The sequence below is a fragment of the Periplaneta americana genome, chromosome 6 (assembly GCF_040183065.1).
Source record: "Periplaneta americana isolate PAMFEO1 chromosome 6, P.americana_PAMFEO1_priV1, whole genome shotgun sequence".
Taxonomy (NCBI): domain Eukaryota; kingdom Metazoa; phylum Arthropoda; class Insecta; order Blattodea; family Blattidae; genus Periplaneta; species Periplaneta americana.
The window spans coordinates 172,512,049-172,584,137 of NC_091122.1; the positions used below are offsets into that span (position 1 = coordinate 172,512,049).

Below are 72,089 nucleotides of genomic sequence, written 5' to 3' on the forward strand. Positions count from 1 at the left end.
GAGAGTACTTACCGATACGTACGGTATTGCCAGTAGTGAACTGTTTGGAAACACGTACTGTGGTGAGTTTTTTTCTTTATGGGGAGAGGGTTAAGACAATTACTTACGCATTTGTTGACATTAACTTCGACGGTCAACATGGACACGGAGCATTTGATTTGTGTTGTGGAATGTTGCCGTTACCGATGATAACAAATACCCTGCGTACAATTTGCCTGCACAAAATACAGTTCGAAAGAGGTTATGGTAGCACACAGACCGTACAGACCGCCATCTGTTGCTACGACGTTCAAGTTATACCATACACATCCTCAAGTTCAGATTGAACGCCTTAAATAATAGGAAACTTCTCTTCAAATCCTTGACCCACAACAATGACGTCATGACACACTTTGAAATGAACACCCAGTAGCATTTTTAAATTCTGAAATGCATCTGTGTGCATAATTCCTAGGATTAGGAAGGTCGTACTCTAAAAACTTCTTTAGTATGGATGCAACTATACTCTTTTTTTAAGTGTTGAAAATATGTCCCAAAACATTCACAAACAATTGGTAAAATACAGAATTAGGTCTATGCAAGGCCAAAGTGGCAAATTCTAGAAATTTGTACGAAAGTTTGGTTGAAATTGAATGTATCTCTGGTATAAACAGTTGTATGCCATAACAGAGCAAGGAGAAAGGCTCTTGTGATTTAAATTAGTGTTCTACGCTCTGTAGAAACCCATTTGAGAGTGCATGGAAAATTTAAGGGTGTTAGAATGGCAGTGAAGTAAGTAACACTTTCAGAATAAATTGTGTTTTAACAGGGCAACTATACCACAATAAAACCAGGGTTGTAATTGATGTAGAGAAAAGAAAAGTTGAGTACAGTAGCAACAGTAAAATCTATATAAAATAACAGCCTGTATATTGAAGTACATTCAACTCATTTTTGTAGAAAGTGATTCACTCTACTGTTAAATTCGACTTCATTTTGTATAATCACTTATGTTTATAATTTCAGTTTGCAAAAAATTTCATTATTTTTATGAAAGTGCAAGAAATCAAAATTAATAAGATGTTAACTAATGCTGAGTTGGCAATAAAGCCGTTAACTCTCTTGCTCTCCAATATAGGAAAATGATGTAGCAAAAAGTATAACTGTTTTAATGTAGGCACCATATTTTTGTGTTATGGCAATTATATCACCTACATGCATCCCTCAAACTGTTTGGAGGACCACACCTGTCATTGGTTAGCAGGTCCATGTGACAGCTGGGAGGATTGTCAGACAATTCCACTGACCATATCCCCTCTTCACCACTTAGGGCAGGGGTTCTCAAACTGTGCCTCATTGGTTTTATCTGGGGTGTTACGGCTATATGGAGAAATTAGAATCTACATGTATAATTTATAATGAAGTGCAACATGCAAATTTTCAGTACGTGTACAAATTTGTTTTATTCTAATGTATCTTTAAATTTAAAAGAATACAAGGCAGTAATGTAAAATACTAGTATTTTCTTTAAAGAAAATATCACCAAATCTTTTTTTTTTTTTTACAAGTACGGGGCATTGTAAGGAAAATGAGACCTGTGAAGGGAGACTGTGGTCTCAAAAAGTTTGAGAACTCCTGACTTAAGGAATGCTTATGTCATTTTGCTCCAGTTCTTGGGAACAAATTTGCTTAACAGCAATAGCTTGAATGCCAGTCACCCACTTAAACCCCCTTTCCAGCAAATACTTCAGTCCTACTTCTATTCATTCCAAGCTCGAACCTTTTCTGACTAGCTTTGCTACAGTTTAATAATGCTGTCCTTAGATTTGACCTATACCTAGAAAATCCTGTCATTCATCCCTGAATAATGTTCACTCTACTTATCAGATTGGGAAATCTTTAGTAGAACATTTTCTTCATGAGGTAATCACGAAATGTGTTCCTTTCATCAGTCTAATGGCTATCGAAGAAAAAATCTTTTCTACACTGGCATTATGCATTGTCCTTTAAATATGCAGAAATTTGACCCGAACAAATGTAACTTTTCATTTTGCAAAGGAATTTTACAATGCTACATTTATTTGGATAAAATTTCTGCCATTTGAAGGACAAAACTAAAATTCTTTCAATTATTTATTATCATAATACATCATTCTCTTAAATTGACTGAGCATATTGGGGATTATAAGTTAAATTGTTCACTTATGAGAAAAATGTTTTTGTGAACATCTAGCCTCTGTACTTTCATAATAAATAAATAAGTAAACAAATGAATGAGTTAATAGAGGACCAGTGAGTGAGTGAGTGAAGGTAAACAAAAATAAAACTCGGCAGGTTTCAATAAGTATGACTGGTACAGACCCAGAAACAAAATTTGGGCCACATGAGCATGTGCAGTATGTTATAAGTGGAACTTGGAAAACTCAGGTGGCCCAAATTTTGTTTCTGGGTCTACACGAAACAATGTAAATGTAAACAATATGTAACTACAAAATAAAATCCAGTTTAATTATATTTTGTTGTGCTATCAATACGATATCAGCCACCGGCATAGCTCTGTCGGCTAAGGTGCTTGCCTGCTGATCCAGAGTTGCATTCGGGTGAGGGTTCGATCCCCGCTTGGGCTGATTACCTAGTTGGGTTTTTTCCGAGATTTGCCCCAACCGTAAGGCAAATGTCAGGTAATCTATGACGAATCCTCAGTCTCATCTCGCCAAATACCATCTCATGGTCGCCAATCCAATTGACACTAAATAACCTCGTAGTTGATACAGTATCAAATAACCAAATAAAAAAAAATAATACGATATCCCCAAATGTCATTAGTATATGCAATGCGAGGTGGAGGTATGGAAAGACAATTAGGCTTGTCACATCAGAAGCCCTGAATTTCTGTGTTAATGATATGGAAACCCTATGCAGACAGGAAAAATACAATGATTTCATAGAGGGAAATTTGAACTATTGCATGGGGTTCGAGCTGCCAACTGGCCAAGCAATGTTCCGGTACTTTAAAATTGCACACACTGTATATCAGGGATAATAAATTCCATCTTACAGTCGGCGCACATCGCATCACTATGCAAGCAGCGACCAGGAAAGTATACTACAACAGAGAAGTATTTGACACCATGTAAGATATTCGTGGTCTAAGGCATCCTGCCTAAGGACTGGCGTTATAGAATACACGCTGGTTCGAGTCCTCATGGGGGAAGAAATTTTCTCATGAAATTTCGGCCAGTGTATGGGACCGGTGCCCACCCACATTGTGATGCACTTGGGGAGCTATGATAGGTAGCAAAATCCGGTTGCGAATGCCAGCTATAATGGCTGGGGGGACCATCGTGCTAACCACATGATACCTCCATTCTGATTGGATGATCGTCCACCTCTGCTTCGGCATGTGGGCGTGAGGCCAGCAGCCTGCTGGTCGGTCTGGGCCCTTCACGGGCTGTAGCACCATGGATTATTTTAAGATATTCGTGATTCCATATTTAAACTTTTAATGTTAGAAAGTTCCCAATCTAGTTTAGTTTCCTAATTCCCTGTCCACATGGGCACGTTCATAGCTCTGCAGACATGAAGCTAATACTAAATTTGTCTCCAAGTATGCTGAATCAAGTGAAGTATGACCACTGTGTGTCACTGACTTTCAGGGGATAGAAGTTATGGATTTCTTTCGAGTAAACTATCTTTACTTATCCCCAAAAGAAGAAATCTTTTACAGCCAAATCCTGCAATTAAAAAAAAACTTAACTACTTTTCTTTTATGTAATATTGGCTGACTTCGTAAATTTTAATGAATCTGAAAATCTATTCAATGGCCACCGGCGTAGCTCTGTCGGCTAAGGCGTTTGCCTGCCGATCCAGAGTTGTGTTCGGGCACGGGTTCGATTCCCGCTTGGGCTGATTACCTGGTTGGGTTTTTTCCTAGGTTTTCCCCAACCATAAAGCAAATGTCAGGTAATCTAGGGCGAATCCTCGGCCTCATCTCGCCAAATACCATCTCGCTATCACCAATCCCACTGACGCTAAATAACCTCATAGTTGATACAGCATCGTTAAATAACCAAGTAAAGTCTATTCAATGGAATTTGAATAAAATCTTAGATCTCCTGACTAGGAAGCCAGCATGCTGCTACAGTATTACAAAGTCATTAGTACCAAATAAACAGGACACAACCATCCTGAACATAAATAAATACCAGATTATGTACATTTTGTGACTGCCAGCTTTATACTGGGATGCCAGGAGATGAATAGCTTAAACAAACAAACAATATGGTATGGGAATAGGTACTTGAAGTAACATTGTTAACACCAATTTCATTTAGGTACAAAATATTTTTATTACTTACAAATTTCATCAAACTCAACCATACAGTCTTTAAAAAAAATTAAGATTTTGATTATCACTAGTCACACGCTAAACAAAATAGAGGGATTGGTTCAGAAAAATCTGAAAGTCTGGGTTATCCACAGATACTGCTGTTGTCCTTATAAAATTGTTCACCAAACCATTCTTGGTGTTCCTCCATGTAGCTGAAACAAACACAGAATTACGTTTTTAAAATATCTGTAAACCATACTAAATAGACAAATGAAAACTTAATGAATTATCAGTTTGTCATTTCGTTCCTGTGTGTATCCATAGAAAATAAAACAGCTTGTACACATTTAAGTTGAGTAATTTATAAATTTGCATGACACACTGTAGCAAAGTAGGAGGAGAGGGGGGTGGAAACAGGTTCTCTCAGAAATGTTTCTGAAAACTTCATTCATCACCATGTTAAGATAAGCGTTCACTACATCGTATTGCACTCATCGGACGAATCGGAAAAAAAATACTATCTTTGCTGTAATTGTTATGTAACTGCATTCACTATATCGTATTGCACGCATCGCCTCTCGGCAAATCCGTCCACGTTTCTCGGATAAGCAACTTTTCCGATGTGTGCGATCATGGCCTTCTTTAATAAATCAATTTTAATTGGTCAACTGTTACTATTATGTTGTGCCATGTTCAGTGTCGCGCCAAAATGGCAGACGGAAAACTTATTTCGCGTGTAGAAAATTGCGAAGAATTATATAATTTGAGGCGTTCCCATTACAGTAATCAATTCATTTCTTATATATATTATGTAACCAATATTTCTTTCGTTTCTTCCTCTTCAATTAAGACGCATGAAGCAATTGCAAATTCTTATTCGCCAACAGTCATAATTAATAGACCTAACCTCAACTCCTTTGCTTTCAGTAATGTCAATATCGTACGACGTCATGTTTCAAACAGCTGATAGGGGAATCCGATGAGGTGAAGCCGTTACAGTGAACGCACTGCACTTAAAATATCCGTTGCGTGCGATTCGTACGAGGAGTGCGATACAATGTAGTGAATGCTTACCTTTAGAAGAAGACTGCCCATTTGTAAACTATATCACTGCAACACTCACCTCAAAAACATATCCAGATGACGAAGCAGAACTTTCAACTTCCTTTCTGGCATGTTAGTAGCGTATAGAAGGTCAGGTAACTTGACTGGAAATTAACAATAAAGCATGGTTAGTTGATTTACCGCATCACTCTTCACAACTTAAGTAATCAAATAAAAGATAAAGACAGAAAAATGTACAAATCCATGTGCAAACTCAGGAGCATTCATGTTTTGATATTTTCAATGCCAGGTTCATGATTTTTACATCATTATCCTTGCTTCTCAGTACAAGCACATTTAACTTGGGTTTTGCTTTTCACTGCAGTCACCAGAACATGTGAACAAATATTCAGCAGTATCTTGATGTGATGTACAAGCAGTATGTTAAAAGCAATCAACTCCAGTGTTATTGCATCTTTTCGCAGTCAAGTACAAAAAGCATTTGCTATTCTATGACCCACTGTTTATCTTGATTTTTTGTTTAGTTTCTTCCAATATTCTTATAAACTAGTTTTGATTTTACAGTAGAACCCCTATTATCCGCGGTAATGAAGGGGGTTGACTGAACGGTTAATCGAAAAAATCAGATAATCTGTACCATAAAATATTTTCATAAATTAAGTGAATAACACTGAACTTTCATCATTTTCTCCGTGGTCTTGTGTTTAATACACTTGGTAGTGAATCAGAAGTCATTAATTTAAGTTCGGTTGTCAACGATGTGTTTTTTTAGGGATAAGAAAACTCCTTTTAATGGCTGTCAGTGGAAAGATAGGATTAGTAAAGGCCTCATGTTGTGTGGATTTACATACTGTATACACTTTATCCTTAATTTTTATTAAATCGTGCACAGTTGTAACATCATTGTTATGTGAGATGACCCACAATTTCTCTTTCCCCAAACCACTTAATTATTTGCATTTCATACAAATCTGGCTTTCAGGTAGTAGCTCCCTGTAAAGCAGGTTTGAATAATTTTAAGGAAAAATTGTTCCAGAGCTGGGTATCGATCTCGGGACCCTTCGCTTAGTGTGCGAACGCTCTACCGACTGAGCTAAGCGAAGGGTCCCACGCCTCCGGAATAATTTTTCCTTGAAATTATTTGCATTTTGTTCGATACTTAGCACAACACGTTTTCTTTTCACACTCATGGAATACACTTTATATAGAAGTTGTAGAGTACGGTAACTCGAACAGTAGGCCAAAACTGTGTAAGTGTAAATGCTTGTAATAACACTCTCTAGAAAAAAATACCTATACTAATATAACGTACAACAGCATCTACTTATGTTTCTGTAGCCCCCCCCACAAAAAAAAAAAAAAAAAGATCCAGAGAAAGACAGTCAAATAATCTGCCAATCGGTTAATAGGGTGACAGATAATCAGGGTTCTACTGTATTTTATCTATAATTATGTGTGCAGTTTTCATCTGTCAGAAGACTGTAGTGTCACATAATTGTAATATTTCTCTAAGGCCCAATTGTATGAACAATAACCTCTGATTAAGACATCAAATTAATCATCAGTTATACCCTAGATCATATATGTAACAGATACCTCCTCGCTACGTCAAAATCGGCAGCACTTTGAAGAGAACAACCGCCAGGATCGCCACCCCATCTGCCGTAAACAAACATGAGATGGCAGCACAGTCGCTAATGCAATTGAAATGGGAATTATGACAAGACTCCTTATATAACAACTAGATGGCAGCGTAGTAAACCTGACAAAAGTTGTTAACCTCAAAGCCTATAAGCCCGACATATCTGTTACATATATGATCTAGGGTTATACTTAACTGTGAATTTTTGGTTCTATATAAATACTGTACAATAGAGGCAAGACCTGTCCTGTGACCTTATGTGCCATGGCTCTATCACCAATGGGTATGGAGGGCGAAGATAAGTTTTAGTCTGATATGAACTTTTCCATGTCGGTAGATTTGTATAATATTAACCATCATGAAACAAACTCTCTTTCTGATGGCTCATTCTTTCCCTTCTCGCACAGCTCACATGCTAGGTCTCGCCTCCGCATCAATAATACTGTTGCTATCACGAATAGCAAACTGAGTGAAAAGTAATACACATACATTTTTTTTAGTAGGTTATTTTACGACGCTTTATCAACATCTCAGGTTATTTAGCATCTGAATGAGAATGAAGGTGATAATGCCGGTGAAATGAGTCCGGGTCCAGCACCGAAAGTTACCCAGCATTTGCTCACATTGGGTTGAGGGAAAACCCCGGAAAAAACCTCAACCAGGTAACTTGCCCCAACCGGGAATCGAACCCGGGCCACCTGGTTTCGCGGCTAGATGCGTTAACCGTTACTCCACAGGTGTGGACATTACACATATACTGATTCACATCAAGACTACTATGAGGTGACTCGAAAATGTACGTAAAGCTCAAAAAGATCAGACCTTGTGAAGAACAAAGCATTTATAAAATAGGATTCAGCTCATCAATGCTTCACATACCAAATAATCTCGCCAGATGGATGGCCCCATACATGAGTGATGGAGCCACAGGTACTTCTGAGTAGAGGCTTTGAGGTACTAGCTGCCAAGCCAGGATCTGTGATAACAGTGTTGTGTGCTTTGGTGATGAAGATGCTACTGGGGAGGAATTCATTGCCAGGCCGGCTGTAGGAGGCAGACTGGTAGTTGGTGTGGAGCATCGTGAACTCGTGCTGGCAATACTGTAATGACAAACATAATACGGTATACAGATAGTTTCGACTATCTATCTGGCTATGTCGATTTTAGAAATAAATGTGGTGCAATTGTATATACTTCCTCACACGGTATTCCTCATCGTTAGGGCGATCAACTTCTGACCACAAAAAATACAAGAAACTTGGTCACGACAAATTTTAGCGCAATTTTTAGGGATGTGGTGTCTGAACTCTCAGAAAAACTGGTACTACTAATTCCACAATTTGGGACATCTGGCCACATGTATGGCTGACCACTAGGATCCAGAATACAAAGCAGAGTTAAATTAAAAATAAAATACAATATGATTTGCAGAGAGAATACAGAACAATGATAAATTTAAAAATAGAATACCGGTATAATTAGATTTCGGAGAAATATGAGATGAAAGTACAATGAAGAGTAATGTTATAAAAGTGATAGTGTAAGATGGATAATGAATCTCTCAATACCATTAGACAGATTTTGTTAATGTCCTCATTAGAAAATTTAAGAGAAAGGAGAATGGTTTTGGTTAACTTAAATGAAGTTCCCTAGCACCAAAAAGAAGTTCTTTCACTTCCCATGTATTAATATTCATTTTGTATCTTTCAGATTTTTTGACAGCAGACTAACATGACACAAGCTTCTCAACCAAATAATAACAGGCATTTCCCATATTTATTCTGAGTTTAATTTTCTCCCAGTGTCATTTATATTTGTTACTGTTGCTTCAAGATATTTTAATTTTTCCACCTCTTCAAAGGAAAAATCACCAATTTTTACGTTCCCATTTCATACAATATTCTGGTCACGAGACAATCATATACATTGTCTCTTCGATGGATTCGGAACACTTCAAAGTCTGTGCTTCATTGGCAGACCATGATAATATCTTTGAAAAATATTGGAGTGCAAGAGGTCAAATGACTTCATTGTCAAATCCCGGCATTAGAAAACAACTACAACAACAACGTCTTTTTGGAATTTACTTCCAAACCTATTGCTTTACTTGTTTCAAGTAAAATTTCCGTGTTTTCTCTGATCGTTTGTGGATTTTCTCCTAACATATTCACGTCATCTGCATAGACAAGAAGCTGATGTAACTCATTCAATTCCAAACCCTGTCTGTTATCCTGGACTTTCCTAATGGCATATTCTAAAGCAAAGTTAAAAAGTAAAGGTGATAGTGCATCTCCTTGCTTTAGTCCGCAGTGAATTGGAAAAGCATAAAAAACTGGCCTATATTGTCTCTGCTGTATGTTTCACCAAGGCATTTTAATTAATCGAACTAGTTTCTTGGGAATACCAAATTCAATAAGAATATTACATAAAACTTCTCTCTTAACCGAGTCATATGCCTTGTTTAAATCTATGAATAACTGATGTAACATACATATTTTAAAATACTATTGTACTCAATATTGTGACCTAAATCATATTCGTATTATAATTAAATTGATAGTTTTATATTATAAATATAAACCATTCCAGCAATGAATCCTGACTTCACATCCTAAAAAAAAAAAAAAAAAAAAAAAAATTATCATGACAAAGTCTTTTGTTCTTTCCTGATCAGAAGTTGGTCACCCTAGGCCCAGAGGATACAGAAATTCGAGCACACCAGAAACAAGATGATTAGAGGATGAAACAGACCATTGGGCTAAACTCTGAGGAAGAGAAAAACTTACCTTGATAAATGAGTGTTGCCACTAGGTTCCTGTTTGATGCTGAGAGAGAACTGTCCTTCCTGCTTTATACTATTTGTAGGAAAATGATTATTTTCGTGATAACTAGGACCATGATTTAGAGCTCGAGTAGACATCTTGCCAATTCCATTGGTATCTGGAGAAAGGCTCTCACTTGCATCTGGTCGGTGAGAACGCAAACTCCTCTTCCTATCACCTTCACCTTGTGTGATAAGTAAAACAAAAAAATAACTGAACAACATAAACAAAATACTCTGGAACTAGTTTCGAAATAGCATAACATTCCTACAATATTTTGCATTTTTAAATTACATGTAAAGCTAAGAAATTATTCTATTTCTACCAAAACCTTAACAAAACATGAGCTAGCTACATATGAAGTAAAAATTTATGTTAAATTAAACTCATGGGAATTTGGTCAAGATATTCTTCGACTTTTATTGATTTTGATAAGGCCTATGATATGGAGAATAATGGAGTGTTTGAAATGGACAAACTGAATAAGAAATGAAGCTGTGTTGAAAGAGTGGATGGAAAAAGAATGATGCTGAAACTGATCAGGAAGAGAAAAAAGAATTGGTTGGGTCACTGGTTGAGAAGAAACTGCCTACTGAAGAATGCACTGGAAGGAATGGTAAATGGGAGAAGATAGAAGATATCAAGATATATGGATTATTGTTGTTGTTTAGTAAACTGTCCGAAGACAGATCTGAACCTCACAATTGATACCAAGAAGGCACCACTTATGAGGCAACTAGGCCAGGAGATAATGTGATAGGGTTGTCAGTTCCTTTCTCCCGCCATTGCATACATCGCTGACTAGCTACATATTGTACTAGTCAGATTTCAGCTGCATACAAACAATTACTGTTCTTCCTCTGACACATTGTCAAGTGAGATGTACTACCTGATAATAGAGGTATATATCAGCCAAAACCTCAATCAGAGGATAATATAGGCTCAAATAAATGAGGTTCTGTGTTATCTGAGCCCAATCCAAAAAAAAAAAAAAACTATCGTAAACTGGTGTAAATTTGACCACAAAAAAATTTAAATCATACCAGCCTTAATTGTCATTTAGAATTATATATTTAAAAAATACTTAAGAAGTAAGGAAATAATAATAAACTTTAAAAATATATTCAGTACATCTGATATGATTTTATATATTCCTTTTGTGGTCAAGTTTACCCCACTTTACATTAATGTAAATACTGTACAGTATTGCATGTTAGTTGCTTTTTTAATACTGTTTTTTTTTAAATGCCTGGAGTTCATATTAACCTGATGTCCCCTAATTGCCCATTGTGCAATTCAAATCAAAAAATGGATTTGGAACACCTCAAAATCTGTGCTTCAGTGGCTGACCATGACAAAATCTTTGAAAAACATTGGAGTGCAAGAGGTCAAATGACTTTATTGTCAAACACCTGGCATTAGAAAACAATAACATATTAAACCTGATTTGTTCATTCTATTTAGTCTATTCAGTAAAGAGTTTGTCTAATTTTTAATCAAAACCTACTTTTTTCAGTAAGCATACATTTTATCCGAGTTTTTGCTTATCTAGGTAGTCTTGGTCCATATTTGCTCGCATAATCAAAACTCTACTGTAATTACTGTCATCCTCTGAGGAGTTTAGTGCTGAGAGGAATGTGGTTCCGACTAGTCTAGCGCGGTACTGGAGTGGGAGGGAACAGTGACAGCGGCAGTCTGGAAGGAAGTACAATCATACTGAAAACATTCGCCCAGTTTACGAGAGCAGTATGCCTATTAGTTTTCTAACGTATTTTTGGCGAGATAGAGATACAACCATTCGTACTTACGTGTTCAGAGAAGGAAAGTATTGTAGAAAATTTTATTTATTTTGGTGAAGTTAAGGGCATCACACCACCAGAAATACAAATACAATAAAATAAATAAAAAGAAAAATCATAATACAACTACAATAATATAAATGAAAAGAAGAATCATACTATAAAATTTAGTGATTAGTAGAATTGAATTAAATTAAATTTGTAAAGTAATAGATTTAAATATACTGTACTGCTGAACTCACTTGAGAAGTATAACTACTTGATTTTGTATTTTAAGATATCACCAACAAATGATTTTCGCATGACATTACAGGAATCTGTTTTTCACAATACCAATCACAAATATTCTAAAATTCCAATAGAATAAAACCAAAAATTTTCCACAGCATGTTTCCTTAAAAATGACTTGTAACGGTGAAATATTTAATGAGTAATTCATATAATATTAACATAGCTAACATCAGGGAGAAGACTGAAGACTGCATATTTTTGGACGATTAATATTTCCCACTCCGCTCGGCTCGGCTTGGCTGTAGCAACAGAAGAATCTACCTGCAACCCCCCCCCGCACCGATGGCAAGAATACCTCAGGTCCCAGCGCTAAACTCGCCGGAAGAAGACAGTATCTAATGCATGGTGGATGCAGGACTACCGGTATATTGAAATGTAAGTCTTCTCTCCTAGTTTTACCCTATATAAATACAGTAAGACACAATGTGCATTTGATTTATGTATACCTGAAGCTTCTCCATTATCCATTGCATGTTCCTCTATATGCATCACTGCACCCAAATTGTTACCACAATAGCTGGCTTGTGCTTCAGTCTCTGTCTCGGTGTCCTGGCCATGCAGTGAGAGAGCGTCATCTTCTTCTTCTTTTACCACAATATCATTAATTTCGTTGTCATAAACTCTGGAACAACAACTGTTCTCTGTTAATCATGTTTCACATTTTTATGAAAAAACGTTACTAATCATTAATCATTTTTTTCTACGAGTGTGTAAAGTTGAATTTTACCCACCGTTATCAGTACGTAAAGTAAGCCTTTAAAATACATAGTGCATAAAAATATAAGTAATCACTTTACACACTGCTATTCATTTTATGTATTGTCAAACAAATGCAATATTTAATGCACAAACTTCATTCAATACGAAATTAATGCATTACCTCGATTTTTAAAGACAAATATTACACATAACACAAATAAGTGACAAGCAAATCACAAAACAGCGAACGGTAAGTTCCGCCCACGACCCCTGTCCACTTTTCCCCTACAAGCTCACCATACACTCTAGCGGGAAAGAGTGGAAATAGGGGTTTAGTGTGGGGTGACATCTAGTGGAGGAAAGTGGAACAAAAGGAGTGAATGCGGCATCTACGAAGCAAAAGAGGAACTTCGTCCTGTTTCCTTCTCCAGCCTCTCCTCCTCTCTTCCTTGCTTCACGTCTCCCTCTTTTTTTTTTTTTTTCTTATGACTTTGCGGAGGGTAGTATTCGATCTGTTGATCTTCCTAATGAAACGCACGCACGCTTTTCGTTCACGCTTTATACCTCTCGGCTACAGAGACGAGTTGGTGGTAGAAGGGAAAATGAATCTATTTATGTTCAAGGGAACTGCCATAACGTATTGCAGAAATGCAATGTGTGTCATTGGATATGTCTTAGTACGTATTTTTCTTGCCCTGAAAAGGGCGGTTTGGTGTTGGAGCATGATGTACTCCTAAACTTCATCTCTCAAACTTACGACTCTACGCAAAATGAGGTCGTAAGTGTAATAGTGAGACCTGAATTCTGCATTAGTTCACAGTCTCGGGTAGAGGGAAATGTAAATGTAGTGTCGAATGCACATTACATATGGTTGTTGTCTAATGCACATTAATTTGGTTGTATTGTGTTGTGTTGTAAAATATGAAATACATGCGAGGCGGTAGGCAGTGATCCAATGAAGAGGGCAGATAGTAGAGAGAGAGAGCAGGCGAGCGAGGTGCCGAGCGACGAGGGTGGGGATAACTTCCTCTACTGGCGTTCACTATTTTACGATTTATCCTAAGTAACAAATTTAACATTCATTCTACATTTGAGAGGCTCAATATTAAAATGGGTCACATTAGTGAAAGTTAAAATTAAAATAAATAATGAAAACTGCATCTTTCGTCACATGTTTAGATTTGTGGTTTCTTTTTCTATCACTTGCTAACCTTATATCACACTGAAAATGAAACTAGCTTATCTATTAACAATGACATTCGTATTTAGTACGGCATTATAGGTCTACATAAATATGACAGAAAAATTAACAATATTTGTAACATTTTATGTTGATATCGATTGCTGTGACATGTCTATTTCATAACAATATGAATAAAACTTTTGAGTTTAACTTACTCGATTTCTTGTTTAATAGTAGGTTCTGCCTGTTGATTTCTTAATTGCTCAAATTGTTCTCTTTCTTGGTTATACAGCAATAAGTCACTAAGGGTAAAATCAAAGTAGATGCGTACACCATCAACAACTTCCTTGCATATATTTAAGCTGAAACAAGTTTCATAAATGAAAACAATCGTCAGGATATTCAAATAGACAAATATATGCCACATATAAACAGAAAAAGAAGAAAAGATTTATCACAATTTTTACACAAATGTAATTCCACTTTCATAAAAAAAAAAAAATTACTGCAAATTCAAGCTTTCTCTTTTACAAAACCACAAAGCTACTCCATACATAATAGTTTTATATGACTATGCTGAATTTGTGGATTTGTTAGAGGTTTTTTTACACTTAATAGGTAGATCTAAAATATTAGTATTAGTACCTGCGACATGCCCTATCTATGTCTCTACTTTTGTTGCCCTGGTAGTGATGGTATCGATATCGACGTTGTGGTTTTTCCCCTATACCACATAACTGGTTCACAGCACAATTTTTTACATAGCCTTCAAGAATTGTTACAACATTTGGATCTGCTGGCAGCTTCAAGACCTGCAATTAAAATTCATGTCTAATTTATTTGTATTTACAAGTGTTACTTCTTTCTCGAAAGATAATGTTCTGTTTGCAGATATAAAAACACAATATTTTATAATATAAAATTTGCCCATTGTGCAACTCAAACCAAGAAATGGATTCGGAACACCTCAAAATCTGTGCTTCAGTGGCTGGCCATGATAATATCTTTGAAAAATATTGGAGTGCAAGAGGTCAAATGACTTTGTCAAACGCCTGGCATTAGAAAACAACAAAAACATAATATAAAATTACCAGACGTCCCTGAACTCAGCATAGCTAAGATGGTAAGAGCACTCAGCTTGCAAAGCTAAAAATCCTGGGTTCGATTCCCGCTGCTGGAACGAATCTCTCTCCATTAATAAAAATATCTACATACAGTAATGACTACATATAGTCATTGATTACACAATATTCAATAGATAGCGGTGAGATCCTCTAATTAGAATATACACATGTTAGTGTTAACAGTTCTAGAACAGTGAATGAAATAGTAATAAATGCGCCTGTGTGCAATTCAGTTTATGTTATCACTTTTTTTTTTTTACCGATTTATGGATTTCTTCCCTGAATACATATTTGAAATATGTGTACTGTAAGATGTGTCTCTGGTCAATGACAATCACTAGTTGAAGAGATGGTTTTCCCTCTCAAGCAATAAAGTTCACATTGTCTGTGTTGCACAAACTTTCAACTTTTCTAACACCCTAAAAAAACTTGACGGGAGCTGTGATAGCTTTCATTTTTTCAAATTGTGTGCTAACAGCTATAAAACCAAACATACTAATGGTATAGCATCAGTTTTTGGTTTGTGATGATCATATTGGTGCAGTGAAACTATGACAAGGGAGCAAAATAAACATAAAGACTTGAACATTAAATATAAATCTACATACTTAGACTTCAACAAACAAAATTTAATAACACAATCCCAAGGGAAAAAATGGAACTCTCTGCATCAAAATCCACAGTTAATTCCCGATTTACCACGAAAATCGTCTGTAGCTGCATTTAGATTGGCAACAGGCCATGATTGTTTGGCCAAACACCTGCATAGAATTGGAATATATCAGTCCCCTAACTGTCCATTGTGCAACTCAAACCAAGAAATGGATTCGAACACCTCAAAATCTGTGCTTCAGTGGCTGGTCATGATAATATCTTTGAAAACTATTGGAGTGCAAGAGGTCAAATGACTTCATTGTCAAATGCCTGGCATTAGAAAACAACAACAACATTAAATATAAACCTTCAGTTATTGAATGCTATGATAAAGGACCAAAAATGAGTCAACGCAATGCAGCAATGCAATTACAAATTTCACAGCCACTTTTGTGCAAACTGTTAAAAAACTGAGACAGTATCCTAAAAGTGGCAAAGGAAAACGAAAACTTAAAATGTGACCGGAATCATTGTGGGAAAGACAGTCAGTCGGGTGAAGTCAGGTTTAAAACTATGGTTTACCAATTTGGTGGACAAGATGCTCGTGTTGATGGTCCCCTCGTGTGACAAGAAGCTGAGAAACTTGCTTAGAAAATAGGAAAAGGCGATTCTGTAGCAACAAAATTACGGTTCCACTGATGGAAGAAATGGGAAAACATTGTGTACAAACATATGCATGGTAAGCAGAAGATTAATTTGTCTAATAATATAATTTTGTCTTGCTGTTTTATGTTGCATTACAGTGAAAGTCTACTTGATTTTAGTAAAAAGGAAACAACAATAAACTATTTATTTAATTATTGGTGATAGCAAGTATTGTCTTCCAGTTTTATATTACAGTCAACTCCAAATAAAATGTTATGTTTTATTTAACGACGCTCGCAACTGCAGAGGTTATATCAGCATCGCCGGATGTGCCGGAATTTTGTCCCACAGGAGTTCTTTTACATGCCAGTAAATCTACTGACATGAGCCTGTCACATTTAAGCACACTTAAATGCCATCGACCTGGCCCGGGATCGAACCCGCAACCTTGGGCATAGAAGGCCAGCGCCATACCAACTTGCCAACCAGGACTCCAAATATATTGAACTTCTGCGAACTTGCATATTTCGTCCATTATATCTGAGGTTCATTATATCCGAAGTGTTTCTCCCCTAACCTTAAATGAACAAGAAAATAAAATACTATACGGTACAGAAATTAAAATATTTCATTTTTGTGGAATGGATTACACTGCATACCGTTACTCACAGTTGATTTACTTAAACTATGCTATCGACCCACGTCTGCTTGCAAAAGACCACGTTCAATGTCACTTATAATATTCGCTTTATTTTCCAAAGAATAACACTTTATGCTTCAACATTTTTATACAGTATTTTCACTGTTCAAACACCACAAACAGACTGATCAGGTAGAAATGACAAACGCTGTTATGGTGTGGCTGCATTTTCTGCCTTGGAATTTCCCGGGTCACTTAATGGAAACTGGGAGGGTGTTGATGGAGTTTGAAAGCCATCAGAATCTTACCTTCATTTATGCTCTGGACATAATGTCTGTCCCCTTTTAATAAAAGAAGGCAATTTCATTTTCCGTTGTTTCGATGCCATCTGTCATAATTGAAATGTTTCTGAGAACAAAAGGCAACCCTTTGACGATGGAGGATTAGAAATAAAAGTAGAATAGTGTGCCTGAGAACAGAATGGCAACCCTTCCACGGTAGAGTGAGACAAGGTCATCACGCGTTGCCTGGATTTACAGTACAGCTCATTGTCTAGTAATCACTAATCCCACCTTTGTCCTTTGACTAAAGTATTAAGAAACTTACAATGTTGTTCTCAACACATTCTTTCAATTTTATACAAGCAGAATTTCAAATAAGAATTTGTCAGGATAAAAATTTCAATTTTTAAGGTTCACTATAACTGAAACGAGGGTTCACTATAAACAGAAATATTAATGTACTTTTCAATGTATGCAGGTCGGGACCAACGATTTAAGTTCACTACAGCCAAATGTTCACTATATCCAGAGTTCACTGTATATTGTATTACAGTACCATATTTAGTGAATAAACTTGTTCATACGAGTAAGCACAGTAACATCGAAAACTGAAAACAGCTTTTTCAGTCATTGTTATCAATCAGTTAACAATGTCAGATTACCAGCATTGCAAAATGATCATAATAAGCAGTGTGTACTGTATGTACTGTATAATATTTTATAGTGAAATGTTGAAGAGTGCTAAATACAGTGAAACCTGTTCAAATCGGAACCTGAATAATCCGGAATCCTCTCTATTTCGGAACAATTTACTGGTTCCCTATTGACGAGGTAGACGAGTCCCTTCAAAGAAATTCAATGCGTCACCCCTATATACTGTCGTAGCTGGGTAGAACGCAAGTCTATTAGTGATTTCGTGATGAAAAAAAGTTGCGTAAAAATGTTGCACTATCATAAACTGATGAAGTAGAAGTTGAGGAAAATTACAAACGAAGCGTATGGAAAATTATGTTGAAATTTAGGAATGGAAAACTCAGGTGTAACTTAACAGTTTAAAAAATAAAGGCCGTATCATGTGTGAGTGGCTTGCGGTCAATAATGTTGACATAAAAAGGAAACAGAAAACAACTGGTTACATAGAAATAAATGAACTGTTGTGAGAGTGGATTCTTCTTGCCCTTTCAAAGATCATGCCAATTTCTGGATCTATTCTGCAATGGAAACCCTTGAACTGGAAAAGAAATTAGATAATCCAGAATTCAAGGCTTCTAATGAATGGCTCCTAGTCCAATTAAATAATGTGTTGTGATATACAGTACAGTATTATAGTATAGGGTTAGATATTAAATTTAGTGTAATTAATAAACTTTATAGTGTTTAATGAGTGAGTTACGATACAATTTATACAGGAAATGAGATTTTCATCAAGATCAATCACCAATTAAATAAGTGGCAGGAAGCTGATTTAATGTCAGTAGTGTTAAACGGAATATTTTGTAATTCCTACAATTTGCAGCGTGCCATTTTGTTTTTCATTTATACAAATGATAAAATATGCCATTTTAACTTCACACCTGAATAACACGGAAACCTGTCCATAACGGAAAAAAAATTAGGACCATGTCACTTCCGTCTTGAACAGGTTTCACTGTATCTTCAAAATGTAGTTCCAGAAGAAAAGATGTCTAAAACTAATTGAAATATAAGTGCCAAATATAAAGAAAAAGACTTACTTTGTTTTTCTTTGTTATGAGATCATGATCTTCTTCGAGAACCCTTTTGAGAGTGTCACTGAGCTCAAGGGGCACTCGTTCCTCCTCAGCTTCTCCCGAAGATTCAACTTCAGACGAGGTCATCTCCTCTCCGTCGTCGCTGTCATCTCCGTCTCGTTGACTATGACTACCTGCAGAGCTTCCGTCTTCGGAGGACCTATCGCCTCCACCACGATCCACACCGCCACGGCGACGCAACTTCTTTTGCTCCAGGCTCTCACTGATTTTCTCCGACAGTTTCCGGTGGCGCTTCTTGCGCTCACGTCTATATAGGTATGCACCCCTGCCACACACGAACACAGTAATCATCAGAGCACCTACTTTAAGGATTAACCAATTGTGTTCACTTTTGTGAGGACTTTGAAAAACACTAGAAAATCACAAGTACCAGGTGAGAGAACAGGTTATGAAGAGGTGACATTAAAAAGATATTTACTACTGGTTAGTGGTCTATTTACGGTCATCATCATCATCATCCGTGGCGCTACACTCATGAAAGGCCTAGACCGACCAGCCAGCTGCGGCCTCACGTCCATATGCCGAAGCAGAGGTGGACGATCATCCAACCAGAATGGAGGTATTATGTGGTTAGCACAATGATCCCCTCAGCCATTATAGCTGGCATTCACAACCGGATTTCACTACCTTGCGTCGCTCCCCAAGTGCATCACGATACTGGGTGGGCATCAGTCCCATACACTGGCCGAAATATCTTGAGAATATTTCTATACTCAATCCAGGATGTGTATGGAGCAGAAGTAAACAGCCGATCATAGCCACACAGAACTGTCGCCTTAGCAACCAATATACGATGAAAGAGTAATGGAACGGAGAAATATTCTCTCCGGCGCCGGGATTTGAACCCGGGTTTTCAGCTCTACGTGCTGATGCTTTATCCACTAAGCCACACCGGATACCACCCCGGCGTCGGACAGAATCATCTCAGATTAAGCTCCAACTCCGTTCCATTACTCTTACATCATATGATGACGCAGAATATCTGCACGGAAATATCATATATACTTCGGTACATGCGTAAAAAACCCTTAGCAACCAATGTCTGCTGGTGCGATAAATCAATCAAAAGACAGGTTACACTGATGTATGGCTAGTCAGCTGTTTACTTCTGCTCTTTACATATCCTGGATTGGGTAAAGATCAACGTCTTTGAGATGGTGGCAAGTTACTTTTCACGTTTAAATTCTTCGAAATCCTTTCTTTTATATCTTTATTTCTCGATACGGAAGCATTTCCAGTCACTACTTTATTACGAAACAATGTTTCATCACACGTTCTCTATCACATCTGACAATTAGGAACAGTTATTCAGAAACACCCTGTATAAGAAAGTGTTATGGTCATCATTACTGACCTCTGTCCAGCTTGAGAGCAATAAATGGAAGTATTCAGACTGATTTTTGGCCTAGAGAAATAGAACAGGAACAGTCTTTCTTGATTGGTAGAACACTTTACACGGTTGTTCAATGGAGAGAACAGCACATTACTTTTACATATTAGCTATGACTCTATCTCATGAGCAGGTCATACGCCATAAGGTCGCCATCCGAGATAACATAGGACAAGGTGCACATACCAATGTGAGGGGGATAAATGAAACCCAGTCTATCACATTTCTAGCACTTGACTCGTAGTGATACACTTTCTTGACTTACTCCATGAATGTGCGAATACTACTTTTAATGAACAATATTTATACATTATGTTCTGTTCCAATATACGAAATAAAGAAGAATAATATTTAGCATAGTATTAATTTTTCTTTGATTAATTTTTTGTAACTAATGTTTGTTTCTGTGAAATAATCATTAATGAATTATTACTTATAACCAGAGTTGCCAGATGTCCTGAATTTCCCAGAAATATTCTGGATCTTAATGGTATGTCCTGTGTCCTGGATTGAGTTATATTTGTTCCAGAAAGTAAAAAAAATTGGAAAAATACAACTGTTCGCCCATTTCTATAAAATTATTTTTCAAATTCCTTATTCATTTTTTCAAGACCTCCCCAACCTATGTTTAACATTGTCGTCAATTTTGCCTGACGCCTCTTGTCGGGTTGTATTGAAATAAAAGTGATTTTATTGTAGTAAGTTGTTTAGTTAACTGTTCGAAGACAGATCCGGACCCCACAAGTGACACCAACAAGGCTCATAAGGCAACTAGGCCAGGAGATAATGAGCTAGGGTGGCCAGTTCCTTTCCTTCTCCATTGCCTACATCGCTAACTAGATATATATTACATTAATCAGACTTCAGATGTATAAAAACAACTGTTCTTTCTCTGACATATATTGTCAGGTAAGATGTACTGTCTGATAATAGATGTACCCATACATATCAGATAGAACCTCAATTAGAGGTAACAATAGTAATTACAGTAAAATCTCGTTCATATGCTCCTGCTTATAACACTAACCCATTCATTACTCTCTTTTTATAGGTTCCTGGATATTTCGTAATTAATCTTGCATAATTTTACCCTCTTGTAATGGTTTTTCGGATCGGAAATGACTAAAAAATTCTGTATAACTTGCGAAACTTGTGTTTTAAAAGCACTGTGAAGAAATATGTTGCTGTGACTGTACTGAGGATCACTGCAATACGAATGCAAGAAAGAACTTTCACCCTTTATCTGAAAAATGTTCCGATCAGCACTGTTGGAAGTTGTATTTATTGGTACTTTCCTTTGTATGAAATGATTTTAACACTCAAACGTCTCCCAGTCAATATATTCCTGTAATTTCTGTAAAATTTCGTCATTCTTTGAATTCTGTGCAGTGTGCAGTAAGTTTGATAGTGCGATGGTAAAGTGGAAATCTCGGACTTGAAGTGAAAAATTACATTAGTGTTGCACCTAGCGGAGTATCAAGTGAAGTTATCTGTAGTACTTGAATCGCACAGAAAATGTTATCATTCATAATAGTAGTACAAATACACGACAAACAACAATCAAAGAATTTTTTCATATGAAATGAACTCATATTTGCATTTCACATTGTAACTAATGCACAATAAAATATATGTTTCCTATGAAGTGGTGTCTAAATTGTTTTCCCCATTTCATAAATCATTTCCTGTCAATAGCGCTGTCCCATTTATAATGCTTTAAGGCCACATCCCTTGACGAGTGTATTAACGAGGTTATACTGTATTAGGCATTATACATTATCTTTATTCTTCACTTTCTTTGGAAGTTGATTTATTATTGATAGGATTTGAACACTGTATTATGCATTTTTTCTGTATATTCGTAAATCAAACTGTAATATGACATTATTGTTTTCAGACTTTATGTATAAATAATTCAAAGGAAATATAATGTAGCAAAAATGTAACAAAATTAAAAGTTTAGGCTCTACATAATTAGTTGAAATGCATAAAACGAATAAAAATGAGTTGTATTGCAAACTAAATTAATTCAAATGTATAGTAATGTTAAGGTACACAGTACCATCACTGTTCTGGATTCTAATGAATCTGGCAACACTGTTTGTAACATAAAACGAACCAAACTGTCAAAAGTTAATCAGAACATTCTCCTATGCTATCAAACTGCACAGCCACTATTACAATCAACCAAATAAGGGACATCACATAATCAACTAATCTATAAAATTCGTAAGTATTAAGTTTTGGTATTTATGGTATCTCTATTTCGTTTCATCACTTTTATGATATTTTCAAATGTTGGTAACAAGAATTGAATAATCACATAGAGATACAAGAATCGAATAATAACATCAATGTATGTTTACACATATCTAGTTATTTATAGATTACATAATGGTACCTATTTTCCCGCTTCAAATCGAAAACAGTTTGGCCTTGAGAGACTTTCTTGTATGAGCCAGTCAGAATGTTACAGTTCTATATGGCATGATGCCTTCTGAGGTCAGGATAATCATTGTGGCATGCTTGAACAAAATGACTTTTGATACCAAACATGTGATTAGATATTACGACAGTTTTACCAATACACAAGAAAAAAAAATAGTTCCAGGAGTTCTTTATTTTAGAAGATGTTAACATGTCTTTATATTTTATTCTTAATGCTCTTTCAATTAACTCTTTTTTCTTTCTGAAAATATAACAACAGTTACACACATTATGCAAGAGTGGGACTTTGGACTTATGTGACTCTGTTTAATGTGTTGACTGGATTCACGTGACACACATCCTTTTATAAGCGTCATAACTTTATTCTTTTAATAGATTTAAAGATGCTATATCAACTACTAGGCTATTTAGCATCAATAGAATTTGTGGACCGTATACGTCCTTCTAGACCAAATGGTCCAAGGTTGAATTCCCATGCGGCCAATGGAAAAAAAAGAATTATCTTCCATCCACAGGACTGAGTATGTGTTCATTGTGTTATTACTGTTTCTGTGATGTCTTAGCAGTGGCTCCACGTCATTCAATCCCATGATCAGGGAGGCTCACATTTGTGAGATGTCTGGTGTGTGATTAAATGAATCTCTTTTCGCTACCAGCAGTGGTGTGAAGTCAGATAAAAGGGGAATTAACCAGAGTAAGAAGAAAAGAATTTATGATAGCAAGATGGTACTTGCACAAAATGAGGCAGACGATTCGTCATATGATTACATGACCTTCGCCTTACAGTTTGGGGAAAACCATGTAAAAAAACCCCAAACAGGTAATCAGCCCAAGTGGGAATCAAACCCACACCCAAGCATAGTTAAGGATGATCAGGCAAACAAACTACTGGCTGAACTACACCGATAGTTTTCAACTTAATAATAATAATAATAATAATAATAATAATAATAATAATAATAATATATATAATTTCATTTTTATAGGTACACACATATGACATGATGGAACCCCCATGAAAGTGGTTTTATTTGTAAGGAAAATTAGTTTTAAAATTTCAAGATTTTGACTTTATTATCAATTTGGCGATGTTATTTTAAAATTACAGTAGAGTTCCGCTTATGTGACACAAACAGGAAGAATGTCGGATAAGCAAGAATATCGGTTAATAGCAAAGGAGAAAGAAAATATCATTGAAGCTTACAGAAATCTTGTTTTTGATACAGTTTACAATATAACTGGCTGCAAAAGGGTATCTGTCGGATACAGGGGGGAGAGCCATTAATCCTTCCCATTGAAGGCTTTAAGGAACCAACCTGGACAAATACCCAATGTCCCATCCCTACCTTCCCGTGGTGCAGCTGTTAGTAAGCATAATTTTAGAAGCTGAACTAAAGGGAGGGGCCACTCATCAATTATCACTGATCAGCTTGATGAGTTAATGACTGAATTTGGTATAATTTTTCTCTATCCAATACCTAATTCCCTCTTTACCCTTTCCTAGCCAGTCCTCTAACTGAACTCTTACTTTCTTCGACTCCGGCGGCATTAGAGCATTCGAGGCCTAGGGGTTCATTTCCCTTTCCTTCCTCCTCTTTCTACTTTTCTGTTCCTAGTGCTGACCTGCTATGGCACTAAAATCTTCCTCCATTGGCTTAAGGAGGGAAAGCTGGTAATCAACAAGATCTCCCAGCTAGGTCCAATGGACCCGTCGACCAACAGCAGGTGTGGTCCTCCAGACATTCTGGGGGTTGTGTGTGAATGAAGTAGCCACCAAAACGTTCAAATATGGTGTTCACTTAAATCGGCTACAACTTGCCATTTTCACTCCAACTCAAAATCTGTGCTTCAGTGGCTGGCCATGATAATATCTTTGAAAAATATTGGAGTGCAAGAGGTCAAATGACTTTATTGTCAAACGCCTGGCATTAGAAAACAACAACAACATATGATATGATGGAACCCCATGAAAGTGGTTTTATTTGTAATGAAAATTAGTTTTAAAATTTCAAGATTTTGACTTTATTGTCAATTTGGTGATTTTATTTTAAAATTACAGTAGAGTCCCACTTATGTGACACAAACAGGAGGGATGTCGGATATGCAAGAATGTTGGTTAATAGCAAAGGAGAAAGAAAATATCGTTGAAGCTTACAGACATCTTGTTTTTCATACAGTTTACAATATAACTAAAAAATTGAGCCTAAAAATAGGTTTATGCAGATTCATAACAGTTCTAAAACTAAATTTGTTTAAAAAGTTTGTAAATAGACTTTTGCTTGCCAACAGAGAGTCTTTTTTTTTTTTTCGCTGCCATGTTATGCATTCTCTATAGAAATAACACATCAGTGCTGGGGGTTTCTTCTTGTTGCTCCATGTAGTTCAATGCTGTTTCAAGGGCTTTGAATCCTTAATTATGTGTTATTTTGGCACCACCTTCATCAACTACGTTTTCTTCTTCTTCCTCTTCTGTTTCTTTGTCACCCAATGTCAACAATGTCTTCCTCAGTCACTTCACATTGGTCACCAAGTGCAAGCCCCTCATTAAGGTCTTCATCAATCATATCTACACATCCAGGCATTTGTTTCAGCAAAGACAACATATTGTCCATGTTTTCTGCGCTAATTTCTTATTGCCAGAATTTTTCTTTTTCTCCTCACTTACAAAATTGTCCACGATTTTGTAATTGTACCTGCACCAACATTTTCCCAACAAGTGAAAGTCTCAGGAATCTTCTATGCCACATCAATAAATTTAAGAATGCAGTTATATTGTCAGACTCCAAAGCAGCAATTCTATCAATAGTCTCTAAACACACACCTTCATCTCAAACAGCAGAAATAACTAAAATGCTCTCTCAATATCACTCAATAAAAGAATTGTATTCTAATGGATACCATCCCAATATGGAATCCTGGGAAACAAGAATGTGGATGCTTTAGCAAAGAAGGGTAGCACTGCTACTTACAGACCTGTTACTAAATCCACGTATTACTCTGTGAAAAGATTTATTAAATCTACATACTTAGACTTCAACAAACAAAATTTGATAACACAATCCCAAGGGAAAAAATGGAACTCTGCATCATATTCCACAGTTAATTCCCGATTTACCACGAAAATCGTCTGTAGTTGCATTTAGATTGGCAACAGGCCATGACTGTTTGGCCAAACACCTGCATAGAATTGGAATATATCAGTCCCCTAACTGCCCATTGTGCAACTCAAACCAAGAAATGGATTCGGAACACCTCAAAATCTGTGCTTCAGTGGCTGACCATGATAATATCTTTGAAAAATATTGGAGTGCAAGAGGTCAAATGACTTTATTGTCAAACGCCTGGCATTAGAAAACAACAACAACAACATTTTCCCAACATTGTGCCACTAAGTAAGCCACAATCATATCTTCTCCTTGTCAAAAGTTTCAATCGAAGATGACAACAGCTCTCTACAGTAATTTCTTTTCACATCAAAGATGACAATAGCTCTCTACAGTAATTTCTTTTTACTGCCTTTAACGCACCTTGGTCCATAAGCTGACAAATGGCCTAAACATTTGGTAGCAGGAACAATGCTCTTACTTCTCCATCACGAAGTTCATCTTCACTGGGATGAGTGGGGGCATTAAAGTACAATCTGGGCTGGATATGAATGTTGTGAGACAGTTTGAGCCATTTTTTTTTAAGAAGGACCTGTCAGATAAGTGAAGATCAGTTGAGCAGGACTCTATTGTATGTATAATGCAAGCTTTAAAATCCTGACTTAGGATATTAAACACGATAGAAGTGGTAAATGCAACATTTTCAGCATGTATTTTCAGTTTTTCCAATTGATGTAGATTTCAATACACGGAAGCATTCATTTGTTGACAAAATGGCCCGTGAACCTTGAACTTTATGACTATTATCTTTATTTGTACATCATGTAGACTTAAGAAAAACTATTCATTTCCTAATTTGTTCTGTCACAGTTCAATCTTGCTTCATACAAATGTTTGTTAAAGCCAAGTTTTACTGCAGTGAATCACGTCATTTAATACATGATTTGCAAGTGAAGGAGTTTTCAAACTGTGATGAAAAATGTGTTTTATGCAGATATGACGTGTTGTACGAATATAAAGATAATTTAAGGCTGTAGTTGATAATTTACAGTCCACAGTTGCACAATGCAAAATGACAAAACATTATCAAGACTGAACTGTGAAGCTAGTAATGTGTTAACATTACTGTGTTTAAAATATGTTCCCAAAGAAGAATGAGTAAATTGGGGCGTATATTCTAGTAGTTTTTCTACCCTGGGAACAAGAGCCAATGAACAAAATTTCATACAAATACTTTAAAGTTGGTGAAGAATTTAGGTTTCTTATATGTTGTATATTTCTCAATAAAATGCATATTCGAATAATTTATGTTCTGTTTCTTAAAAAAACAATCCATTTTTAAAATGAGGCTAGGCTTCGTTTGTCAGAGAAGCTGAAGGTACACTAACACAATACTTAGGCCTATATTATCGAATTTTTAACACTAAGTCCTCTGCTTTTACTCTATATATTAAGGCCATTTCTTCAGTTCTACAGCACTGCCAATATCATTTGTATGCAGATGATCTGAAAGTAAACTAATTCTGATTCAACTTCAGCAAAATCAAAAAGAGTACAATTAGTTTCCGCCAAATATATACACTCTCAGCCTGATACTCTTAATGAATGTTTATCGAGCCTCAATGACTATCTTTTGTCAATCAATAACTGGGCAAGAAAATTTTGGCTGAATATCAATTCAGATAAAACCCAAGCCATTCTTTTAGTGCAGCAAAGGCTTTTATCCTCTAATAATATGAACACCCTTCAGTCTGTCTCTCTCAACAACACAATCATTCCTTTCAGTGCTACTGTAAAAAATCTCGGCATCTATTTCGACTCTAATATGAACTGGAATATGCAAATCAGATATATCTGTAGAAAAGTTTTCTCTATCATACACTCTTTGAAACGTCTGAAAAATTTCCTTCCTACTAAACTCAAAGAAATCCTAGTACAGACCCTTGTGATACCTCACTTTGACTACTGTGATGTTTTATATAGTGACCTAAATGCTGAACTTTCTCAAAAACTTCAAAGTGTACATAATACTCTTGTACTATATAATACATAATAATCTCATGTTATAAGGTACGTGATTATTTTTCTTTGTAATTTTACTCAATTGTACGTGGTCATTTTCATTGTACATTGTATATTTTTACTGAACTGGCTGCAGGGGATAACACCGGTTTCTATCGCTGGTTGCCGTGCAATAGTCAAAAACAAAAGACTCTGTTGGCTAGGACACGTGTTAAGAAAAGAAGACACTTCCTTATTATAAAAAGAGCTTGGCTGGGAAACCCTAGTAGACATTACCACAAAGAAGACCCAAATTCAGTTGGAGAAATGAAATCTTCTTTGACTTGAACCATGCACGAGGCAACCAAGAGAGAGCAGATGATATAGTAGAATGAAAGAAGCTTGTGAATGAGGCCAGAAAATTCCTTCGGTCTGAAGCACCATGGATGTAATTAAGAAAGATGTAACAATCACTGTAGCTATTTTCCTTTTGTGATTTGATAAGAATTATTAAAAGACTGGAAGAAATGAAAGCATTGGATCTTCTGGTTCAACATGACACATTCACAACTAGCGTGTCTCCCTAGTTATGTGGTCAGCCTGGTGTAATTCATGATAAACTTGGTAGTAGTGAATAAAAATAAATTTATCCTTCCTCCACTAAGAATCAAATATGGACAAAAGTGAATTCGTAGCTAGGAATGTTACTGCTTGAATTACTTAATGAAAACATCCACAATTATATTTCTTCCATTTACTAAAGTAAAAAGCGCAACACACGAGAAGAACTAAATACCAGCATCGCTGAACATCTATTACGCTATAGTCGCGACATTATTCCCGGCGTGACTCCTCCTCTTTGCTTACGTCTTAGGAAGTCGAGGCTCTATAAAGTCTAAGTAGGTAGTATCGTTCGCCATTTTTGTTCTTTCGTTGCCGAGCTACCAGACAAGGGATCTATTTGCCACACCGTTAAACATATTATGTCGTAGTTCCTATGATAATATATCAAACACATTGTAATTCAGCAAATAATTGAGTGGCAAATAACGTCCTCGTGTGCTTTCTGCGAACGCCAACGAAAGAGCCAAAATGGCGAGCAATTATATTATTTATCCAGCCTTAGGAAAAGCGTAACATCTTCATAAGCGAATCACAAGACGCACATGTTTAAATGTAGCCGACCTGCAACATGATTGGCTACCGGAAATTAGAGCGACGGGACTATAGGTGTTCCCATCTCTTCACATCCAACTTCAACATCAAGCACTTCAATTTTTACAACATCTGTAAGATACGCTCCTAAAATCTTTAGAGGAAATATTGCAACCTATTACACAAGACACTCAACACGATCCAACGATACATTACGTTTTATATCAAAATTTCGTTAAAATTTCAGGTAAATCTCAATCCTAACTGTCGAAGTTTTCTGTTAAATTATAAAATACTGGAGAAAGAAACTTCACACCTTGCTAACAAAATTCTTACTCTAAAAAATCTATGAATCACTCAATTCAGCACAAAACATTTTAACATTTAACATTACGGAATCAAATCTTTTGGCATGTTAAATGAGAATTGAAAACTTGATAAATTGCATATAAAGATGGATTGATCTTTACATTTTCCATTCTCTGTCTTGTGTTCAAGTAGAAGTACTGTGTCAGTTGGGTAGGTATACCTCCTTAAATTTTTTTATCACTTTACAATGAAGTGATATGATGTCCATCAATGATTACATAACCTACATTGTGTCCAGATAGTCATGACCTGTAATCAGTCTAAATAATACCACACACTATTTGTGGGAGACAGGGATACTGGTATACTTTATTTTAATTTAAAATATTCCATTTTTAAACCAAATTACGCCTAACTACTTTTAGCTCTTCTTTTTTGTTTGTCTGCAATTCAATTTTCGGTTTTTATTAAAAAGACTGGCTGTGAAAACAATTGAAAGTGCAACATATACCATTCCATATCCCCATAAGTCTTTAACTATAAATATCATGTAAACATACCTTTATTTTTCTTCATTTCATTAATTTTAAGTTGCACAAGACCAAAACATATGTAGAATATCTCAATATGCAAGAAAATGTACTGTAACACTCCATATATGACATACCGGTAACATACATTTTATTTCCAGGAAATACAGGTCATTTAAGAGAATTTGTATTCACTGTACCTAATAACTTCACAAAGCTTCCAAATGCTTGCATCAGAACGAATGAAGTCCTAGCTAAAACGTACCTTTTGAATATTAATGTGACAAAAATATGAACGTGAGATAACTTCTCTAAAACAAAAAATAAACATTCTCTATCAACAGTAACTTACTGGTAACAAATATTTCCAATGTGCTAAATTCAGTATTCTGTACATTGGAAAACCAAGACATTCATACATAACATTTTAAAAACAACACTTCATAGCTCCATAATAACATCTCACGAATAAGGTATCTTAAGAACAAATAATAAAAAAATAAGAATAAAATAAAAAAAAATGAGAATACCGAAATTAGTACTGTATAGGCCTACTGTCCTTTTGCTGACTTTCACTCTTCGTGATATTTTCAACACTTCATCACAGACAGATGTAAGGATAAGTCTTAAGGTATTAAATCAATACATGAATTAAAAAAACCGAAAAGAAAATGAAAATGCATGTAACTTACAACTGAAGCTGAGCTTTTTCAGCCAGGTCTCTCTGCAATTGTCTATTCTCGTCAGTATCCTTCAGCACATAATCTTCACTGACACATCTGTCCCATGAGGAATTCCAACCCTTATCACAAGAACATAAAATAAAATAATATACCGGTAGACTATTAGATAAACATGTTGTAAGTTACAACTTAAAATATTACACAACTATGAGAAGACAGACAAAAATATGTCCAATTTTATTTAATTTTACCTGAAAATGAATAAGATATTCCACTGCTTTTCTTCCTCTTTGGTCCTTATTCACAATAACCTCCAGCACCTGTAAAAAAATGAAGACTGTGATATGACAGATTCTGACAAAATGGTTTCTGTTAAATGTCACTCAGTTACAAAGGGCAACATTATATTTAAATCGTACGCATAACGAACATTAGTTAACGATAAACTAATCTATCACAGCATGATATCGACAATAATAAGAAAGTTCCAGAATCCATGTGGACATGTGAAAATCATGCAGTCCTTGCACTACTTCAACTTCATCAATTAGCTATGGAAGTTGTTTCTTCTACATCAAGTGCTACATTTCATGTTTTATTGCTAGTATAAGTAATAATGCTCAATTAGAATCGGATATTATTATCTTACTGTTAACTAAGGTTTATCACTGTATTTCAAACTTATTACAATCTTCTAATTATAGTTTAGAATCAATACGGAAACGTCATCTGAACTCACTCTGCTCGCTGACTCCCTGGCCAGGAGCTAGCAGTTTACTTTACTCCCCCTAACCCCACCCCCGCGTCATAAATGAAATGACTTCCTGTTTACATTCACAGCAAAAGCAGCAACTCTTTGTCACGGGGCAGTATTTTTATATGATTGTGTAAAATTCATTACCTAATGATATGTAGATGTGAATTATTTCGGCAATATATTTATAAAACTACTGTATCATCCATTCTGAAAGAGTAAAATCATGACAATTGACAGTCGCAAAGCACGCTTGTCTGCCATTCTTTTTTTCTTGGCACAGATTCTTGAAAGGCTGAAATGCTTCATATACGAACATACTTAAACTATTTTAACTTAAACTATAATACCTTAGAATCATACAGCACTTTTGCTTTCGTCGGATCTGGTTCATAACATAGAACCTTTTCTCCTTCGGAGAATTTGAATTTCACACCTCGAGTAGACACCATCCTCCATACCAAAACAACAGTATGAGAAATTTAGCTAACAAACCGGTATTATAATAGAGGAGTGAAGCAATGTAAATACTATTTTAAATTAAAACACAAATCTATAACATCTTTAGTTGTGCACTAAATTATAATAATATTACTTTTTTTAGAATAACAAGATAAGTTAATACCATTTCCGTTATGTGCAAATAGATGTAAATACAAATAAACAAAGTCAAGTAAGAGTGATCCTCCTACCTAGCCTGAGTACTCTATTCTCTTTGTGTTTCAAGACAGAATGCATGAGGTTTCTCGAACACACAAAAAGTGGCACAACTTCCAAAGCTGTCGCCAGATGTCGCGTTATGTCCCTCCTATTTTGCATAGACTTGAATGGTATAACATAAAAAAACGAAATTAAAATTTATGTCGTATAAACCCAAATGGAAAAAGAAAATAAATAAATATAATTTGTAGGTATTAAAAAAAAAATGTTAATTTGCCTTCAGTGTCTCAGATATAAACTAATACTAGACAGAAACCAATGTTCAAAAGGCAAATATATAAATATGTAAAAAAAAAAAAAAAAAAAAACCTAAGCTTTTCATAAACTGTATAAAAGTGTTTAAATTATAATGTAGCAAAATATATAAACATAACGAAAAACAGAAACACAGAGACATCTTCGGGGAGTTACGAACTACTAAACCTTTCATAATTGACGGAAGACCACATTCAAGTTTATTGTAACACATTGGTAACGAAAATTTAAGTTTGCTTTCTTCCGTGATATGGATTTCGTAATAACAAAGCCGAGCAATAAATTAGTAGTGTGGAAATACAGTATTTCAGAATATGCAAGCCAATACAATATAAATATTTTCACAGACAGAATACAGAAGGTTAACCAAAATTGTAATGTATAGATAATATTCTAATGACACTGAACGTTACGGATGGATCTCATTATTTTGTTTTTCCTATAAAATTTATGAAATAAATAAATTAAGTTTGTATTTATCCATAGACTAACACTTCAACTGTGCGTGATTAGTTCCAAGAGCCATCTGACTGATAACATCTCATTAACATTCTTCAAAATCAAAATTGCAAATACTGAGAGGTTTGAAGATTAAATAGAGGTAAATTACATTTACTTGCACATGATTATTCTAAATCCGAGCATTATTGACATCACTTGAAATTGATATCGCGATAATGTCTCTCTTAACAATAGCATATTTTAAACCAGCAAATTCTCGCAACCTAAATTAATTACTGAAAATTTTGGCCGAAACATTTCTAAAAAGTGTTCATTTTAATTATCATTACTTTTCAGTACAGAAGCATCGTTAGCCCAACGGCTAGAGCGTCGGCTGTCAACGCTGGTAACTCTGGTTCGAATCCCGGCGGGCCCAACTGGAATTTATGATGGACGAGGACGGTGTTTGGTGGTAGGTTTTTGCGCGTAGGCTACTCCTGTTTCCTCTACCGGCAGCTAATTATTGCTCCATTAATCGTCATACGGTGTTACATAGTTCGCCTCCTACAGTGCACAAAGGGTAACGCCTTCATGGCGGCTGAAAAACTACAAGCTTCGAAGCGTGGCCCAATAGACGGGAACGCTTGGGTGAATGTCGCAAGTCAAGTGCTCGCCATTAGTTAAAAAAAAAAACATTTTAGTAGGTCAAGGAAAAAACATTCACAAGTTTAGATAATTATTACCACAATAGTAAATTATTATCATACACAAAGAGTTCCATGGATGATCTGAGCTGATACAAAATACACCTTTTGATTCTCAATATTTTATGTTTTCAGAAAGTGTTTCCAGACATCTCTCTCCCAGTTTACCTCTAAATTATTCACAAGACGGCGACCTTAGTTAAATGGTACGCTTCTCTGTGACAAGCATCTCGAAGATCTGTAAAAGGTAATCACATTAAATTAAGCACTATTTGAAAATTACTTTATTTTTTATAGTATACTTTTATTTAGGGTTTCCTCAGTTGTAAGGCAAATGTCAGAAAATCTACGTTGAATCCTCGGCCTCGCCTCATATCTCCAAAAGAATGTATAATTCTTGACTTGATCCATATCTTAAAGCTTCATTACTAATGTAAGATCTATGGAATATAATAATTGAAATGAAATGAAAAACTTACTTTCTCTTCTTACTATTTCAAGTTCTTGTATGTTTCATTGCACATAATTCAGAATGATATTATATGTTTGTGGACAAGTTACACTCTCTTCTTAATTACTTACTTTCTAGAAGATTGGTTTCTAAATTTTGGTTCACATTTAACAATAATTCATTGCTTTAGCATAAATAATGTAATATTTTATTGTAATATTATTTCTGTATGATTTATACTCATGCTATAAGCTACTTAAAAATAATTATTAATTTATTAATTAATGTATTAATCCAATTTATTAAAAAATACTTTCACATTTTAATTCCGCAGGTTCTATGCCAGTTTGATGTCAGTGATGCTAGCGAGAAGAATAATTCAACTCGATTTGGCTAATATCCTGTCCATCGAGTCCTAGACCTTGTAAAGAAAAAGTTAAGGACTCGCTAGGGCGGTTCCAGAAAGACACTTAGTGCAAGTCTTGTTGCGAAACATCATGGGTTATTGGAAGGAAATTTAAATTCAGGATATGAGAAGTTGCGAGTGATTGGGGACGCATTAAATGGAGAGTTTGGTGTCTGTGATGTTGATGCATAGAAGTAGACTTCTCACATTCGGTACCTACAACTACTGTACAAAATTATTTTTCATATTATATTTTGTAATGCAGGAGTAAGGAGGTAGAGAAAACTTCTGATCGGAACAACTGAAGTGTTGAGGGCTGTAATTAGGGAGGAAATGGCAAAACTATAAGGGCACTCTTACTAAATATTATTGTTACCGGTATTGTTGCTGTTAGTATTAGGTACTTTATTATTCCAATATTGCCATTATTAAGTTCTTTATATTATACAAATCTTGTATAGTTTGTTAGAATATACATTTTTCTACACATGACTTATCTTTAGTACATAATTCAGACATTTCGAGTGAATGAATTCATGCAAATTTTCTGATTTTAGTGGATAAACATCAACAATATACAAATTAAGAAAGAAATGAAGTACAAATCTTTTATTTTTTTTATATTCATGTCCTACAAAAACAGAAAATTTGTCAATATGTGAAACGTGATTTGTATATTTTCGAAAGATTAGTTGTAATTTCTTTTTTCGAATTTATAATATGCTGTACAAGAAGTGAAGACAACCTGGTTCTAAGATTTTTGTCTCAAAGACTCCATGATAACGTACGATGTAGTCACGAGAGTACTCGGACCAGGCAGAGGAACCAGTGTTCTGGCGCCCAGCAAGTATGAGAATGTTACTTCCTGTATTCGTGTGGCAGACGTTTTGTTGTGAAATACGAATTATTTTGAACTAATTGCAATTTTCGGATTAACAATGACTGTTGGAAATACTGGATTATTGGCAAAGAAGAAGTAAGTATTTTTATGATGTTTAGCAGTGTCTGACACCCTAAGTATTATGTTTTGGAACACAAATTAATATATTATTATAACCTAACCTCAGAGTAACTACTACGTTGCGACTTACGAGTCTTGTTGAAATGTTATGCACTGAAGTAAATAAGGATTGCTAATTTTCTGGTACATTGTGAATGAATACATATTGTTACATTGTAGTGAAATAAGTAACATTTGATAAAATAATGTCGTACCTATCATATTATTGTGTTATTCCTGTTAGCAAGCTGTCAGCGGCAATAAAAAAAAAAAACCGCCTGTACAGTAGATACCGGTATAGCTTTCTTAGTTGACCAGGATTGGATAATTGAAGTTTGTAGTGGAAAATGCATGCATGTAGGTTTATTAGAACATCTTTTGACATTAATTGTTATTGTCATTTGGCCATTGGTTTATTGTCGCAGCTTATAATCACATCATATCCTCTCAAAATAACATTTTTAGGTTAATGTAAGTGGGACATTAAATACATAAATTCTGTATAATAGACATATTAAATTGGTGCAACGTATATATATTATAGCAATATACAACAGTTTCAGTAACACGTTCTTTTGTAGCGTATGTTGTGACCTTTAGTTTGAATTTAATTGCTGTTACTTGTTAGAATAAATAAACGCAGCTACAAATGTGCAAGAAAATGTGAACAATACCACCCAGAATCTGTGTAAAAGGACAAGGAGCTTAACTGCATACAGTAGACAAAACTAGTAGTGTATTTATATGCACAGTTGTGCAAATTTTCTCTTTATTAAATGTACAAGATTGCTTGGACTATGGTTTAAAGAGATACTTTGATAAGAGAACCAACCTCCTTACATTGTTAAGCATTAGAACTATTCTAACTATTTAGGACTTGAAAAAAAAAAAAGATTGAACGAATGAATGCAAGCATGTCTGCCCTGGAAAAGCTTCTTTCTATCCATCCCCATTTTCATTTCAGGAGTAGACAGTAGGTATGTTTATTGAGGCTATGATAAAGCAATATGTAATAGCTACTTATTATCAGTCGATGTTTGATGTCTTTAAGGTTACAACCTGTTGGGAGATTAAGATACAATATACATGTGGTGTTAGGGCATCGAAGTAACATATAGAATTCCACGTGTAATCCACAATAGACTATGTGCATTATCTACTAGCAGACGATATACCTATACTTTTTCAATGTGTTATTGCTTACAAATGATTTTTAAGGAACCTGGGGGTTCTTTGCCGCCCTTACATAAGCCTGCCATTGGTCCCTATTCTGAGCAAGATTAATCCAGTCCCTACGATCATCTCCCATCTCCCTCAAATCTATTTTAATATTACCCTCCCATCTACGCCTTGGGTCAACACCTATGGAGTAACGGTCAGCGCGTCTGGCTGCGAAACCAGGTGGCCCGGGTTTGAATCCCAGTCGGAGCAAGTTACCTGGTTGAGGTTTTTTCTGGGGTTTTCCCTCAACCCAATACGAGCAAATGCTGGGTAACTTTCGGTGCTGGACCCGGGACTCATTTCACCGGCATTATCACCTTCATATCATTCAGACGCTAAATAACCTAGATGTTGATACAGCGTCATAAAATAACCCAATAAAATAAAAAAATCTATGCCTTGGCCTCCCCAAAGGCATTTTCCCCTCAAGTCTTCCTACTAACACACTATATGCATTTCTAGATTCATTTGTGCTATATGCCCTGCCCATCTCAAACGTCTGGATTTAATGTTCCTTATTATGTTAGGTGAAAAATATAGTGCTTGCAGTTGTGTAACTTTCTCCATTCTCCTATAACGTCATCCTTCTTAGCCCCAAATATTTTCGTAAGCATCTTATTCTCGAAGACTCTTAACCTCTGTTCTTCTCTCAAAGCGAGAGTCCAAGTTTCACAACCATGCAGAACAACCGGTAATACTATAACTATTTTATATTGTGAACTTTCAAATTTTTCGAGAGTAGACTGGATGATAAAAGCTTCTCAGCCGAATAATAACAGACATTTTCCATATTTATTCTGTTTAATTTCCTCTCGATTGTCATTTATATATTTGTTACTGTTGCTCCAAGGTACTTGAATTTTTCCACCTTTTCAAAGGATAAGTTTAAAATTTTTATATTGCCATTTCACGAGTCATACCTAATCATATAAGTTATTTTGTTTCTTCGGGGTTTACTTCCAAACCTATCTCTTTAGTTGCTTCAAGTAAAATTTCCGTGTTTTCTCTAATAGTTCGTGGATTTTCTTAACTGACATATTATTCACGTCATCCACATAGAAAAGCAGCCGATGTAACCTGTTCAATTCCAAACCCTCTGTTAGTCTGGACTTTCCTAATGACATACTCTAGACCAGGCATGTCAGAAATCAGACACTGAAAGTGCAGTGTATGTGCGCGGAATGCCGGTCTGTGCAGATTGCGTCATTCACGTGTTGCTCATACCAGTTCTTAGCGGGAGGGATGTACAAGAATCTATTCTGCACTTCTAGTGTTCAATTAAATTGACATTTGGACATTATAAACATACTTAGCAGAAGGAAAAAACACAATTATTGTCAGTGTCTATATTTGACAATAATTGTAACACAAGAAACAAAAGACTTACTCAGTTACAATTCACAATGCATTCGCTTGTAAAGAATAATTTATTTACATGATTTGTATACAGTATTTGAAGAAAATATAAATATTGCAGTCATTTCGAAACAACAAAAAGCGAACACAATATTTCATTTTACGTAGTAGGTACTGATTATTTCAAAGTAATACTCTTTCATTGTTCCTCAAGCATTATTGGGACTATTGGTGCACAAATGTTAAAGAAAATATTTTACTCCCAATTACATGCAATAGGACATTGTGAGGCTTTTACACTGGAATCATTTCCTTGCTGGTATAGTATTAGTATTAGTATTTATTTATTTAACCTGGTAGAGATAAGGCCGTCAGGCCTTCTCTGCCCCTCTACCAGGAGATTCCAACTACAATATGAACAATAAAATTACAATTAGTATTAAATTTATAATTACAATTACAAATAACATTACAATTAGTATTAAATTTACAATTACAATTACAATAAAATCAAAGTACGAAAAGATTACCTGAATAATTAAAGCTAGATAATTTATCATAGAGAAACAAAGAATATTTTATATTTATTGAATTACAAATTAAATCTAGAATAACAAAATTGTATAGTGATGAAATTACTAAATATTGAAATATTTTGTGATAGATTAAAGAAACTATTTACAAGAAATCAATTACTGACCAAGTGCCTAGTAAGTTTTCGTTTGAATTCAATTTTATTTCGACAGTCCCTGATGCTAGCAGGTAGCGAATTCCAGAGTCTTGGCAGGGCTATTTTGAAAGAAGATGAGTATGAGGAGGTGCGATGGGATGGTATTGTATATTAATATAAATTCACATTATTATTAATAAATTGGATAAATTAAGCTTGAATTTAAATTTATATATAGTTTATTTGGAAAACGCTGAGAGCAAGTATTAGCGAGTTGGGAGCGTTACTAATTGAGTTAAAAGAGTACTTCACAAGCTGTGAAGCGAGGACATTTTCTTTATGTTAGGTTTAAAGATTTATTAACGTAAGCATATTAAGATAATATAGTAATGGGAAATGGAAAATTCGCCATTATGTGTTATTTTTCCAGAAAAATTTTCCGCCTTACAAATAGTTGCTTTCTTCTTTCCCTTACAACCTCAAGATCCTCACATGTATTCCTCACTATATTCTCATCACTTAACAGCTTATCAAATAAAAGTTGTAAGTCGTCTAACCATTGATAGCTGTGTTAGTATAGACTCTAAAACGACATCATTGTCATGTTTGTCTTGCTGTGTGAGTACTAATTAAGAAATAAGAGCTGGCGAATATCATATTTTGAGAACTTTACTAATATGATTTAAATTCTCACATCACTATTAGGTCCACATGATATGATGAAAGCCTTTCATTTTAAAATAATTACTGTTGGCTGAGGAAAACATCATAACAGTTATGTTATATGATTCGTGATTTCTCTTCTTCGTTATATCTGAGGACTCCTCACTTTATTTTCCATAACGCATTCACAATCACAGCTCAATGAGCACTCGTACTGATCTGTGTTATTGAAACAAAATCTGATCTGCTACTATAGGTACTGTACAGCCCTGTCGCATTCCCCTCCAAGCCGATTCGCTCCCTCCAGGTAGGGAAATAGGAACTGCATATTGCACAGAGACCAGTGCACAATGTGCGCGACTGCACAGTGTGCAGGGGTGCAGGGTTTTGACATGCCTGCTCTAGAGCAAAGTTGAAAAGTAAAGGTGACACTGCATCTCCTTGCTTTAGCATGTAGTCAATGGGAAAAGCATTTGATAGAAACTGACCTGTACTGACTCTGCTGTATGTTTCACTGAGATTTTAATTAATCGAACTAATATCTTAGGAATACAAAACAATTGTATTGTATTTATTAACATTCCATGGTATTCATACATGCTTACAGATAGAATATGGAACAAGTCAAAAAACGTAATACTATTATAAAGTCTTAATTTATAGTCACAGTCTAGATGAAATATATACAGACGAGATTTACAATATAGTCTCCTAGTACAACACATAGTTTTAGTATCAATTTCATGAAGTGTTATTGAATGTCATGAATTCACCTACAGAATAGAAGGCGTGAGAAATTAGGTACTTCTTTAATTTGGCCCTAAATAATTTTATGTTTTGAGTTTCATTTTTTATATCGATAGGGAGGCTATTAAAAATTTTTACTGCCATATAATGTACTCCTTTTTGAGAGCATGATAGACTTGCCGATGGAGTATGAAAGTAATTTTTTTGACGTGTATTTATGCTATGAACTGTTGAATTAGTTACAAAGTTTTCACGATTACATACAAGGAAGACTATTAATGAAAAGATATACTGACAAGCCATGGGCATTATTTGTAGTTTTTTGAAAATAGTCCTACATGACTCTCTAGATTTCGCACCTACTATTATTCTAATTACTCTTTTTTGTAATAGAAATATATTGTTACTATCTGTGGAATTTCCCCAGAATATTATTCCAAACCTCATTACCGAGTGGAAGTATGCAAAGTATATTGTTTTTAAGGTATTGATATTTACTATCTTTTGCATAGATCTAATAGCAAAACAAGCCGAATTTAGTTTGGGAGTAATTTCTTTAATATGATTTTTCCAATTTAACACATTATCGATTTTTAAGCCAATAACCTAATAGGCCTATGATAGAAAAAATAAAATAGAAGTTCATAATTTTGAATCAACATAATAAAATATTTAGCCTAGTAAATATGTATAATAAAGCTAGAAATATTTTTTTAATAATGTACATGTATATAAACCAAGAAGTAATTTAAATCTAAATTAACTTATACCTATAATTAACAAATCAAGAATTGAAATAAAGGTGGTGATTCAAAATGCTTAAGAAGTCTTTGATGATGCGTAAGATAATATTTTCCACAGTTTGGTGGTGAATTTCAAGAAAGTTGAATAGACCTCATGTAAATTTTGAAACACTACCTGTACTGCCAAAAAGTAAACTCATGACTGTCCAGTTGTTGAGAGGTGTACTGTAATGTTGCTTAAGTCGGGAATACATGGTTCATAAATTCTTGTTTTTTCCAAATCAACTTTCTTAGCCTGTATATTATTATTATTATTATTATTATTATTATTATTATTATATATTATTTTAATGTACCGAAGTACATATGATATTCCCATGCAGATATTCTGCGTCATCATACGATGAAAGAGTAATGGAACGGAGAAAAATTCTCTCCGGCGCCGGGATTTGAACTCGGGGTTCCCTCTAGTGGCCACCCTCTGCACTACGTCATAGATGTCTATGAACGCAGGACCGAAGTCCACACATGTGCTGAGGTGCACTCGATATGAGTGACTAGTTGGCCGGGATAAAATAATATATATGATATGCGTAAATCACTTCGTGATTTAAGACAGCGCTTATTCCGTCGGATCCCGGCCAACTAGTCACTCATCGAGTGCACCTCAGCACATGTGTGGACTTCGATCCTGCGTTCATAGACATCTATGACGTAGTGCAGAGGGCGGCCACTAGAGGGAACCCAAGAGTTGGAGCTTAATCTGAGACGATTCTAACCGGCGTCGGAGTTGTATCCGGTGTGGCTTAGTGGATAAAGCATCAACACGTAGAGCTGAAAACCCGGGTTCAAATCCCGGCGCCGGAGAGAATTTTTCTCCGTTCCATTACTCTTTCATCGTATTTCTTAGCCAGGTCGATATTTATTTCGAGCGACGCTGATATAACCTGTGCAGTTGCGAGCGTCGTTAAATAAAACATAACATTTATTTCGAAACAAACTGTTGGATCTCAGACAACAACCTGATTTCTCTTGCGACTGGTAGCTGTAATGATGTCAAATCTTCTGATTGATCCAGTTGAAGAGGCGCAAAAGAAGGAGGAATTCAATCTCTTAAATTTCGAATTAATAAATAACTTTAGATAATTTGTTCTTCAAATAATCAAAATGTGTTTCCCAAGTTAGTTGACTATCAATATGAACACCTAAAAATTTAATACCAGTTCGACAAAAGGTTATTAAATCACAAAATAAATGTTTCAAAATAATAAAATAGTAGCTGTTTTGTCTTTATTTAGGAACATACTATTTGCTGCAAACCATTCAAACGCTTTTGTCGTTATTGATTCACTCGCTTGTTTCAGAACACTTAAGTTAAGTCATTGCCAAAAGTAACAAAAGTAGTGTCGTCTGTAAACATTACAGTGTGAGTAAGAATACTGCTTGATAAATCATTAACAATAAGAAATAGACCTAATAAGGAACCCAATACAGATCCCTGAGAAACTCCGCTATTTATATCAGCTATTGAAGGAAATTCACCATTTAGGCCCTACATAGCCATTTGTTTACAATCTGTCAAACACTTATCATCCTGATTATATTTTAGGGTATTTAGAATCAGTTACACCTCCATTTGATCTCTCCGTCTCTAAATTTCTTCTTCCTGTTAGAGAGTAGATGTAAGCTAATAGTTGACTATTTTTTTTATCATGTTGCAAATGCTTATTTTGACACCAGTTCTTTTGTCTAGTTGTTACCTAATTATCAAGAAAAAGCCCACCTTTTTCATCTACTCAAGTCTCTTATGATACTGTGGGATTTTAAGGTTTATGGATGAAATACAAATTGAAATATTTGTTTTATTATTTCTTTTTAATTCATCTTATTTATCTTCTTTCTCCTCCTTTTTTGTCTGTAATTTTGTTTACAAACAAAAACTAACCTGAAACCAAAACTTGCCTGAGAAAACCAAACCTAACCTAAATTAAAATCACATAAACAGACACTAGGGTAAGAAAACCGAATTTTTTATAGTTTGTTATTTAACGACGCTGTATCAGCTACCAGGTCGATAGGATTGGTGATATCGAGATGGTATTTGGCAAGATGAAGTCTAGGATTCGCCATAGATTACCTGACATTCGCCTTACGGTTGGAGAACACCTCGGAAAAAAATCTAACCAGGTAATCAACCCACGTGGGCATCAAACTCGTGCCCGACTGCAACTCTGGATTGGCAAGCAAGTGCCTTAGCTGACTGAGCTGCGCTGGTGGCTAAACTGAACCTAACCTGAATGAAAATTACATAAGCTAAAACTAACCTGAGAAAACCAACCCTAACCTAAATAAAGAATCACACAAACAAGTAAAACTAGCCGGAGAAAACCAAACCTAACCTAAATAAAGAATCATGAACACAAGTAAAAACTATTCTGAGAAAACCAAACCTAACCTAAATAATCACTTAAGTAACACTAGCCTGAGAAAACCAAACGTAACCTAAATAATCACGTAAACAAGTAAAACTAGCCTGAGAAAACCAAACCTAACCTAGCAAAAAATCGCGTAAACTAAAACTAGCCAAAGAAAATCGAACATAACCTAAAAAAAAAACCACGTAAAATTAAAGTACCGTAATTATGTAATAAGCATCAGCTAGGCCATCTTTCCGCAATAGAGGTCTAGGGCACATACATTATCAAACATATACGTATATTATTTTAATTGCATTTTGAACGTATTCTTATGACTGACATATTATCAGCCTTTTTACGTTATAGCGGGGAAGTATGTGCCCTGGACCTCAATTGCGGGAATATGACGGCCTTGCTGTTTCTTGTTACATAATTATCAAAATTAAAACTAGTTTGAGAAAGCAAACCTAACCGAAGCAAAAAAAAAAAGACTTAACATAAACAAAAAAATCACGTTAACAGATTAAAACTAGGCAGAGAAAACCAGACCTAGCCTAATAAATAAAAAAAGTAATAATTTAAAGAAATTAACACTAGCCTAAGAAAACCAAACTTAACCTAAAAAAAACACAGTAAACAAACTAAAACTACCCTGAGAACATCAAAGCTAATTTAAAATCATGAAATTAACGTAAGGTAGCCTAGGAAGACCAACATAAACCGAAAATATATACCAGAACTACCAAAAACGTTACTTACATGTTACTACAGTGAAGCGCATGAGATGTTTAAAGTGTGTAAAAACTGACTTACTGTATGTATGTGAAAGGCAGACACTTTGACCTTATACCGCAGTCTAGGATAGGCTATATAATAATAATAATAATAATAATAATAATAATAATAATAATAATAATAATAATGGCTTTATTTAACCTGGCAGAGTTAAGGCCGTAAGGCTTTCTCTTACACTCAACCAGGATTAAAACTTGCTTACAACTGGATCGGAATTAAGTAATTACATACTGATACAATTTAGGTACATAATGAAATCAAAAGAGGTAGTTACATAAAAATTTACCTCATAAAATAAAAATAAACATATTAATGTTGTTAGAATCAAATACGAATCACATAAAAACAGAAGCCGATAATCCAATAAAAAATGTACACAGTAAAAATAAAAATAAACACATTAGTATACATATTAGTATTAGATTACAAGTAAGTAAGTAGGATTCACATAGGCTAATTAAACCAGAAACTGACAATTGAATAAAATGTACACAATAAAAAATAGATTAATAATTAAAAAAAACAACACAGTGGGATACATACTGGTGTTAAGTGATAAATAAACACGATTTACGTGATTGCACAATAAAAATAAGAAACCAAAAAAATTAAAATAAATACAGTGGAACACATTGCATTAAATATTTGCAACGTGTTAGGTCTAGCAACTCACCATAAGATATTTTTATAATTTACATTAAAAAAAAATTAAAGTTCGGCAGCCCATGACTTCAGGCGGCAGAGAATTCCAGTGACGAGAAGTAGCAATAGTGAAACATGAAGAATAAAGAGATGATGTGTGGAGTGGTATTTATAGCGTGTTATCGTATTGTGACTGAGTCACGAAGCTTGAGTTGGGAGGGTGCTAGAAACAATAGACTGTGCCGGTACTATTTCGCATTGTATGTAATCAGGCGATATTAGCGATCCTAGTGGTTAGCAACTATCAATGGATGCATATTTACCACGTATTGAGCTTCGTGACTGTATATACTAGACTGTGCTTATACTCAGTTACTTTTTGATTTACAGTTACTATCTTGTTTATTCCTCCCTCACAGAATTCGTAAACAGCTGCTTATCTTAAAAATCACTCTCTGCTGTTTTGAGACTTCTATTTTCTCTTAGAGGCCAGGTTTCTCAGATTTATAGCATTAATAAAAATCCATTAATGTGTAGGCAAATACCTTACTATAAAATACCGGACAGCTAGCAGTTTTACGTGCGAACGACGATGGTGCTGCTACCTACCTTCCGGGATGGAGATACTCGCGAAACAAGCTGTAATCAACTGCAATGTATATTGTTGCTGGGCTAGTTAATTGTTTTATGAATTAGTACTAGTGTTAAAATGTCAGGGTGTATATGTGCTGTTTATAATTGTGACAATTGCAGCATTACAAATTGCTCCAAATCGTACTTTCGATTTCCGACAGTTCATAAAACGTAAGTCAACAACATTCTTTAGTAGGCCTAATTCCTTCGTCTCTGTGTTGATAGAAAAATATAAATTAGTTTTTTTATTTAGATCTAATAAATAAATAGAAGTTAAAATGTATTGGATTTTAAGGTTTTATCAAATTAAGTTTTATTGCTGTCCACATGCCTTTACTAATTATTACAAGCATCAGATTACTATCAATTTTATCTTTGCAGTTGTCAGCGATGCGTATATAAAGCATTATTGTAAATTCATTCCTAACATCAGATTGATTTTGTTTCGGTAAACCAAAGAAAAAATATGTAACAATTAATTACGGAAAGTAATATGAAGTATGCAATATTTCTCATAATATGCAACTTTGATATAAAATAATAATTTTACATTAAATATTATTCAACATTTCTTAAGTGTTTCATATATAATTCCACATTAGTAACTCACATTTTAAACAATAGTCCGAATCTCGCTATGTTAATATTTGTATATGTGGACGTAATTCCATCCCTCTGCTCTAGATGTCAGGTTCGCGATTTTTCGCACTCACGCCAATGCTGCTAGTATACAGCTGTCCGATATTATTATAGTAAGGCATTTGGTGTAGGCTTACAAGCTTGTAATACGTGTAGTGCACGATGTAGGTTGCTAGGAGATGTGATTTTATTTTTGAGGTGCATAACATGTGATGAATTGAACATTGATTTCAGTTCATCTTACCCACCACAAAATATCCGATGCCAGAAATGTCTTGAATATGGCCATTGGACTTACGAATGCAAAGGAAAGCGCAAGTACCTCCATCGTTCATCGCGTACGTCTCAGCTGAAGAAGAGGTTGAAGTTGAGGGAGGAAGCATCACAGCAATCTGCACAGTAAGTTCTTTTTATTTATTTGCGTAGATCAGCCTTGCAAATAAGCACAGGACAGGCCTAATTAGAGGTCCACAAAAAATCTACAGGCCCCACTTTCTCACCTGATTTAATTACTGCTTCTTAAAGGCAGGCTGCTACATTTTACTGTTATTAATATAAAGAAATAATGTTTTCCTCGAAGAATAATTTGGAAAACCACTAAACCCTTATATCAACAATATTAAATTTAATTTTCTCCCTCTAAATAATAACCAGAGACCGAAAGTTTAGGCATTATTAATCATTAAAATAGTCAGGCAAAAAGGCATCATAAATAGCTAAAACAGGGAGGTAAAAAAGCATTATAAATAGCTAAAATACGCAATAAAAGGCAATTACAAAAACCTTGCACTAGACGCACAACCTTGCACTTTCCACAAAGGGATTTCGGCAGCAAGAAAACTTTACATAAGTCGAATGCAAATTGAGATTTTCGACTCGATCTTGGAATTACTGTTGGAAGCAAAGAAATCTTCTTCCCAGTAGCCTTGGAATGCGCAGTTTTGTGTTTGGTTGTACTGATATGTTGCGATATGAAATATTTCTTTTCGTAGTTCACTGACTGCTTACATATTTTGCATGTAAGTACTTTACCCTCAGTACAAAATGCGTCGGATCCGAAAGTATTAATGTAACTTTGCAATTTACTGCGTAAAGGAACACTGAATTTTGGCATCTTGCTGCTAGCTACAACAACGTCGCAATGAAAACTGAAAGAAAAATAACCGTTAAAAATAACGTTAGAGCCGCACTCATTGTTGCATTGTCAAATAAACACAAGCGATAATTAAAACGCTTACTGTTATACATTTTTGCACGGCAGCACTCATTGTTGCAAAGAGCATATTAACTGACTGGAAGACAATAATATACATTCGGTGAAGTCACTTTCTTCGTAGCAGTTATAGAAATAAATTAAAATATGCCTGTAGGCATTCTTTAATAATAAATTAGTAAATAATAGATAAATAATCAAATAAAGGCAAAAAAAAAGCATTTATTTTGTAAATTAGGCATTTATATTAAAAAAGGCAGAAAAGGGCAACATAAAACTGTGACGTTTCAATCACAAAGACATAATTCGTACAGATTTACTTTCAAAATGAAGATAGATTTAACACATTTAAAAAGGCATTCTGCCAAAGTCCCGGTCTCTGATAATAACTTAAACTAATATACGCTATATCTAGCAAGAAAACATCTAAGTTGGCAACACCGACATTCAGCATCATTGCCATTTCTTTGTAATACAACTTAAATGCCATCTAGTGGTAGTGGCGAGTGTTATAACTATGTACTTACCCCCTTAATGGTCTGCAGTATGACACTGAAGAAAATTCTCTAAATAGTAGCCTATGCTCTAAGAGCAATATAATACAAGAGAAAACGTAGTAGATATCGCAAAGTAATACGAAATTTAAACAATTTGAAATAGTCCTTGCACAACGTAAATTTTTATGTGATTTTATTATAACTTCGGGCATCCATGTTATTGGTATTTTCGGCGCCTTCAAAAATAATTTAGATGTTTGAGGCATGTGGAAATCTGCTTATTTGCATATCTGATGTAGGCCATTGAAATATTATCAATTACTTCTGCTTGTGAAACACATTTTTTTTCCACTGATCAACATTACACCTTCTTTACTGTGTTAACTTTTTAGGAAATACCTGGCTGGCCAGTTTCTAAGTATTATTCTTCATTGTCCAAAGCCTAGTTTGTTAAATTTTAAGGGCCGTATTCATAGACATTTTTAGCGCGGGTTTCCGGTGGATGATCAGCGTTTTTCGTATTCATAAACCAGTGTTAGCGATAGGATATGATTTGATATTTGATATTTGATATATTTGGTCACAGCACTTCTTTACATGTAATGGTGTACCTCACATTTCTGTATCCGGTGCCACCATTAACACTTACATTAACACATATTTGCAGTACATGTCTACACAACTTCTACCAATTAAACTATGTACTTTTTTTATTATTACTTGTTCAATCTCCCTTTCAGTATTTCTCCTACATTTCGTTTGCTATTCTCTATTTGATCATTAATCGTAATATATCTAAATTTATATATGCCTTTCAAACCCCCTTTTTCCTCTAACTACTATTCACTAAGATTTCAATTTCACTTATTCTCTACAAATTATCATATTGAATTATTTGCCTTACTTGTTCTTTGACCTTTTCTCCTATATGTCTCTTATATTCATTTACTGTTCCAACGTTCAAATGTCAGTACTAATTTTATGTTGTCACTTGTTCATTTCTTTTAACCCTTTTTCACTTTTCACTCATTCATATTTGCGCTCACTTTCAACTTTCTCTCTATTCCACTTACACCTAAACCTTTCACAATACTCTCACTTCCTATAAATCTTATATTTCTCTCTACACATCAGCTTATACACTTTCTCGCTCCCCTATACTTCTCTATCATTTACAATTACAATTACCCTTTACTAGCACTTTTTGATCATATCCCCACATTTTTTAATCGTATCTAATAACATTGCTATATCCTCAGCTGTCGCAGGTTCTGACCTTTCTTTACTGCTTGTCTCTGCTTTATTTCTATCTCTGTCTTTCTTTCTATTTCCTTCTTCTTCTTCTTCTTCTTCTTCTTCTTCTTCTTCTTCTTCTTCTTCTTCTTCTTCTTCTTCTATTCCTCTTTTATTCCCCCCACGCTTTCACTTCCACATGATAGGATATGATTTGAATTCTGTACTAGTAACCAGTGGATAGCCGGGCCTAGCTTAGTACGCTCGTAGCGCGTGCTGCGAAATGTCTATGAATAGCACCCTAACAGTTTAGGAGCAGTTTATGTACCCGTTTGGTGACCGGGTACAGAAAATAGTCCCAATGTAGCCCATGCATGTCGAAAAAGGCGACTAAAATGGGTACCCAGTGCCCGGGGATATAACTGGGTCACCCTGTCTCCAGGACTTATAAATATGGAGGCCTGGTCCTCCAGGTTGGGGGTTTGGCGGGTAGCTAGTGTCCCCATGTGTCATCATCTTACGTGGTCTATCTTATAGTGTCATCATCTTATGGTGTCTATCAGAAAAAATTATGATGGAAAAGCCGAGAAACATTAGAGTTAAAGACGACATCTTCAGAATGAAGAGAGTTTTCTATTGTTGGGTCGTGAAAGAACAAGAATTAATTGAACATGCAATTTCTGAAGGAGCCAAGATTCAAGCCATCAAACAATAAAATTGTGAAGCAAAACAGATTTGTAATTGAGAGATTTATCGAAGTTGTTTGCTTCTTAGAAAGCAGAGCATGAATTTTTTTTGAGTAGCTTATTTTACGACGCTTTATCAACATCTTTGGTTATTTAGCGTCTGAATGAAATGAAGGTGATAATGCCGGTGAAATGAGTCCGGGGTCCAGCACCGAAAGTTACCCAGCATTTACTCATATTGGGTTGAGGGAAAACTCCGGAAAAACCCCAACCAGGTAACTTGCCCCGACCGGGAATCGAACCCGGGCCACCTGCTTTCGTGGCCAGACGCGCTGACCGTTACTCCACAGGTGTGGACAAAAGCATGAAAATGGAAGTTCCGACAACAAAGAAAAATATCTTGAATTATTATTGGAACTTCTCTCCAGACAAAAACAGTTTATACATGATCATTTGCATTGCATTTCCGGTTTTAAAGGTACATCAAGTGCAAATAGCTGTACAAATGGAAACGCGTTTTGGAGATGTTGAAAATATGTGTTGAATTACTAGATCAAAATAGCTTTGTAGAATATAAACTAAATTTATCTCTGATGGAATTAAATTATCTTCTATCTACATATCCATTTTTCAACAAAGAACGATTAGAAAATTAATTGGACTATTTATGTAGATAGAGGTTAGAGGAGACGGCCTCCAGATATGGAGGGTAGCTGCGAATATATTGAATAAGCAGTGGTGGACAGCCGATAAGGGGTGGTCCTCCAGCGTGGGGTTTGGGCGAAGGGCTAACAACCCATCACCGTAAAAAACAGCTTGTTACGAAACCTTACAATTGGATTTGACGGAGGTGGGATATGATGATAGAGAGTGGATTAATCTTGCACAGGATAGGGACCGATGACGGGCTTATGTGAGGGCGGCAATGAACCTGCGGGTTCCTTAAAAGCCATTTGTAATAATAATAATAATAATAATAATAATAATAATAATAATAATAATAATAATAATAATAATAATAATAATTTATGTAGATGAGGAAAAACATTTACTCCCTGTAAACCTTCTGAAATTCATAATTAGCAGTGGTCTTCAAGCCATCTATGAAGAGGTGTCGCCCTCGGTAGTGTAGTTGGTATAGCGCTGGCCTTCTAAGCTCGAGGTTGCGGATTCGATCCCGGCCGAGGTCGGGACAAAATCCTGCGAGACAAAATCCCAGCACATCGACGACACTGATATAACGTCTGCAGTTGCGAGCATCGTTAAATAAACCATAATTGTTTTATGAAGAGGTAACACGACTTATCTAGTTGGTCTTGGTATTCGTCGTTACTGTAGCTTTCTCCGAAAGAAGTATGAGCACTATAAAGGGTTAAAATTATCTTCGTAATTCAATGAAGAATGAAAGATAAGTTGTCTCAGTACAATCACCATTGAAAAGAAATTGGTTAAACAATTTGAAATTGATCGAGTTTCAAGGAACGAGTAATTGGTACTTTTGCAACCAAGAAGAATCGACGCCTGGACTTGCTGTATAAAAATATAAGGTAAAGTCCACACCTGTCGAGTAACGGCTAGCGTGTCTGGCCACGAAACCAGGTGACCCGGGTTCGATTCTCGGTCGGGACAAGTTACCTGGTTGAGGTTTTTCCGGGGTTTTCCTTCAACCCAATATGAGCAATGATGGGTAATTTTCGGTGCTGGACCCCGGATTCATTTCACCGGTATTATCACCTTCATCTCATTCAGACGCTAAATAACCCGAGACGCTGATGAAGCGTCGTAAAATAACCTACTATATATATATATATATATATATATATATATATATATATATATATATAAGGTAAAGAGATTTTTTAAATCCTACCCAGTATTTACACCTTAGCTACGCCACTGGTAAAAGCCCGTAAAGGGCCTAGACCGACCAGCCGGCTACTGGCCTCACGCTCACATACCGAAGCAGAGGTGGACGATCATCCAACCAGAATGGCGGTATCGTGTGGTTAGCACGATAATCCCCCCAGCCCTTATAGCTGGCATTCACAACCGGATTTCGCTACCCATCGTAGTCCCCAAGTGCATCACTATGCTGGGCGGGCACCGGTCCCATACACTGACCGAAATTTCATGAGAAAATTTCTTCCCCCACGAGGACTCGAACGAGTGCGCATTCCGTAACGCGAGTCCTAGGCAGTATGCCTTAGACCACGACGCCACGGCGCGGGACATGAGCACTGAAAAGCGTTAAAATTATCTTCGTAATTCAATGAAGAATGAAAGATAAGTTGTCTCAGTACAATCACCATTGAAAGAAATTGGTTAAACAATTTGCAATTGATCAGGGCTTCAAGGAACGAGTAAATGTTACTTTTGTAACCAAGAAGAATCGACGCCTGGACCTGCTGTGTAAAATTATAAGGTCAAGAGATATTTTATCCCACCCAGTATTTACACCTTAGCTTCGCCATTGGTAAAAGATAGAAATTTTATATTAAGTAATTTAGTGAAATTTTTAGTTACATGTTAACTGTGTTTTATTGCAGTTTGCAACACAGCTTTCAACAAATTGTGCAAGCATTGAGGCTTTAAAGAATTGCCATATTTTTACTCTATTTATAAGTAAAAAGATTTTATAGATCATATTTGCTTGCGCATTTCAAGCTTTATAAATGTGTATAAATCCGGACTCTACTCATCACAGTCATGTAGTGGTGATATTGGCTTGTTAAAGGTTTGAGAGCAGCACTTTGGCGAGACATGTAGTATTTTATGCCTCTTCCACTGTCATTTTCAACTATAGAGAAGAGATGAAATTGGTGTGGAAAACTGCAGCATTCATGAAAACTGTAGAGCGTCTTTTGCGCCACATATCGAATTACGGTCCTCTTTATTAGATAAGATTTTGTCGTTTAACAGACAAAGTTATGTTTGGTACTTAAAGGATATTCATGTTTGGCTAGGCTGTATGCTTGAGAGAGATTGTTTTTATTTGAGTAATTCTGTTACGTCGACGCCTTTGTGAGAGAACCAGTCCCAAACTATCCGTGCATGTTCTTTTGTCTGTGAGTGGGTAGTCAGCTCTGTCATTGGATTATGAGCTTGGCGGCTTGCCTGAACTTGGAATCCCATTCCCGGAATTTAGATGCTATTAATCTTAGACCCAGATATATTAGCTGTAAGGTGAAATATAATCAAGTATTGGGCGTGAGAATTTGGCTCGTAGCCTAGCAGGAGAATCTCGGGTAATTTTTATTCTTGTTCGGTTTGACTTTCTACTTAACACCAAATGTATACAGAGTGTCTCAGAAGGAATGTAAAATACTTCAGTATAATGTAGTTTGGGTTAATCTACATCGATTTAACCTGATATACTTATGTCCGAAATGTAATGGTTGTGAAGTTATTGATGGGCGAACTTTTAAATGTAGAAACACATTATAGGTATATTTCCACGTTTTAGAACTTTCTGATATGATACATTATTGAAAATGCTGCATCTTGTGTTGTTCCAGTAAGTTTATTTCATAATTAAGTGCAAACTGAGTAAAAGAAAATAAAAGAATTACAGGGTTCACATTACATGGATGTAAATGTTGACATCATATCATATCATATATCATATCATATCATATCATATCATATCATATCATATCATATCATATCATATCATATCATATCATATCATATCATATCATATCATATCATATCATATCATATCATATATCATATCATATCATATCATATCATATCATATCATATCATATCATATCATATGTCATATCATATCATATCATATCATATCATATCATATCATATCATATCATATCATATCATATCAATATCATGTCATGTCATGTCATGTCATGTCATGTCATGTCATATCATATCATGTCATATCATATCATATCATATCATATCATATCATATCATATCATATCATATCATATCATATCATATAATATCATATCATATCATATCATATCATATCATATCATATCATATCATATCATATCATATCATATCATATCATATCATATCATATCATATCATATCATATCATATCATATCAATTAATAAGGTTGCCCTTCTTATGGATTCCTTATCTTTCCGACCTCACTGAAACACTTGGTAGATTGTCAGTTTCAGATAACATCCCGTAAACACGGGAAAACACAGCTAGATGAAACCCTTCGATTGGGAAAACGTCGTGTGTATTTCTCAACAGCATCTAATGCATTGCCATTACAAAATCCATAAAGAAAAAGCATGTCTGCATATTCACTATGCAAATACACGAATTAAATTTCAAGTGAACGCGTATTCAGTTGTGTATGTTTCGCTGGCGTTGCTGTGCTCAGATGCTGCCGTGTGCAAAAGATCTGGCGCAACACGTCAAGTATAGTAGGCTACACGGAGACCCAAGACGTTCCACTATTTCTCTCCAACCGTTAGACTTCGGACATAGGTAGCCTATATCAGGTTAAATCGTTGTAGGTTAACCGAAACTACATTATACTGAAGTATTTTACATTCCTCCGGAGACACTCTGTATGACGAAGTATAGTGATAGGGCTAATGGAAAAGTCGATTTCCATGTTTAAAGGGAAATGTAAATTTTGAGGTCCTCCGAAATTGTTTTGACAATTTTCTGTGATGTTTCTGGAAATGTTTAGTCATACTTATTAGAATTAAACATTATACGACACACAAACTTCAGCGTTGGTATTGGTGCAGTGGTGTACCTTCTCCTTATCAATACGGGATAATATATTAGATCTAGTAACGCACAAATATTATGTCCTGGGCAGGATTCGAACACACAACCGTGGTTTCCATGTAACTTAAGAGATGTGTATATTTTTCCATTGCATGAAACGAGCCTTAACTGTAAATATCCTATCAGTATTTCGAGTGTGTGTTTTGTGTGTAAATTACTACAGCAGAATTTAAGTATTACAGTATTTTCAGAGTAAATATAACTTCTAAGCCGTTTAATCGAATATTGAACACGGAATGAAAAAAACTGTACTGAGACTGGTTCTGACATCGAGTGGATTGTGCCGGGAACTCCAGCACAGTTGTTCACGGAATTGTGGCTATTAGACGATACGCTCCACATATTTTCCATCACAGGCTTGGCTAGCCACTATGGTAGAGGAGTAGAGAAGTACTGTTTGAGGAAGCTAGCTTTTACGTGCTGGGAAGATTGTTATTGTTCTTTTTGTGATCATATTTTCTTAGTAGATGTCCTGATTGAGAAGACCATACGTAAATTTCATTTGAAGTAAACTATTGAAAAGTGAACATCTAAAAGTTTACGTACCGCATAATTACCTAGTGAGTAATTTCTATCATACTAATAATATAATTATTGCGTATTTACGGTAGCCTATATCAGAGGATTGTGTGTAATATCTGGAAACTTGTTATGTACAGTGCGTATACTAACTGGCTCCGCAGTGAAGCAAGCGGCAGTATTCGACCCGGCAGCAATATAAAGTTGGTACAAGGGTGTTTGAGAATAAGGTTCTTAGGAAAATATTTGGGGCTAAGAGGGATGAAGTTACAGGAGAATGGAGAAAGTTACACAACGCAGAGCTGCACGCATTGTATACTTCACCTGACATAATTAGGAACATAAAATCCAGACGTTTGAGATGGGCAGGACATGTAGCACGTATGGGCGAATCCAGAAATGCATATAGAGTGTTAGTTGGGAGGCCGGAGGGAAAAAGACCTTTGGGGAGGCCGAGACGTAGATGGGAAGATAATATTAAAATGGATTTGAGGGAGGTAGGATATGATGGTAGAGACTGGATTAATCTTGCACAGGATAGGGACCAATGGCGGGCTTATGTGAGGGCGGCAATGAACCTACGGATTCCTTAAAAGCCAGTAAGTAAGTAAGTACTGTGTAGCGCCTGGTTTGAAAACGTAGGAATATTACATCTTCTCTCTCGCTCCCTGGTTCGAGCCCTCATGGAGGAAGAATTTTCTCATGCAGTTTCGGCTAGTGTATGGGACTTTTGCCCACCGAGTATCATGATGAATTTGAGGAGCTACGATAGGTAACGAAATCCAGTTTCGAAAATCCAGCTATAACGACTAGGGTGATCATCATGTAGACTACACGATACCTCTTTTGTGGGTGGATGATCGTTTACCTCTGCTGAGGCTTGTGGGTGTGAGGCCAACAACCGGCTGGTCGACCTTGGCCCTTAACGGACTGGACTGTTCGCGCACTGACGGACGAACGGACGGTATAAAACTACGAGTCTATGAAAATGATACAGTTTAATAGGCAACCTGAAGCACGCTCGTGTAAGAGAGGTTGCCTATCTACTCGGCATTGCTCGTAACAAGCTTTATGGCACAGAGATTTTTGATTCCATATTGGTTGCTTCTTTTTATCTCTTTTCGGATCGTAGAAGTTTCGGAAGTTCTTGTAATTGTGTTGTAGCCGGGATTCGATCCCAGAACAAAATTATTTTAATGCGACATTTTTCGCATACGACATAGAGGCAACTGATAATTTCATGAAGTACGAAGTTTTATTGCTGCACGTGTACTATATGGACGGAATAACCCAACAAGACGTGAACTTTAAGTGCTGACAGAATTCCTTTAGCATAATAATATGCGAGTGTTCACTTGTTAACACACAAGTTCAATTTTTCAGCTTCACGTCATGTGTAGAATTCTAGATTTCGAGAAAGTGTTTCCTCACAGAATGTGTGTCCAGATATAACTTCATAAATTCTCTTCTTTACTAGTTAATTAATTACAAATTGGATATTCATTCCCTTAATCGTCGGTTTAGGCCTATAACTTAATTGCTTCGTTATTCTTTTATTTCGTTATTTAACGACGCTGCATCAGCTACTGGGTTATTTAGCGTCGATGAAATTGGTGATAGCAGGAGGGTATTTGCCGAGATGAGGCCGAGGATTTGCAATAGATTACCTGACATTCGCCTTACGGAAGAGCCTAACCAGGTAATTATCCCAAGCGGGAATCGAAACACACGTCTGAGAGTAACTCCGAATCAGCAGGCAAACGCGCTACCGCCTGAGTTACGACGGTTTGTTTTTACGCATATTGATTCACTCATTTATTCGTCCGTTTGTAACTTCATTAATTCTATAATTTACTTGCTTATTTATTGATTTATTCTTCCATTTAATGCTTCATAGGTGTATTATTCACTTCTTAAATAATTTATGCTCGACCATGCCGAAATGTAGTAATTATACACCTGGTAGCAGTCCTTTAATGCATGTCATTAAAGTACACCTATTCATTAAAGTTCAGGTTTGGATTATTCTCGGATATGCAATCGAAAGACAACGAGGGAAACGTCACGGAGGCTGGAAATCCAATACTGTCGCAGAAGGTTATGTTCTGTTACTATGATAATTAGCGTTAATTGTAAATAATATTCAAATAAATTCAATTTGTCATCTCGTTTTTCAATTCTAAATCAATTTCCAGGTTATATCAAAATTAGTTCATGTTACATTACATCAAGGTCAATGACATTATTGTTCCTCGGAAAAAATCAATACTTTCGCGTCTGCGCACATCTCACAACTTAAGAGCTATGGACAAGGTCACTTCCGATCTTCTGTCAGATACAAATAAAATGAATACGTCTGAATAATTTCAAGTTAGAAATATGGTCGAGCATAAAAAGTCGTACGAAACTTGCCTATAATGGTAATTAAGACGCTCGTATGAAAATTATGAAACTCGCTTGCGCTCGTTTCATAACCAAACATACTTGTGTCTTAATTACTATCATTATAGGCTCGTTGCTTAATGTACTATTATCTGCCCATTTATAACATCATTAACTAGATTATCGTAATCCACACTCACTCACTCACTCACTCACTCACTCACTCACTCACTCACTCACTCACTCACTCACTCACTCACTCACTCACTCACTCACTCACTCACTCACTCACTCACTCACTCACTCACCCACCCACCCACCCACCCACCCACCCACCCACCCACCCACCCACCCACCTACTCACTCACTCACTCTCACAAGAGAAAAATTTCTCATGAAATTTCGGCCAGTGTATGAAAGCGATATTCACACAGTATCGTGATGAATTTGAGGTGTTACAGTGAATAACTAAATCCGGTTTCGTAAATCAACAATAATGGTTGGGGGATTGTCTCGTCAAATACCACCTCTTTGTCACCAATTCCACAAACAGTAGATAACGTAATAATTGATATAGCGTCGTTAAATGTTGATCTAGAAAACAAAGCTGGAATGTTGCGGGTTCGATCCGTATGGTATCATGGATTTTTCCAATTGATCACTTCGGCTGCACTTTCTGGGTTCGACACAGTCTCTAACAGAAATGAGCACCAGGAAGTTTTCCTTGTGAGTAAAATGCCTATAGTAAGAAATAGTACATTATGCAACGAGCCTATAATGGTAGTAATTAAGACGGGAGTATGTTTGTTTATGAAACGAGCGCAAGCGAGTTTCATAATTTTCATACGAGCGTCTTAATTATCATTATAGGCAAGTTTCATACGACTTTTTATGCTCGACCATATTTCTAACTTGAAATTATTCATAAGTATTCATGTTATGGTTATGTAAGTGAGGAGCGGAACTGACCTAAATTGTGAGATGTGCGCAGACGCGAAAGTATTGATTTTTTCCGAGGAACGAATGTCATTGACCTTGATATAATCTAGAGAATAACATGAACATTAGTCTTGATATAACCTGGAAATTGATTTATAATTGAAAAACGAGATGATAAATTGAGTTTATTTGAATATTATTTACAATTAACGCTAATTATTATAGTAACAGAACATAACCTTCTGCGACAGTATTGGATTTCCAGCCTCCGTGACTTTTCGCTAGTTACCTTTCGATTGCATATCCGAGAATAATCGATACTTGCGGTTTTATAACGGTACAATGGTGATTTCTCATTGGCTGAACGTGAACTATAATGAATAGATATACTTTAATGAGGTGCATTAAAGGGCTACTACCAGGTGTATAATTACTACATTTCGGCATGGTCGAGCATAAAACTTTATATGACATTTACTTACCTATTAATAAAATTATTCTTCCTGTTATCTAGTATAACAAAGTATCATTATGAAAGTGAAAAGCAACTTTTTCCCTGCCAAACTAAAATTTTCAATTGGTCAGTGCCTAAAAACAATACCCAGGCATATTTATTGATGCAAATAATCTGTAAAATTTATTTTTAAATGGTTTAGACAGTCTTTTCAAGACGTGTAATTGTATTTCTTTCAATATAGGAAACATTTATAAATTACTGTGAGAAATACTCACGAATAAATTATAGTTAGTCTGAAAGTGTGAACTTATTAAGTAACTTATTTTATCGTTTACTTAGCCACGAAGTGGGAACTCCTCCGTCTTGCTATAACAGGAAACGTGAGGCAAGCCCTCTCTCTCGTGAAATCTCCGCTGTGCGATCAAAGAGGGAATAACATCTGAGTATTTTAATGACCACATCTCTAAAACGCCGGCATAGCTCAAGTACCTATTTACATATTCTGCTTCAAATAATTTTCCCAACAACCCTTATCGTGTTTACCAACCACATTGATGGCTGAAGTGCTTTTGCATATGTTAGACGTCCCAACAGAACGAACTGACAGTACAGTAGCATACTGACTTCATAGTCAAAGGAGTTCGTGTTCAATTCCCGACTTTAACTGTCTGGATTTTTTTTTCTGGTGGAGAGGGGGAAGAAAGGTTCTTAAAATTGATATGTCACGACATGGTAACTATCAAAGCTCTGTTGGTATATTTATTACCATCTTATATCAGTCGATGCCACATTGCACCTGCTGTCAGTAAATAAATAAATAGGTGAGTAAGTGAATAAATAAATAGGTGAATAAATACATAAATAGATAAATAAGTAAGCGAATAAACAAATAAATAAATAAATAAATAAATAAATAAATAAATAAATAAATAAATAAATAAATAAATAAATAGGTGAATAAGTGAATAAATAAATAGATAAATAAATACATGAATAAGTAAGTAAGTAAGTAAATAAATAAATACATAAGTAAATAAATAAATAGGCAATAAATAAATAAATAAATAAATAAATAAATAAATAAATAAATAAATAAATAGGTGAATAAGTGAATAAATAAATAAATAAATAAATAGGTGAATGAGTGAATAAATAAATAGATAAATAAATACATGAATAAATAAATAAATAAGCGAATAAATAAATAAATAAATAGGTGAATAAGTGGATAAATAAATCGATAAATAAATAAATACATGAATAAGTAAGTAAATAAATAAATAAGTAAATAAATAAATAGGCAATAAATAAATACACGAATAAATATATAAATAAATAGGTGAATAAGTGAATAAATAAATAGATAAATAAATACATGGATAAATACATAAGTAGATAAATAAATAAGCGAATAAATAAATAAATAAATAAATAAATAAATAAATAAATAAATAAATAAATAAATAAATAGGTGAATAAGTGAATAAATAAATAGATACATAAATAAATAAATAAATACATAAATAAATAAATAAGCGAATAAATAAATAAATAGGTGAATAAGTGGATAAATAAATAGATAAATAAATACATACATGAATAAGTAAGTAAATAAATGAATAAATAAATAGGTGAATAAGTGAATAAATATATAGGCGAATAAGTGAATAAATAAATAGATAAATAATTACATGAATAAATACATAAATAGATAAATAAATAAGCGAATAAATAAAAAATAAATAAGTAAATAAATAAATAAATACGTGAATAAGTGAATAAATAAATAGATAAATAAATAAATACATAAATAAATAAATAAGTAAATAAATAAATAAATAGGTGAATAGGTGAATAACTGAATGAATAAATAGATAAATAAATATATGAATAAATACATAAATACATAAATAAATAAGGGAATAAATAAATAAATAAATAAATAGGTGAATAAGTGAATAAATAAATAGATAAATAAATACATGAATAAATACAAAAATAAATAAGTAAATAAACAAATAAGCGAATAAAGAAATAAATAAATAGGTGAATAAGTGAATAAATAAATAAATACATGAATAAATAAATAAATAAATAAATAAATAAATTAATAAATAGGCAATAAATAAATATATTTGAAAATATTTTTCCGAACCAGTACTGATATTATTTTTGTGGAATCAATATAACTTCAGCTACCTGAGCTTGCTTTATTAATCATTCATGAACATTATCCATATTGGCTGAAATGTTTTTCTCTTCATCCATTTTATTAGCAAATAAACAAACCAAAGCTTCTTGGAAGCCTTTACTACGTCATTATACGGAAAAAAGCAATGAAATTCAGTTTTGTTGTTAAAATGTTATGAAACGTTATATACCCTGTGTTCGTTTTCAAATGGGATCTGTTTTTTTGTGCGAAACATTCACTCATACCATAATCCTTAATATGATACGCCTGATATATAAATAACTATTATAATGTTAGAAGTCCATTATTTATTTCCATATAATTCTTTAATAAAGGAAAGAATCCCGTTTGTTATATAGAAGCAATATATCATGGTAGCCTATCTCTTTCGGTTTCGTTTCAAAATGTAAATGACATTTGATTGACATAGGAGCTAAACCAACCGTTTGCTATGAATTTGACAAAAGAACGAAGGCCAGCAGGCTGTGTGTGTAACAAAGTGCATTGTGATGTTTCCCTTCTGACTGATTTTATCTGTTCCCATATTCGGCACGGAAGACTGAGGGATGGATCATTTTTTTTTTATTAATAGAGATGTTAGGCTGTGATTTGCAGTGCCGATACGGCTTGACCGGTTCATTTCACTGTAAATTATTGCAGCCGCGGGAAGCACAAATCATTCACGTCTTCCCCATCGAGTCAGTTTTCAGGATTAAAATATAGATTACTAGAGAAATGTGAATGATAGATTGTATTGGATATGCCATTGCCAATCAGTGATGTTGGACTGGTCTGTCACAGTCTGCATATCCAAGAGATATGCGTTCCAACTGATGACTGGTTTGTTTCCCTTTGAGGGACCGAGAATTCAGTATTATGTTCGGAACTGTTATAGAATATCCCGAAGGGCAGTTGATATTTATCTCTGTTTCATAGCATGTAGATGTGCGCTCATTGTTTTGTGTGTGCCCCTTGTTGGTCTAAGCCACCATCTAACCACATGTCTATGGAATTGCGCTACTTGTGTTTAGTGGGAATTCAAAATCCTCAAAGGAATGGGGTTGAAAAAGAAGTTCACGTGATGCTAAATTTGTTATATAAATAAATATTGTATGATGTTGCTCCCAAATGCGCCGGCTAACGGTGCGCCATATATATGAAACGTATAATAATAATAATAATAATAATAATAATAATAATAATAATAATAATAATAATAATAATAATAATAAATTTATTTAGAATATTAACCGTATTACATTATTAATTAATTATTCAATAATAATAATAATTTATTTATTTATTTATTTATTTAGAATATTAACGTGCAAAACAACAGCACAAGGCCAATAACAGTTTAGCACGATACAGAACAGAACAAAACAACAAATGATGATGAGCATGAATGATAAAAAATGGAAATGAGATGAAAATACAAACAATATAATAGTCTACATTAATCATTGACCAAATGCAACAAAGTAAAATAGCACAAATAATTATTAAAATTAGTACAGTGAAATATTAAAATAATGGCAACTGAATAGAATGAATTACAAATGTATTAATGAAATCATATAAATGAAGACTGGAATAATATAAGTAATATTGTAAAGATATGCAGTTGACAAGAATAGAATACTAATACAAAAAATGCAATAAAATGAACAACTATGGTACACATTACATAATAGAGATAACAACAAAATGAGTATAGATTACAATGATTAGTTTACAAGAATTAATACTATTATATTTTATGGAAAGGAGATGATTCATACAGAAGTATTACCAATATGTGTAGAAAGATAATGCAATTAATGTTAGCAAAGGCATTGCCATATTCTAATACTTCTATATATTGAATGGATCGAAATCGCCTACATGTAAGTTAGCATTTTTAATACATCTGGAGACCGGCGAGGAAGATTTATAATTTCTAATATAGAAGAGTTTGTGATGTCTCATGTCCTTCATAGGAATACGAAGGCTGACACCGTTTAAGAAAGATTGACAATTAATGTCACCTTTAAGGACCTTACATAAGAATAAGTAATCGAGGTCATGACGTCTGGCATAAAGGCTTCGACAATTAAAGTCCTCGCATTTTTGATCATAGTTATATCCAGAGTTGTTAGGCAGAAATCTGTACGAACATAATGAAATAAATTTCCTTTGAATATTTTCCAGTTTTGCCGAATCAGAACTAGTAGGCCTAATACAGGTCCAAACTACAGATGCATATTCGAGTTTCGATCCCACTAATGTATAGTATAGTATTAAAAGAGAGTCAGGTGTAATAATAATAATAATAATAATAATAATAATAATAATAATAATAATAATTTATTTATTTATTTTTTATTTATTTATACTTAATGTGCTGTACAACAGCCAGTGGCCAATTATAGTTCAGCACAAATATCACAAAACATAATACAAAAATAATTATTAAATACAATTACAATTAATTATAATAATGACGATGAAAGGATAAATAATGGATGACTTTAAAATACATAACTAAGAATACTATGAGACAATGATAATTGAGTATAATGCCTAAAAGAGTACATAAATGATAAATCGTTGCGAAGAGCAAACTAAGTCTATACATTGAAGGGATCGAATTCGCAGCCATGCATGTTGGCATTTTTAATGCATCTGGAGACTGGTGAAAGGAATTTCGAATTTCTAATATAGAAAAGTTTGTAGGCTCTCATATCTTTCGTTGGAATACGTAAGGTAATATTGTTTAAGAAAGAGTCACAGGATATATCACCTTTGAGGACTTTACAAAAGAACAGATAATCTAACTCATGGCGTCTAGCATATAGATTTTGACAATTAAAATATTCACATTTTCTCTCATAACTATACCCGGAATTAATGGGCAGAAATCTGAATGAACATAAGGATATAAATTTTCTTTGTATATTTTCTAATTTAGTCGAGTCCGTAGTTTGTAATCGAGTTCCAAACTACAGATGCATATTCGAGTTTCGATCGCACCAATGTATAGTATAGCATTAAAAGAGAATCGGGCGTGGAAAAAGAATAAGTTATTGACCGTATTATTCCTAGCATTCTGATTGCGTGATTGTAAATGTAATCAACGTGACTATGAAAATACAATTTACTGTCAAAGAATATTCCCAAATCTTTTACGCAATCCGTTCTGTTAATTAGAACATTATTTAGATAATAATTAAATTTCAGTGAAGAAGTTTTTCTAGAAAAGGTTATTACATTAGTTTTGGATACGTTAATTTTCATACCATTGTCTTCCGACCATTTAGCGACTGATAATAATAATAATAATAATAATAATAATAATAATAATTTATTTATTTATTTATTGATATTTATGTGCTGGACAACAGCCATTGGCCAATAAAAGTCCAGCACAGTGATACAATTAATACAATAAAATGAACAACTGTGGTACAAATTAAATAATTGAGATAATAATAATAATAATAATAATAATAATAATAATAATAATAATAGTAATAATCCTGGGTGCCAGATCGCCTTGTCGTCCAATAGTTATTTGTGATAGAAGTTCGTGAAGGTTCTCTTTTTAGCACGAGTCTATAGTTTCGGGCATTATATGGGGGTAGAAACATGGACATTACGACGAAGTGAAGAGAAGCAAATAGAAGTATTTGAAATGTGGATATGGAGCGTGTGAAATGAACAGACAATAAGAAATGAAGCTGTGCTAGGAATGGGTGACGATAGAATGATGCTGAAACTGTTCATGAAGAGGAAAAGGAAATGATTTGGTCACTGGCTGAGAAGAAGCTGCCTACTGAAGGATGCACTGGAAGGAATGGTGAACGGGAGAAGAGTTCGTGGCAGAAGAAGATATCAGATGATAGACGACATTAAGGTATAGGCTATGGACCAAATGCGGAGACGAAGAGGAAGGCAGAAAATACGAAAGATTGGAGAATGCTGAGTTTGCAGTGAAAGACCTGCCATTGGGCAGAAAACTGTGAATGAAAGAATGAATAAATATGTAAATATTTTTATTGAGATATCTTTATTATTATTGTATTCTTCAGCTGACATAATTAGGAACATTAAATCCAGACGTTTGAGATGGGCAGGGCATGTAGCACGTATGGGCGAATCCAGAAATGCATATAGAGTGTTAGTTGGGAGACCGGAGGGAAAAAGACCTTTAGGGAGGCCGAGACGTAGATGGGAGGATAATATTAAAATGGATTTGAGGGAGGTGGGGTATGATGATAGAGACTGGATTAATCTTGCACAGGATAGGGACCGCTGGCGGGCTTATGTGAGGGCGGCAATGAACCTTCGGGTTCCTTAAAAGCCATTTGTAAGTAAGTATTATTATTATTATTATTATTATTATTATTATTATTATTATTATTATTACTGTTACTATGTGTGGTCCTAAAACGTGTCTCGTGCAGCTGAATATCGTAGGAGCGTTTCTGAAGTTGGATTAGAAGAACTTTCGCTCTTGGAGGGTGTGTGTTCAAGCACTGAATGGGATATGTAACGGCATGGTTTTATATCTTCCGCCCGATACAGTCGTGGTGTACATAATGCACAGATTTGAGTTCTCCTTTGCCAGTAAACTTTACTACAACCTTCAATAGGTTTACCCTCCAGTATGCTGAGAGCAAGAACGCCATAGTGAAATTGAAACTTTATGACCGAACGAAATGGTTCGGAAAAGAGAAAACAGGAAATAGAAGGCGATTTTCCAATATCGAATGCGCTGGATTTACAACTGTAGTAAACATGGTTTGTCGTATGGAATTACACACACATGTTTGGGTTTATAGGGCAGTATATAAGGGCTGTCTTAAATTTCTTTCTTAATCTTATCTTGGCGCAGTTGTACTTCAGCCTAAAATACTGGGTGTTCATTTCAAAGTGTGTCATGACGTCACTGTTGTTGAGTCAGCGATTTGAAGCGAGTTTCAGCTTTTATATCAGAGAAGTTGCCTATTAATCAAGGCGTTCAATCTGAACTTGAGAACATGTACGGTATAACTTGAACGTCATAGCAACAGATGGCGGCCTGTACGGTTTGTGTGCTACCATAACCTCTTTCGAACTGTGTTTTGCGCAGGCAAGTCGTACGCAGGGTATTTGTTATCATCGGTTGCGTACGGCAACATTCCACAACACAAATCAAATGCTCCGTGTCCATGTTGACCGTCCAAGTTAATGTCAACAAATACGTAAGTAATCGTCTTAACCATCTCCTTATATCCCGGATAGTAAAAAAAAAACTCACCTCAGTACGTGTTTCCAAACAGTTCACATTCTTTCCACTGCCGGCGTTACCGTACGTATCGGTACGTACTCTTCAGAATGAACGCCGTACTTGCTAGGCAACTTCTCTGGCATATAGGTAATACGCCTTTGCGGAAGTGTAGGAAGATTGAATTGTCTAGGCTCATCGGCTAGCCACATCTCGGCATACAGCGGGCCATGACACACTTTGAACTGAACACCCAGTAGACCTACTAGCTAGGCGCTGGCCTTTTATTACAACGGCCTGGGTTCGACCTCCGACCTAGTCGTGATGGGATTTGTGGTCGACAAAGCAGGCGTAGCGGACCAAATCTCCTCTGCGCCATTCTATTTAAATTCATCGCAATTTCCAAAAGTCTTTTTCAACGTAACATTACATTTAACTTCTCTGCACAACAGTGTTCCTGACAGTACCTTGAGATATCTTGTTTGAATACAGTTACTTGCCCGTAATTCAACACCGTAGAGCTGTAAACCGCTTCGTCATTTTGAACTGCCACAATCAAAGCTACTGCAACACTTCGCGTCTAGAAAGGAATCACAGACTACAATAGCAACAAATACCGAAAGTGCTTGTAGCGTTATTGCTACATGTTCGTGTAAATGCTAGAATGCTAGAATGCTAGACAAAATTTATTGAAATTTCCTTGTAGAAATTCAGATCAAAAGCGAAACAGAAAGTAACTGAATGACAGCAAACACATTAAAGTGGCAAGGCACAATATTAAGTCATGCAACGATAACACATATCTAAAAGCTCTTCCCAACCAGGGATTTTTAACTCTTGGTATACTTACTTACTTTTAAGGAACCCGGAGGTTCATTTCCGCCCTCACATAAGCCCGCCATCGGTCCCTATCCTGAGCAAGATTAATCCAGTCTCTACCATCACATCCCACCTCCCTCAAATCCATTCTAATATTATCCTCCCATCTACGTCTCGGCCACCCCAAAGGTCTTTTTCCCTCCGGTCTCCCAGCTAACACTATATGCATTTCTGGATTCGCCCATACGTGCTACATGCCCTGCCCATCTCAAAGGTCTGGATTTAATGTTCCTAATTATGTCAGGTGAAGAATACAATGCGTGCAGTTCTGCGTTGTGTAACTTTCTCCATTCTCCTGTAACTTCATCCCTCTTAGCCACAAATATTTTCCTAAGAACCTTATTCTCAAACACCCTTAATCTCTGTTCCTCTCTCAGAGTGAGAGTCCAAGTTTCACAACCATACAGAAGAACCGGTAATATAACTGTTTTATAAATTCTAACTTTCAGATTTTTTGACAGCAGACTGGATGACAAAAGCTTCTGAACCGAATAATAACAGGCATTTCCTCCCGAGTGTCATTTATATTTGTTACTGTTGCTCCAGGATATTTGAATTTTTCCACCTCTTCGAAGGATAAATCTCCAATTTTTATATTTCCATTTCGTGCAATATTCTGGTCACGAGACATAATCATATATTTTGTCTTTTCGGGATTTACTTCCAAACCATCGCTTTACTTGGTTCAAGTAAAATTTCCGTGTTTTCCATAATCGTTTGTGGATTTTCTCCTAACATATTCACGTCATCCGCATAGACAAGAAGCTGATGTAACCCGTTCAATTCCAAACCCTGTCTGTTATCCTCAACTTTCCTAACGGCATATTCTAAAGCGAAGTTAAAAAGTAAAGGTGATAGTGCATCTCCTTGCTTTATCCCACAGTGAATTGGAAAAGCATCAGTTAGAAACTGGCCTATACGGACTCTGCTGTACGTTTCACTGAGACACATTTTAATTAATCGAAGTGGTTTCTTGGGAATACCAAATTCAATAAGAATATCATATAATACTTCTCTCTTAACCGAGTCATATGCCTTTTTGACTCTTGGTATATCTTGCACTATCTTGGAAGTACAGTGGACTCTCCTAAGTTCGACTGAACAGAATTGAAAATTCAGTCCAATAAGGGTAGTGGATATGGCAGGTGAAATGAATACAAATTCTTATTGGTTATCCATCAACGAATACAGTACTGTACTTGCATTTCCTGCCCGCCCCGAGACTTGTATATGCGCTTCTAGTACAACAGGGGGTTTCGACAGTTACATCTCACAAACGGTACATTGCAGTCTGTCTGCTGTAGTGAAAAGAATAAATATGGTACGCTAAGATTTGCTGAAGATCCATGTTTCAAGCTAGTATTCCCATCATTCCTAGGCCAAGCTCCTCCGAGCGTCTGTGGGTGTAGCCTTTGCGTCCACAGACAAGAATGAGTTCCTCACGTTCGTCACTGGTCAAAATGGTTCACCTAGAGAAGAAAAAAAAATCGTTACAAATCGCACACCGCATTTTCCGGTTTACGCGGAACTTTTGGGCCACTCTGTATAGTTCTGCAGATCTTCATGACATATTTTTGACATAATTTAATAACAAAACGCAGAACCTTGTGTAGTACTGGTAACAAATATGTTTTAAAAATATTTTTGTGTAACCTATAACGGCTATAACATTCTAATATTTTACAGTTATGGTTGACCTAGGGAAAAAAAATTGTTACAAATTGCAGACCGCATTTTCCCGTTGATGCGGAACTTTTGGGCCACTCTGTATAGTTCTGCAGATCTTCATGGTATAATTTTTACATAATTTAATAACAAAACACAGAACCTCGTGTAGTACTGCTAACAAATATGTTTTAAAAATATTTTTGTGTAACCTATAACGGCTATAACATTCTAATATTTTACAGTTATGGTTGACCTAGGGAAGAAAAAAAAATGGTTACAAATCGCAGACCTAATTTCCCCGTTTATGTGGAACTGTTGGGCCACTCTGTATAGTTCTGCAGATCTTCATGACATATTTTTGACATAATTTAATAACAAAACGCAGAACCTTGTGTAGTACTGCTAACAAATATGTTTTAAAAATATTTTTGTGTAACCTATAACGGCTATAACATTGTAATATTTTTCAGTTATGGTTCACGTAGGGAAGAAAAAAAAATTGTTAGGCCTACAAATTGCAGACCGCATTTCCCGGTTTATGCGGAACTTATGGGCCATTCTGTGTAGTTCTGCAGATCTTCATGACATATTTTTTACATAATTTAATAACAAAACACAGAATCTCGTGTAGTACTGCTAACAAATATGTTTTTAAAATATTTTCGTGTAACCTATAACGGATATAACATTGTAATATTTTCAGTTATGGTTCACCTAGAGAAGAAAGAAAAATCGTTACAAATCGCAGACCGCATTTCCCCGTTTATGTGGTACTTTTGGGCCACTCTGTATAGTTCTGCACATCTTCGTAACATATTTGACATAATGTAATAACAAAACACAGAACCTCGTGTATTACTGCTAACAAATATGTTTCAGAATATTTTTGTGTAACCTATAACGGCTATAACATTGTAATCTTTTTCAGTTATTATTCATCTAGAAAAGAAAAAAATCGTTACAAATCGCAGATCGCATTTCCCCGTTTATGTGGAACTTTTGGGCCACTCTATATAGTTCTGCAGATCTTCGTAACATATGTTTGACATAATTTAATAACAAAACACAGAACCTCGTGTATTACTGCTAACAAATATGTTTCAAAATATTTTTGTGCAACCTATAACGGCTATTACATTGTAATCTTTTTCAATTACTAAGTTATAAAGTAACAGTGGCGAATTCTCTTGAAATTTGCTGTGAGAAACGGTTTGTATTGTATGAATTTTCTTATCGGGATTTGCAGCGACGCTTTCTCTTGTATATATTATTCGTTTGAGTGAGATTGTGCTAATTAGTTTGGAATACAAATTGACGATTTAACCGTAGGCGAGAGTTGTTAAGATGTGTGCAATGAAATACAAATTAAACCCTCAACTCCTTGTTTTTCTTTAGAGCGCAGTTATAGGAAGACTTTGTTCGCGAATGTGCTTTCTAAATTTATACCATATTGCAAATAATGCCATTATTTACAGCACACTTCCCGTATTCCTCTGGCAAAGGCTTTCCTTGCAGCAGTCTTATAATTTGAATGTGCTTCATACTAATTCGTAAGGAGCTTAATGATACTTTACAACCTTCAACCGTTGAAACTATAGCCACCCAACAAATAAAAGCACAGAAACTATTTTTTTCTGATGAAATGAATGTACAGGATGATTCATATATACCTAAAACTCACAATTTTCATTATGTATTCATTTTAACAGAATTAGTAACGTTGAATTGCTTCTTGAATATACAGTATCGCTTTCCTTTCCATTAAGTGCTGAAAATGCCCTTCCTCCCCCTGAAGGTACAACTGATAATTAGGTATGCCTTAATTTTGCGGGGAAATGGTAGCAAAATTGAGATGTCTTGATTTTGCAAAAGAAAGCCATTAGAATTCTATATCAATCAAACTATCTTGAACATTGTCGACTTCTTTTCCAACAATCACAGATATTAACTGTCCTTTACACTCGACAAAATATAGACAATTACTCATTAATAGCCAATATACATGATCATGAAATTAGAAATAGTGAACAAATTAGTATTCCATACTGTAGATTACATAAAACTAGTACAAATTTTTCTGTCAAGGAGATGAAATTATATAATAAGCTTCCCAGTCAGTATTATAAGTTACCAACCAATAGTTTGAAAGCTAGATTTTATAATTGGCTTTTAATTAATCCTTTCTACTCTGTAGATGAGTTTCTTAACATAAATTCATACGAAATTGTTTTTTAATAAATAAAGTTATTTACATGTAGTTACAATTATTACATTAGGAGTGAAGTGTTTCATTAATAGAGTTTCAAAATGTTTTGTGTTTTCATTCTAATTAAACATTACTGTTTTGAATTATATGTATATTTTCAAATGTATGTTTTTTTGTGACGAAGCCTATCACTATGTTTAATGGCTTAATAAATTGAATTGAAATTGAATTGAATTGAAGACTTTTAATGTTCCTGGCCGTTTACTGGAGCATTGCGTTGTCAGGACCCTTTATTTCGCGTATAATGTTCTCCTTTAAATAGTTCAAAGTGCGAGCGTAGACTCTCCCCTTTAAATAACCCCACACGAAAAAGTCTGATGAGATCAAATCCGGTGATCTCAGTGGCCACAAGTACCTGGAGATGATGCGGTCGTCAAAGAAACTTATGAACAGTGGCTTAGGGTCACGTGACAAATGACAATTGTCACCGTACTGTTGAAAGTAATATGTTGTAGCTCAATATCATCCGGTTTCTTAACGAATTCCATGAAAATGGTCGATACTGTGGGGTGATTATTGTCCCTTAAAAAAAAAAATAAGTTCAAAATGGGATTACCTGACATGCGCTTTACAATTGGAGCTACTTCGGAAAGAACCCAACCATAAAATCAGTCCGCGTGGGATTCGAACCTACGCGGGAACATATGTTCCGAATACAATTACATGGAATTAGTGAGAACCAATAGTGCATGATGTCAACTGTTTCGGAACTTGAGTGGCTTAAAAGGAGGCAGGTACCTCTTTCGCTAGTATAATTATAGGCCTACTATTTTAACATTTGAAGATTTGAAGTAAGTAAGGATCAAAGTGTCATTTTCAAGCTTTTGAGAAAAACGGGTTTTAATTACGTAGATACGAATTACCTGGTTGAGGTTTTTTCACGGTTTTCCCTCAACCAATAATTAAGAGCTAGGTAACATTCGGCGCTAGACTCAGGATTCATTTTGCTGACATTATCACCTTCATTTCATGCAGGTGTTAGATAACCATCGCAGTTGATAAAGCGTCGTAAAATAAACAAACAAAAATATATACTTTAAAGCTATTGGCACCAGAGTCCGCGCCGGAAATGCCGATAAATTAGCCATTGTTATACCAGCTCGCGCTATTGCCGTATGTAGTTGAATAGGGAAAGAATGTTACCTAAATCAGTCAGATATTTTTAATTTTAAGGCCACGGGCACTGACCTAAATTGCGTTTTATTTTCAATGTCCCTATCCCAAGCATGTTGAAATGGAATAACAATGGCGGCCGACTAGCTGATTGCGCTACTCTGGGTATCCACGGACTCTGATTGGCACATACACGATCCACCATCTATGAACGCCTAAGATAATGGTAAAGGGAAAAATCTGGACCTTGATTCTTA

At 35.2% G+C, this 72,089-nt stretch overlaps 2 protein-coding genes across 3 annotated transcripts; one reads left to right on the plus strand and one right to left on the minus strand.

The window, feature by feature from the left end:
* Nucleotides 1-4,303: 4,303 nt before the first annotated feature.
* msl-3 (male-specific lethal 3) lies at nucleotides 4,304-31,750 on the minus strand. 2 transcript variants are annotated; one of them, XM_069829568.1, is made up of 11 exons: nucleotides 31,609-31,750; nucleotides 30,756-30,824; nucleotides 30,514-30,623; nucleotides 18,828-19,149; nucleotides 14,456-14,622; nucleotides 14,026-14,172; nucleotides 12,375-12,550; nucleotides 9,803-10,022; nucleotides 7,896-8,116; nucleotides 5,433-5,517; nucleotides 4,304-4,521 (listed from the first exon to the last, which is right to left on the minus strand). In XM_069829568.1, the coding sequence occupies exons 1-11, from the start codon at nucleotides 31,708-31,710 to the stop codon at nucleotides 4,452-4,454; spliced, it is 1,689 nt and encodes a 562-aa protein (XP_069685669.1). In that variant the 5' UTR covers nucleotides 31,711-31,750; the 3' UTR covers nucleotides 4,304-4,451. The 2 variants fall into 2 exon arrangements, with proteins under 2 accessions (XP_069685669.1, XP_069685668.1); XM_069829567.1 differs by having other exon boundaries at nucleotides 12,375-12,562.
* A 676-nt stretch (nucleotides 31,751-32,426) lies between these two features.
* LOC138702285 (zinc finger CCHC domain-containing protein 10-like) lies at nucleotides 32,427-51,982 on the plus strand. Its single transcript, XM_069829868.1, has 7 exons — nucleotides 32,427-32,834; nucleotides 33,032-33,146; nucleotides 33,514-33,625; nucleotides 34,164-35,211; nucleotides 45,996-46,155; nucleotides 48,673-48,881; nucleotides 51,937-51,982. Exons 4-7 carry the CDS (start codon nucleotides 35,174-35,176, stop codon nucleotides 51,980-51,982), a joined length of 453 nt encoding a protein of 150 aa, XP_069685969.1. The 5' UTR covers nucleotides 32,427-32,834; nucleotides 33,032-33,146; nucleotides 33,514-33,625; nucleotides 34,164-35,173.
* The last annotated feature ends 20,107 nt before the right edge of the window (nucleotides 51,983-72,089 follow it).

Coding starts and splice junctions, on each gene's coding strand:
- msl-3 (XM_069829567.1), bottom strand. CDS start 31,710: ATGGTGTCTACTCGAGGTGTGAAATTCAAATTCTCCGAAGGAGAAAAG. Junction 14,623..18,827: donor TCATAACAAAGAAAAACAAA/GTAAGTCTTTTT, acceptor TTTTAATTGCAG/GTCTTGAAGCTGCCAGCAGA. Junction 4,522..5,432: donor CATCTGGATATGTTTTTGAG/GTGAGTGTTGCA, acceptor TGTTTGTTTCAG/CTACATGGAGGAACACCAAG.
- LOC138702285 (XM_069829868.1), top strand. CDS start 35,174: ATGACTGTTGGAAATACTGGATTATTGGCAAAGAAGAA. Junction 35,212..45,995: donor GGATTATTGGCAAAGAAGAA/GTAAGTATTTTT, acceptor CATTGATTTCAG/TTCATCTTACCCACCACAAA. Junction 46,156..48,672: donor AGGAAGCATCACAGCAATCT/GCACAGTAAGTT, acceptor CTTTACTAGCAC/TTTTTGATCATATCCCCACA.